Raw genomic sequence first — 72,089 nt, 5'->3', positions numbered from 1 at the left:
ACACACACACACACACACACACACACACGGGGGTGGGGGTGGGGGTGGGGGTGGGGAGACTTGGTGAGTCCCAGACTATTCTGTTTTATTGAACCAGGTAGCCAGCCAGAAAACAAGCCTTGGACATAGAGGAGTGATGGGAACCAACTGTCATCCTGTGGCCCTGCCTCCCTTCACAGCCGGTCTTCCTTGGCACCTTTAGGGATGTTCTGCCCCTCCCTTTCTAAGCACAGCCTCTCAGCAGGAAGGTGGTGAGCTGCCTGGCCAGCATAGGCAGTGTGGGGATGGAGGCTGAGTAAATCCTACCAAAGAGCAAACACAAGGAGGCTGTAGCTCAGGGGCATACCACGTGCCTAGCCTGTGCAGAACCTCAGAGTAGGGGGGTAAGGTCTGGAGGTCTGGGGGTGGGGTAGGGGTGAGGGTTGGGGCTCCTACTCCAAACACCTAACAGTTCGTAAATAAAGTATGTGACTATGTCCCATCCCCCCACCATGTGATTTGCACATGTGGTTGCCTTTATATTTCAATTGTTTTTAAGAAAATCTATATATACTAGGGAATGCAGGCTCCAAAAACTTTAAATTAAAAAAAAGGGGGTGGGGTGGGTGGAGGATGCCAGTGATCAAACCAGTTTGCCTTGATGAGGAGTATCCCAGCTGTGTCGGGCAGGGGGAGCTGCTGTCCTCCCGGCAGAAAGAGATACAGTGTATATAGAGAATTAAAAAACAGCACTAAGTCTAGCTCAAGCGCATTGCCCTTCACCACGTCACAGGTCAACAGCGTAGGCGACAAATGTTTCCCACAGGTGCCCACTGACGCCAGGCTTCTTTGCTAGGAGACCCAAGCCAGGCCTTGTTGTGCCTGGGTGTAGCTCCTGGGACATCCTTCTCTATAGAGGTGGCCCTCTGTGGGTGGGGGTGGGGGGAGCAAGTGGCGGCTGCACCCCTCCTTTTCTGAGTACTCTGTTTCCTTTTGGCAGTTCTTTAATGTGAAGTTTCCCACCTTTGCTTTGAGTCAGCCTGCAAGCCGGCTTGTTGCTCCTGAATCTAAACTCTGCAGACTTGATGTCTGAGTTCAAAGGCTGGAAGATGCTGGAGGCTCAGAAGAGTCAGGGTTCTAGTTCAGATGGAGACTGAAAGCTTCCCCCTGGAAAGCTTTCACATCCTGGGGGTGAAAGCTGCTTCCCACCACCCGGGCTTCCCTCTTTACTCTGGAGACTGACACCCATGACAGAATAGACCTGTTTTACTAGGTCCACTGGTCTATATGTTTGTTTGTTTGTTTTTTAAATTCAAGTGAAAACCTTTTATATTTCCAAAATTTTGTCTGCTTTTTAATTCCAATGCTAAGCTAACTTATTTATTTATTTATTTATTTATTTACATTTCAAATGCCATCCCCTCTCTCCATTTCCCCTCCCTAGGAACCCCCTATCCCATTCCTCCTCCTCTTTTTGCTTTTATACCGTTTGAATTACATGCAAGTATTAAGGTCAGTTTTAGGTTGAGGAACTAGCAATGCAATGGATGCAAATAGTCAAGGAACAGGCAAGACAATAAACACAAATAGAGAACAAGCAAGGCAATAAATAAAATCCTGTGATCACTCCTGTGATCACTGTTTCTAAGGGCTTATCAGGATGATCAAAAAATCTGAGCCAAATTCTCTGTCCTAGCCCAAAGTCATTTTCATGTCCGAAGAGTACTTCCTTGTTCTAGACTAAAATTTAGATTCCTGCCTGAAATTACTTCTTTGTTCTAGCCTAATGTCAGATTCTTGCCAAGAAGCCCATTTCCTTGTCCTTGGCCAATGTCAGATTCTATATGTTAATCTTGTCCCAAAATACCCTCACAGAAACACCCAGACCTGTGAGCAAGCGATTCAAAGTCTCCATCTTTGCTCTTCACAGGCAAGGAAGGAAGCCTTGGGTAAACCTTCCCTAATCACTTTGGCATGCATGCATGTGCGTGTGCGTGTACGTGTGGGTGTATGTGTATGTAGGAGGGTAGGGGGAAGGTCTGATCAACAATAAATGTAGGGCAGGTTTATCCAAGGCTCGGGAAGGAGCTCCTGAGAGAAGCAAGATAGATCGCTGACACCTGGGCAGGCCATTTGTGTTCTCTCTGAGCCTGTACCCACATCTCACATGGGCTCTGTGGACACCCCCCTTCCAGCCAGCAAATGCAAAGCACTGGTTCCCTAACCACCATTATGGCTGGTGTGGGGAGGGGGAGGTGGGGTGCTGGGAGGGTTCTGATCAAGGGAAACAATCTTTTCTTTTTTAAGCTTCAAGACATGGGGCCTCTTAAGGGTAAATTTCTTCAGATCACACATCTTTTACTGAACTAACTAACTTGTGGGCCAGAGTCACAGGAGGCTAAAAATCTTTCCCTACAAGACCCAGCCATCTCCTAACCTATACCTCCTGGGCCCCAGGACTAGCCCAGTCCTGGATTTTCCAACCTTTTACTCTGATGTAGTGTCTGTCTTTGTTATTGAGGTGCATATCCTGAATGCAGCAAAATGCTGGGTCCTGTTTATATATCCAGTCTGTTAGTCTATGACATTTTATTGGGGAATTGAGTCCATTGGCGTTAAGAGATATTAAGGAATAGTGATTGTTACTTCGTGTTATTTTTGTTCTTAGAGGTAGAATTATGTTTGTGTGGCTATCTTCTTTTGGGTTTGTTGAAAGGTTTCTTTCTTGCTTTTTCTAGGATGCAGTTTTCCCCCTTGTGTTGGAGTTTTCCATCTATTATCCTTTGTAGGACTAGATTTGTGGAAAGATATTGTGTAAATTTGGTTTTGTCATGGAATATCTTGGTTTTTCCATCTATGGTAATTGAGAGTTTTGCTGGGTATAGTCTCCTGGTCTGGCATTTGTGTTCTTTTAGGGTCTGTATGACATCTGCCCAAAATCTTCTAGCTTTCATAGTCTCTGGTGAGAAGTCTGGTGTAATTCTGATAGGTCTGCCTTTATATGTTCCTTGACCTTTTTCCCTTACTGCTTTTAATATTCTTTCTTTGTTTTGTGTATTTGGTGTTTTGACTATTATGTGACAGGAGGAATTTCTTTTCTGATCTAATCTATTTGGCATTCTGTAGGCTTCTTGTATGATTATGGGCATCTCCTTCTTTAGGTTAGGGAAGTTTTCTTCTATAATTTTGTTGAAGATATTTACTGGCCCTTTAAGTTGGGAATCTTTTTTCTCTTCTATACCTATTATTCTTAGGTTTGGTCTTCTCATTATGTCCTGTATTTCCTGGATGTTTTGGGTTAGGAGCTTTTTGCATTTTGCTTTTGTTGTTGTTGTGTCAGTGTTTTCTATGGTATCTTCTGCACCTGAGATTCTCTTTTCTATCTCTTTTATTCTGTTGGTGATGCTTGCATCTATGACTCCTGATCTCTTTCCTAGATTTTCTATCTCCAGGGTTGTCTCCTTTTGTGATTTCTTTATTGTTTCTATTTCCATTTTTGTGTCCTGGATGGTTTTGTTCAATTCCTTCACCTGTTTGATTGTGTTTTCCAGTAATTCTCTAAGGGATTCTTGTGTTTCCTCTTTAAAGGCTTCTAGCTGTTTACCTGTGTTCTCCTGTATTTCTTTAAGGGAGTTATTTATGTCCCTCTTAAAGTCCTCTATCATCATCATGAGATGTGATTTTAAATCAGAGTCTTGCTTTCCTGGTGTGTTGGGATATCCAGGGCTCACTGTGATGGGAGAACTGGGTTCTGATGATGCCAAGTAGCCTTGGTTTCTGTTGCTTATGTTCTTACCTTTGGCTCTTGCCAACTGGTTATCTCTGGTGTTAGCTGGTCTTGCTGTCTCTGACTGTGGCTTGTCCCTCCTGTAAGCCTGCATGTCAGCACTCTTGGGAGGCCACCTCTCTCCCAGCGGGATTTGGGGATGGAGAGCTGTGGCACAGGGTCAGCTCCAGGCACAGATGGAAACCGGAAAGATGAGGAGCCATGTTCAGTCCTCAGCACCCATATGGCATCCATAACTCCAGCTCTACGGGATCCATACTGTCTTTAGAGTCTTCAGCCTGTAAGGGCAACTAGGCACATACACATCTAGTGCACAGACATACATGCAGACAAAATACCCACACACATAGAATAAATAAATAGTAATGGTAATAGTAGTAGTAACAACAACCCCTCTCCTTGGGTGGGAGCTGTGTGGTCCCTAGACCAAGTGTCTGTGTAAATGAGCCAGTGATTGCTAGGGAACTGTTGGCACCCATAGATAGGTTACTCTGCCTGCCACCTGTTGGTCGTTGATCTCTGGCCTGAGATGCTCCTGGTTGTTGCTTCCTATGTGTTGGGTTTGTGTGGGGAACCGACAGAAGGCTGCTATCATCCTTTCAGCCATCTTGAACCATATACCCCCGATAAGAGATGTGATTACAATAGCCTACAACAGCTGAGCACACTCTGATAATCTTGTTTTAGATACCTTGGGTGTGTGAGATTAAAGGTGTGTGAGATTAAAGGTGTGTGAGATTAAAGGTGTGACTTAGAGATCAGATTTAGAGACAAGACCTAAGGGCATGACTTAAAGGTGTGACCTAAAGGCACGGCTTAGAAGTGAGACATATAAAAGGCGAGAGGCAGACAAGAGAGTTCAGAACAATTAGGACAGTACAACTGAGAACAATTTGGAGTAACAGAGATTCAGACACTAGGAGTAGGAGTAGACATTAGACACTCGGAAGAGAACAAAAAGGAGTACAACTAGGAACTAGGGACTAGGAACTCAAGACTTAGGATTTGGACTAGGAAGAGAGACTGAAGAATAAACGGGATTGACACACACTCTGTCTGGTCTCCATTCTTTGAGTCCGTCCTCACTCTCTCTCTCTTGCTGAACCCCGACCCGTGGACTGGAGCGGCAGCTTGGGCTGGGATACAGTGGCCGCCAAGCGCGGAGTGGAGAGGGCTGCAACATTTTTGGCCTCCCCAAGTGGGGCAGCTTGGGCCTCAACTTTTTTGGCACCCGAACAGGGACTCCAGCTTAGGCCTCAACAGGGGTAAGATGGCAAAACAGGCAGAGGCTCAGAGGGGTCTGTAAGAGCTCAGGCTTCTGCTCCGGTGGGAGTATGGAGAGCAGAAAGGAAATCAGTGCTGGTTCAGGGCATTGGGTGTACAGCTACCTGTCCACAGAGTTGGATCCCAGAGGCTCAGGAGGCACTGGGTGCCCATCAAGGCTCTGTTATAAATCCTCAGGGAGCACTGTCTGGGTAGAGAGCCCAACCCTAGAAATTAATGGGCTTGGCCTAGTGCCTTGTGGCACATTTCACAGCCACCATCTTATCTAGTGAGGAGGTAGTGAGGGCCACAGGCAGGAATGTGTGCCTGGCCCAGCTCCGTCTGATGATGCTGGGCACAATTTATCTTGCTCCTTACACCGAGCTTCTGTTGGAGGAACACAGGCCGCACAGCCCAGCACAGAGGTTCAGGGCTTTAGTCCTGGTCTTCATCTCAGTCTGCCCTGCTCAGGAGGGTGTGTCCCAGGAGGGTGTGTCCCTGGGGTCTGCTCTCAGTACCTGCTGTGACACCAGGTGTGGGAGCTCTCAGGAAGGGAAGGTAGATGGTGGAGAGGGAGAAAGAACCTCCAGGCCTAGGTGGTAACCACAGTGGTGGTCATATACATCTCAAGTCTCCGAAGGTAGAGAGGCATCATGAGTTAACAACTTTTCTCAGTTCTTGCCTCACTACTGGGAAGTACTTGGGTTATCTCACTGACGGTAAAACAGAAACCTACTGTTGCCATCTGGAGAAGAACAGTATGTTCAAGACCAAAACTGAGTGAGGATTTCCGAAGAAGAAGGAGGAGGAAGAGGAGGAAGAGGAAGAGGAAAAAAAAGGTGGAGGAGGAGGGGGAGGAGGAAGAGGAGAAATGGTTGGCTTAGAAAAGTATGTGTGTGTGCATGGAAGTTAATATATCAGGCAATATATTAATTATATAATACATCATGAATATAATGCATGTTGTGTGTATTTTATATAAGACTTAGTGTACAATATATACTGTGGGCTATATTCCTTCAATGTCATCTTTCTTATGTATTTGTTCTGTGATGATCATCTGCTGATCTAAAATCTCCTGGGAGTACAAGGTCCATCCCCACTTCCTGTACAGCAGTGGTTTTCAACCTTCCACACACTGTGACCCTTTTATGCAGTTCCTTATGCTGTGGTGAACCCCCCCAACCTGAAAAGTATTTTTGTTGCTACTTCATAACTGTAATTTTGCTACTGTTATGAATCGTTGTGTAGTATTTTTGTAGATAGAGGTTGACCAAACAGGTTGCAACCCACAGGTTGAGAACAGATACCGAGCTGTGGTATATCCCGGAAGAAGTGTTTTAGAATGTTCCATTTGTAAATGCTGGCCAACAAGGCTCCACCAAACATGTCTGAGATGGGCACGGGCTTGGTTACCCACCTGTACCTGGGCACCCACAGTTGTGTGGGTATACCTGACTGGACTCCTTCAGTGCAGGGAAGGCTGGACCAAGGTTCCATCTTGTTTCAGAGGCTTCCTCATAAGGTACTGTTGTACCGCAGTTTCCTCAGAATTGAAACATTTCCTTCAGCAGGGAACAGGGAGGCTTCAGATACAAAGGGAAACAGGTCTGAGAAAACAAAACTTGCAAGTCTCAGGAGGCCCCACCTGGGCTGTATAAAAAGACATAAACAACTGGGGGCGAGATTCTGACCATGAGCTGAAGGGCAGAGCGTTTCTCTGACTGTCTGGCTGTCTGAGTGGTGCAGAGCTCCTGGCTTCCAGTTCTCACGAATGGCCACCATGTTGGGGTCATTTCTCCCTGAGGCAGCTGCTTCTCAGTCAGCTCAGCTCCTTGTAGTCACCCCTCCCCCACACTCCTGATAGTGGACCTTGGTAAAAAACCCATTGGTTCACCAAGTTGGACACTGGTGCTATCATTCCTTTGTCTCTTGTGGGTTCCCTTTCTGGGGCAAAGAGATGTGTGTGTGCCCTAGGAAGAGATGGTCAAGCTCCAGGTGTCCAGATGAAATGAAAAAATGACAATGTATCAAAGGCAGAGTGCGGTATAATAGCTAGCACTGTGCTCATCACCACCGAGGATGTGCTGTGAGGAAGAATAAGAAGATTGCCAAGTCCAGAGTGGATGACCTTGAAGGGTCTTGGTTTGCTGTAACAGAGCTGCCAACTCATTAGCCCTGCCTAAGACCAGCTGGGTGTCCCATGCTGTATCATCAAGGGTGGCCATGTATGGAGGTTCCACATCAGAGGCTTGGAACTCAGATCTCAGATATTTGCAAACACCACAAATTCCCACCAATCTTCCTCAGTGAACTGATGGGAAAATTAAATGTCATCCTGGGTGGAAAGTTCCCGGGACAACTGTCCAAGGTCAGAGTCTGCCCTTCCTAGGGCATGTGTACCAGCCAAACTTGCTCTTTCCATCTGAGCCAGCACCACTCCTTTCAATCTGCATCTAGATTCTGCTGCCACAGGCGCCATGGCAGAAGGCTCTGATGGTGGTTGTGGTCTGGCAGAGCCCAGAGGAGGTGGCAGTCAACACCCACAGCCAATCTCCCTAACCTTGGGCAAGTCCAGCTGTGCTGTAGCTAGGGGTTGCTCTCAGAGGTCTGTTCCAAGAAGGCCCAGGACTAGAAATGTCTAGTTTCTCCAGTAAGATAGTCTCAGACCAAGACCTCAAAGTAACAGAGGGCTGGAAGCTGGGGTGGGACGAGGGCTGCCCAACCACAGGCCTCTGGAGTCTAGAGCCTGGTGACAGGCTCCTGCCACAGAAACATAGATGCTGTGGCTTCCTGGACTCAAAGAGGCACCTATATCTCACCCAAATTCACAGCAACCCCCGAAGAAATGGGTCATCTCTTCTCTCAAGTGACAGAGAGGCAAAGAAAACTCCTCAACATGGCTTCCAAGTGCAGCCGCTAAGCCTGGCTTCAAGTCACCTCCAGAGACTGTAAATCTCAGACTTGAGGGAGGGTGCTTGCTCAGTAGACATGAGAATCCAGATATCTTAAGAGGTGTATATCTGCTCAGCCTAAAAGAACTAAAGGACCCCTTTCTTTAGAGCATTGTACTACACTAAGACCTGGGAGCTGGGATGATGTTAACCCGGGGCAAGGTTGCCTGAGGTGGGGTAAAAGGCCAGGCCCCTCTATCCCCAGTGTATGAATGTAGATAAGGCTGCCTAACTCTCCCAGATTCCTTGCTGCTCTTCCTCTGTGAAGTGTAACAATAATTGTGGAAATCCCACAGGCTTCTGAACAGGTCACACATGCCAGCTGCTGTGGCTTGTCCTGGCTGTCACTATTATTATTGCCCCTTTGATAATGGCTTAATCAATGGTGGCCGTGATCATCCGATATCCACTCCCGTCTTCATTATCTGGAGCTGTCTTGGCATCTACATCTGGCCTATGGCACTCATTCTTTTGTTTTTATCAGTTCCTAAGAAAGCCTGCACTTTGAAGGTGGAAGGCAGAGAAGAGTCACATTCATTTCCTGTGGACCAATGGGAATTATGCCTGGGTAACCCATTGCTATCCCATGGCTAGATGCTGGTGGGGAGCAGAGAGGATGGGAGAGGGGGGTGGGCAAGGGAGCATTGGAGATACTAAAGATCAGAGGGCCTCTGTTAGGAGGGTGACCCTGGCAGGACTCTGGTGGCCTCCCTTCCCTTACACCAGTGTGTCTCAGCCTCTCAAACGCATTGTGTTGGCACTAGCTGGCTGGTCTCTATCCCTGACCTTGTGATTAAGTTATGAGAGGGGCCTAGGGTTTGTACAAGTGAATTCCCAGATGATGCCATGCTGCCAGTGTGGGGAACAGGCTTTGAGAGACAATGCTTTAGTGCCAAACCCAATAATTCATCAAACAAAATCACTGGTGGGCAAAAACCAAAGTCAATGACCATGAGAGATGAGGTGGGGGTGGCTCTGCTGGACACCCCCAAGGCACAGTTCCAAAACAAATGGAAATTCTCCTTTGGCTTCAGACCAAGCACCAAAGAACAGACCTCATGGGACTGTGTCCTCAAAGAATAGATTAGAACCATACAGCACTTAAGGCCGTGTTTCAGTGAGCCCTTGGGGACCCCAGATTGTGAAGATGCTGGCCTCTCTGACTCTCACTTGGCTTTAGTTACTCAGAAGCTCCACTCCTGTGCCCACAGCTCACCTAAGTATCATATGCATCAACTCCAAACCAAGGTGTACAATCTCTAATACGTGAATAAGACAAGCAAGGATCTGGGATTCCAGGCAGCTCACCCAAGGTTGCTCAGCTTGAAGGATGGTTCTTTGACACCATCCCCTGCAGATGGAGCCTGAAACTCATTTACCACCCAGGACTCCCTACTCCCTCCTGGCTTTGACCTTGATTTATTGGACAGACATTTCCTTCAAGAGAGAGGCTTTCCAGGAGCTGTGAGCCAATGTGGAAGGTACAGGGATTTTAGTCATTAGAATAGATGACAATACTCAGAGTAACATTTCAGAGGCTGCCTCCTGGTTCAAAGGCTACCATGTTGAGACCCTTCACTTCCAACAGCAGAGATGGACTTGTCCATAGAAGCTCAGCTTTGCAGGAAAGGGAAGGTCTCACCTCTTCTATAGCCAGTTAGTTGGTTCCCAATCTGAACCAGTCCAGACAGGCATCTTAGCTGAACTTCCTTCTTTCCTGAGAGTACAGTGACCCCATGTGGCTATGGCTAGGCACAGCAACTTACAGGGTGTGACAGCTATTTCTTCCCCACCAAGCTGTGTTGAGCCTGTCGTACAGTATCTCCCTGGCATGCAAGTGTGACCCTGCAGTGAGGTCTGAGTGCATTCCTTCAGGCCCCACTGGAGGGGGCATGAACACCATGTTCAGAGTGGCTGACCTTCAAGTCTTTTTCTGTCCTGTAGGCTCTCACCCTTACCTCTTCACACGCCCTCCCTGCATCTTAGAGACAGATGAGATGGAGGGAACTGTCCTGTGACCCGTAGATTCAGGAAGTGGAGATGGAGGACCTTTATACAGAATTGGAGGGTCTACATGGATTGTTTAAAGCTATAACCCCCCACCATTTATACATACAAGTGGGCTGGAAGCACTAAGGAAGCCTCTCCCATCGCCACCTTTGTGCATGGTAACAGGGAGGAATTGCATGTCCTGTGGACACTGCTGTGCTTGGTGCAGCTTTTTTCTTCCCCCACGTAATATTAAGTCCCCTGAACATAGGTAGGTGGTTCAGTGGGATCCGTTCACACCTTCTGTTTTCTGTCCCTCACTCCCCTTTCTCTGGCTATAAATAAAACCTGCCCGAGACAAGGGGTGGTGAACTCTGAACCACTTCTCCTCGTGTCTGTTGGACTCAGTTCTGAAATTGCAAACACAGTCAGCCAAGTTCCCGCCAGACTAGACTGCTGTGATGTGTCCTGTAAGAGTCATACGTGTGGGTTCTTAACGGTGCGTGAAGACTGGCCTCTAACGTTTCTGAAACATTCCTTTGGAAGAGCATGGTGCAGCCACTGCCTTACATGAGAATGGCAGGGCATTAAAGAACAAGGGCCATTTTCCCACCTAAACCGTTATTTTCTTTGCTCAACTGCTGCTCTTCTCATCTCAAGGGGAGGCTCTCCTGTGGCAGATTTGTGACTATGAATGTAGACAGTGGTGATTAATAATGAATTATAATTATATATATATGAATTGATAGAAGATATGATTTGGTATTGGCTTCCAAAAAGGACTCACCCAAGAGCTCTTAAAACTTGAGCTCTCTTCTATCCCCAGTGTTAACTGACAGATTATAGGACAGAGAATTCACAGCTAGACTATGACATACCATTAATTGAAAACTAACCAGAGATTATGGCGTGTCTCAATGTAGTCCACTGGGAAAATAGATGTCTTTATGACCAGATCTTTCAACTGACCTCTTCCATCAGAAGGGTGATTCTGCCCAGGTCTTCCAAGGAAGAGAAGTGTCTTGGGAAGGTCTAGGAGAGCACCGAAGCCTTTTGTTGTGGAATCTTAGCTCAAACTTGTCATCTATGTTGATGAATCCAAATCTTGCCTGCAGCTAGTACCCTGGTTTCTGTCCTTGCAGTACCTCAGAATTTCCAGTAGATGGCACAAGCCACACCCCTCTACTCACCTCCAGCTCGCCACCAGAACTTAATTGAAAAGATGCTCACTTCCTCCTTTCCATCTCCCTTCTCCTCACCTGTCTCCCATCTTTCTCTTTGACCAAAAAGAGAAAGACAAACAAACAAACATGAAAAACAAACACTCAGATTTTCTGTTGGCCTCGCTGTGAGGATGAACTCAAAGGAAGCCACTTGCAAAGTGAAGAGGGATGCTACCTTTAAGGATCATAGGACAGGTGAGAAATGGCACCGTGAGCCCTCTGGGTGGCCACTGGCTCTTGTCAGCCACAATGCAGCTGCCTTCACTTTTCAAAATTCATCTTGTACCAAGGACACCTAGATGCTGAGTCTCCTTTGTGACTACAGCAGACGACCTCCCATCCCTAATCCCACTTGGCAAACAGCAGTCTAAACCCACCGGACTGTTTCCCTTAGACACCCCTCAGACAGCCTAGAAAAGAAGCTGTTTGGCCTTTTTCTCCTCGACGTTCCTGTATCAATCTCCAGCAGAGGTGTGTATGTAAAGAATGGGAAACCATGTGGACTCCAGACTTTGACAAACAGTAGGGGAGGATATATTGGTTTGCTTTTCTGTTGCTGTATTTAAATACTGACCAAAACTCACTTGGGGAGGAAAGGGCTTATTTTAGCTTACAAGTTCGTCCTCAAGGAAACCTTAGGCAGGAGTCCAAAGGCAGGAATCTGGAGACAGGAACTGCAGAGACAATCCAGGAACACTGTTCACTGGCTTGCTTCCCCAGACTTGCTCAATTACCTTTCTTATACACCCCAGACCCACCTGCCTAGAGGTTGCATTGCCCACAGTGGGTGGGGTTCTCTTCCACCAATTAGCAATTAAGAGCATGTCCCACAGACATGTCCACAAGCAAATCTGATTGAGGTAATTCCTTGATTGAGATTCCTTCTTCCCAGGAGTGTTGAGTTGACATCTAAAGCTAATGGCAGCTAGCCGTTAAGGTTTAGGGTTAAGGTTAAGGTTCTCAGGGATATCCTTGGCTACACAGGTCAGTGCCTCTCAAAGTTCCCTTATGGTATTGGCTGGCTAGACCTTGGGCGACACTGGGCGTGTACAAGTGCTGTAATGCTGTGGAGCATAGTTATCAAGTCAGAGAAGAGCTCCTGAGGTTTGGACATGGTTTGAGGACACCCTCCTGCCCCAGGGTCAATGCTCTGGAAGCTTGGTCCCTATTACGCCGATATGAGAGAGAATGAGATTTTTTGGAGGTGTGATTAGATTCCTGGGCACAGAATGGATTAATGCTGGCCTTGTAGAGTTGGTTGTCAAGAGTGTGTTGTTACGAGAGAGTAAGACTGGCCTTTCCTTGGTCTCTAGCGTCTCTTCTTGCTGTATAGCCTGTTCTACCCACATGTAAGTGATTCCCTTTCCGTTTCTCTGCCACGATGTCACTCAACCAAGGGCGCTCTCGCCAAAGGCTGAGCCGATGAAACTGTACACCTTGGCCTTGCAGCTTCCAAATCTGAGAAGTGAATAAACTTTTTTTCTTCGTAAGAAGAGATTTGAGTATTTTTGTTATGCCAATAGCAAATACACTAAGGTTATTTCTAGAACTCAACCCTTCCATTCTTCTTCCTTCCTTACTCTCTCCTTCATTCCTGTGTCTTGTTCCATCCAGTTCTGGAGACACAAATGCCTCGGGCCAGTCCCTATACTGACTGTATCCTAGATTGGTGAGAACTGCTTCATGATGACCTGTCCTACAGGGCCATCAACACCCGTGCAATTTGAACATGGGTTTGATGGTACTCCTGTGTCTGGGCAAGGACTTGTGCCACAAAAGAAGAACTGAGCTTTGACGTCTAAGATGCTGGGTGTGGCTAGGAACACACCATGGTTATTTACTGTGTCTCAGGATCTCTTGAATTACCACATCTTTCTCTCTCCCTGGGGATGAAACGGTGTGAGACATTGCACCTGTTCTTTCCTGACTGAACTGTGATACTCCCCAACTCCTCTCCCCCAAATGGAGCAATAGTATACATGGTGCTAGGCAGGCAGAGCCCTACCTCTGGTCCTGATGGCAGGAAGGAGCTCTATGGCACAGATTAAAGTAGGCCCCATCTCCCAAAGTTTCTACAACCTCCTCAAACCCTGCCATGATCTGGACACCAGGCATTCAGAACAGGTGCCCACGGAGACAGTTCATATTCAAACCATGAATGAGGGAGGGTGTGGTCAGTGGTCCTGGAAGCTTCTGGAGAAACAGCTTTCCATTTCCCCCATCATCGCTGTAACAAATAAGCATCAGCAGTGAGCCTGGGAAGAACACATGTAAGGTCAGAAGGCGAATAGGGATCTAACTGGGCTAAAGCCAAGGTGTCATCCTGGCTGAGTTTCTTCTGAAGGGCATGAATCCATTTTCTTACCATTCCATCTCCAGGGAGCATATACCTCCACGTGCATAGTCCCTTCCTCCATCTCTGAAGCCAGCAACCACATCACACAGGCCATTTCTGCCCTCTCATTTCTCCTGTACTAGCCTCTGACACTTACGTAATGTACCCAGGATCATCCCACCACCGGGATCCTTAAAGACTAGTCTCTTTCATAAGGCGTAGAAGACTGCTTAGGGTTCTGTAGGAAAATACCATAAACTGGGTGCCTTAAACAAGCGATGCTCCTTTTTAACAGTTCTGGAACAAGCTGGAAGTGCACGGCCATGGTGGCTGCTCCTGAGGTACCTCCTTGGCTGGCAGATGGCTGCTCACATGGCCTTCCCTCTGATTGTGTATCCCTGGTGGCTCTCTTCTTGTAAGGACCCAAGTGGTTGGGGATTAGAGCCTTAACCCCACTTAACCTCAGTTATCTCAAGCACTTTAAAGTCCCATCTCTCTACAGTTATACTCTAAGTCACTAGGAGGTAGGCTGTCGACATGTCGATTTGGGGGAACATATTCAGTCATAAGAGATTCATGCACATAGATCCTAGGACCTGGGCAGTTTGTGAGACAGCATGACTTCACCTACTTGTTCAATAGGCTCATCTAAATGATAACCAAGCACAGATCTCTTTATCTCAAGCCACGAGAAAGACAAAAGCAAGGGAAGGCTTCCCTGTTTGTCTCAGCCTGTCAGTCTCCTGGGTGCAGAGGCTATAAAGTTGCCTAAGGGAAGTCCACACAGCATTTGGTTGTGCCCCCGGTTGGTCTTTAGTTGCCAATACTCCTCTATTTCTGATGCTGCCAGTAGACATTCCTTCAATGATACTAGCTTTTGTTCTCTCTGCAGGCTGCAGCCTGCACATTCCACAGCTGGGAAAGATGTTGCAGCTGGAACGCACCAGATGGACTCTGGTGCACAGAATGGTTATTAAAGCAAGCCCCTGGAACCGACATTGATGGAAGGGAAAGAGAGGCAGTGTGAGTCAAGAGAGCAGTCAAGTCACAATGCCAGACCATCAATAAGCTCAATGGCCAGAATGATCCCTCCGTGATGGCCCATGTCAGGCAGAGCCCAGGCTTTATAGACTCATATTGATTAGGCATAGATTTGAGCTGTTCAGAAAGCGCAAGGCAGCCTGTGCTCAGCCAGCTCTAGAAGGAGCAGAGAGCGGGCAGCACAGAGCCAGGAAGGTGTGTCTGTGTGTTAGCTACAATCCACCCTAAGGCCCCCTGGTTTGCTTTCAAGGGTGAATTCTGGAAGCATCTCTTGCAAGATCCCTGTTGACTTATCTTCTCAGGGAAAACTTGAGGAGGATGGGGAGGGGGTCCATGGCTCAGCGGCATAATAATCGCCCAGTCATGCAGGAATTTCTGTATCTGATTTCTGGGATCGTAGAAAAAGAAAATGGTAGAAAGGAAATTGTATGCCAACATCTTTGGCTGTGTTGCTGTATAGACCCAGGGCTATCATTTGTGTCTCACAGTTTGCATCTATATTGTCTGGTTTGCCCATCCTCACCTATGCCTCAGATATTCCCAATGGCTTTACTGGGAGGTGTGATCTCCTCATCCTCCAACTAGGGTAGCTACTCTTAGCCATGACCATCCACACCAAACAAGAGATATCTCAGGGGTCACTTCTGTTCCATACCTCTTCTCTTCCCCATTGTGTTGTGTGAAGGCAGCTGGCACCCCTTTCTCTTACTAGCTAGATACTACCTCTCCCATCAGGAAGACAACTGTTTCTGGTCATTCTTAAGTGCCCATATTGAAATGGCAATGTGTGATTCAACTAGTTTCTTGTCATGCTTCCAGACAGAAGTCTCCCTTTAGAACCAAGTGTTTTGATCTTGAAAGCAGGCACTGAGGGTGATGGGAAGCATAAATGTTCCAAGAGGTTCCTGGGAGTTTGAGGTACCACTCCTTGGTTTTCCTGTATGGGGACAGAGTACTGTGTAAAGCTGACTGACTCTAAGTGCCTCCTGATTGGAGAGTGGCATTCTGTCTTTGCATCTCTGAGTTGGCCCTGTGCCCTTAACAGGCCACATTGACTGTGAGCCAGGATGGTTCATGAGATGTTGTCCTCTGGTTACAGACAGTTCTCATACCTTTATTCTGTAATAAAGATCTCCAGGTCTTTGACAATGACCCAGATACCCAACATTAAATATACACTAACACACTGGGAGCATCCTAGTGGCATTTCTGAAGAGCTCTGTGGTCAGAACAGCCAAAGGTATCTACTCCTATTAGAATGAGTTATTGATCTTTTTAGGGTGAAAGGGATCCAGTGCAGTCAGTTTGTTCTAAGCTCAGACTTGTCTCTGTTATGGCAGACTGGAGATTTGTAGAGCAGTACATGTCAACTTTGGCAAATGAATGTATCATCAGACTCATTCACAGCCTCCACCTCTCCCACTATTGGGCTGGCACTGGGGCAATGACATAGGCTGGCTGAGTCATCCTGTCTATTAGGTCATGAGGCACATCTTCTATGGCAGATGGCCTCTAGGGAACCTAACATGAAATATGACAGCCATTATTCTCTGTCTATTGCCTTCATATATCATGACATGCCTTTGCATCAGCTCAAACCTTTGAAGCCTTGTTCTTCCAAGCTCCTAACACCAGACAAACTGTTTGGTGTTGTCTGTGGATCCATCTGCATCTGATTTGGCTTGCTTTCCTTCCTCTACAAAGTGGACAAGCAGGTACACTGCTTTCAAGTCTGCCCGCTATGATGCTTGCCCTGCACAATTCTTTTAAGATGCTCCTTAATCAAGGCTGTATGGTGCTGCCATCATTTAGACCACATACCCACACCAAAACCTACTGAATAAGAACTAAGCTTGGCCATTTTTCCTCTTGTTGTCTGGCCTTATGCAATCCCTAGTATAGCATGGGTGTGAAGTGGTACTGGCCCAAGAAGGCCCACATCACCTGTTCCTATGGTGGCTAGGCCAGCTGGTCCTGCCCGTGTACAACTGTGGATGTTCCTCCTTCGTCCTCAGATGGACTCTTGCTATTCCTGCTATTATGACTTGGTGGGTCTGTCAGGACCTGGCTCATCCTGAAAGGCTGTGGCTTCATGGATACTTCATGCAGTGATTCTGAGGTATTTGGTGTGAATTCCATCCAGCATCTTAGCCAGTGTTATCACCTTTCTAGGTACCAGCTTTGCCTTAAGAAGGCATGTGTGATGGAGGGTCCAGACCACCTCAGATGGTAAAGTATTTGTCCTGGCTACTGGGAGTTCTTGTTTGCAAATGGCTTTAGCTGTCATGGACCCTTTATAGGGCTACCTCACCTAAGCTACTGCATTTCTTAGAAAGCTCGAATTTGGTGATTGATCTCAGTGACAGCATAGAGATCTAACCACCTCAGATGCATATAGGATGCTGTGGAAGGCCCAGTTAGTGCCAAGCCATGTGAGCTCAGCTAAAGCTGTAGCTGCATCTGACAGAAACTGGACTCCCACCTTGCCTAATTCCCTGATGCAAGCAGAATCATCAATTTGATTACTCAAAGGGCATTCTGATGTAAGCATTTTCGTAAATGAGGGTCCATCTTCTCAGATGACTCTACCTTGTGTCAAGTTTACAACACACACACACACACACACACACACACACACACACACACACACACACACACACACACACACCACAGTGGCCTTATGTGAAAATACTGTTTTTAGGTGTAATCAAGTAAATGATGTCTTCAAAGAAGTCCATTGAGAACACACACAGACAGCAGAAGGCTGTATGCTAATGAACAGATTTGAGACCTTCACCTAAGAGCCAACAATCATGAAGGGCAGCTAGAAGATGCAAGAGAAAGTCTTCCTGAGGTTCACAGGAAGCCTGGCTGTGCCATTCCCTGGACCTTCAACTTCCAACTTCTAGGATTGTGGAGTTAGATTGTTTTAGCATTTTCAGCCAAAATCTGTGGCAATTCATTAGACCCCCCCCCCCCACACACAGCTAATTTAACATCTTACACGTTGACTTGACCACATAACTAGTCATTTACCTTGTTATCTGGGAGCGATTATTTATTTGAAAACATTTACAACACTGTACGTTTTATCTAGTCCAAATATCACATATTAGATACACAAGTTCAATGAGCAGAAATGGACAGGGAAAGAATACAATGAAGTAAACATTTGCAACACTTAAAAACCAGTCTTGTAAGAAACAACAATGCCAAATGTTGCTACTTGCATCTTTGCAGACATCTTAAGTAGGAAAGGAAAGCGAAGCTGGGTGAATATTCCATACCACTACTGACCTCTAAAGAGGCAAGAAACATAATCTTAATTGATAGAGACTTAACTTGTTCAAACCTGCTCTAAATAAAGAAAAATATTCACAACTTGTAACAATATGCTCAACTGGTAACAATCATTTCACAGGTACTAAATCAGTTGCTAACATCAGGTAGTAAGTATCCTAAGTGAATGAGGCAGGAATATGCAGCTTTGCAACCTACCTATTAGCCACTTTTCCCAAAGCTCAGTGGACACTAGTGTGTCCTGGTATAAGCCGTATAGAAGGAGAGCTGGTCCAGGAAAAAGCTTTACAGGGTGGAAGCTCTATTGCTAAAACAGTGTTGTCCACAATGGAGACCCCAGCAGAAGCAGACAAAAGCAAAGACTCAAGATACCAAGCTGTAAGCTTCACATTCTGACACTCTGTAACCTGACCACACCTGAGTGTGGATGACAGAAACGAAAAAGATTCCAAGATTATCATTTCATCAAAACCTCTACAAGGGGAGGTCTACAAGGACTGGAGAAATCACCAAATGCCCTTTAAACTTGTCCCCTGAACTGGCTAATCCATTACACAGCTTGTAGACAAAGAAGGACCACAGACTCACGCAAGCACAGGTGAAGCATTCTGAAGTAGAAATGAATCAAGGCTATTTCTTGCAGAGACTGAAAGGGTATCTATCGAGTGCTTTACTTGTAAATGGCCTTGGTCCTGAATCAGTAGCCAAGTTAGAAACAGAAGGCTGAGCTTGGCAGTAGTTCCTTCAGAGGACTCAAGCCTACATTTTCTCAGCTACAATGGCAGCATCAGTCACAAGCCAGACTGACTTTTCTGGTTTTTGTTGATGTTTGTTTTGTTTTGTTTTTGAGACAGGCTCTCTCTGTGTAACAGCCCTGGCTGTCCCAGTACTCACTCTGTAGACTATACTGACCTCAAACTCATGGTGACCTGACTGCCTCTGCCTCTCAAGTGCTGGGATTAAAGATGAGTGCCACTGCCCAGCTTTCCTGTTCTTATTTAAACCAAAGGTGATAAGTAAGCCACAGGTGAAAGTGCACAGACTGAGGGAGTCTCTGCCTCTGCATGGGTGTCTGCCTTTGTTGCAGGCGCACGCAGACACCTTCCCCCTTTATGCCAACTGGCCATCATCCTCTTTTCTTTGCACCAGAATGTTTTCTCCCTACATGCAGCCCACATGAAAAAATGATCAACATTAATGGGGCTCTATGAGATTTTCAAGCACAAGTTTTAGTTCTTGAGTAAACAGGAGGAAAATATACGAGGCTGAGTCTCAGTTTCATACTGCCTTGATCAAACACCACGACCAAAAGCGAGGTGGGGAGGAAAGGGTTATTTGGCTTACACTGTTTATCATCAAAGGAACTCAAGCAGAGTCGGAAGCTGAAAGCAGGAGCTGTTATACATGCTAGGGAAGGGTGCTGCTAACTGGCTGCTTTCTTATAGAACGAAGGACCATCAGCCCAGGAAGGGCCCCACCACAATGGGCTGGGACTCCCACATCAATCACTAGTTAAGGCTGCACCTCCTAAAGGCTCTGTAATATCAGTCAAATACTGGCACAAAGTGCAGGTCAAGTGTTCAAATACTAGAATCTGGAGTGGGGGATGCATTTCTCATTTAAGCATCCACACAGAGAGAAAATCATCACCCTTTGCCGGTACTTGGAAAAGCCACCAGCAGACCTGGACCAAGGCACAGGTCTACTCCAGCTGTGTCTTGTTTTCTCAGGCTCTGCAATGGGGCCTGGCTGCTCTGTGACTCCAGTGTGCAGCTGCTCTGTTGCTATGCTCTGCCCCTGAAGAGGGGGTCTGAGAATGACTCAGTTTACCACTGAGTGATTTACAGAACGCCAATAAGTTCTGATGGAAAAAAAAAAAAAAGAAACAAAACAACCCCCAATGAGGGGCAGTGTGATGGCTGAAGGAATTACTGTCTCACCCGAGAGAATGAAAAACTATTCGAGTTTTCTCTGGCCTATAAAAGATAAGCATCCTTTTGGATTTCATGGGATATGGCAGGTTCAAGTCCTTTAACATCCTGCTCTTGTAGGAACTCACTGTGAACCTTGGCCTTGACAGCAGGGTTGAGCAGCTTTGGGCCAGATGAAGCTGACCTGGTAATCACCCCCAACTATTCTATTTCCAAATCACACTGGGCATAACCATCAGGAAACAGAAGATTTTAGGCAGTGAGTAGAGAGCAGAGGACCACTGTGCACTGTGCACTTGGCCTTGATAGGTAGTTAAGGGATGTCCTCATTAGAAGCAGGAGCAGCCACAGAGGTTACTATCAAACTGGTACAGGCCTCTTCTGCATCAGGTTTAGGGAATGGGCTTTCCTCGTATGCTCTACAGTCTGTGGAAACCCTGTCTACTGCATTTCAGTCAAACACAGCATCTTTGGAAATTCTTTGTCTCCTTTTAATCTCTGTACAAACTACCAAAATGTTCTAAATCTTGTTACTCATAATCACTGTTGGGAAGGGTGGAGATGTTACCACTTAAGCCCAGCAGGGGTCTGCTAACCTGGTCTGCTGACTTAAGAGTTTCTTTCTTCCTGGAGTGCATACCTCTTGTTCAGAAGGAGTTGCTACAACCCATTGGGAGGCATGGAGAGAGGAACTCTAAATTCTTAGTTGGCTCAGGCCAAAGAGCTTGCTCCAGTTTGTTATAGGGATGACAATGAATTGGGAGGCTCTTTACACAGCCACTCAGCTAGCACAAGGGCTTTGGAATTGTCTGTAATTCTGGAAACAGGGTTTCACACATCTAGTATGATCCCCATCAAGAAAAGGGCTTGGTGGGTAGTGCAGGTCTCTGCTGCTGCCTGATGCTATTACAATCCGTCACTGTTAAGACTGAAGCCCGTACAACAGAACTTGAGAATCTCCTCCACACCCAGCCTGACTTGACTGCCTCTGACAAACCCTAAGCAATGAGCCTCTTGTTTGTCTGGAACAGTAATCTCTCTCAAAGGCATTTGTTGTTCACTGTCCTTTATAAATCCGACACCCAGGTACAGTTCAGAGAGAATGACCCCACCTTGGTTGGGGGCAATGGTGGCACTTTAACTTTTGTGCTACTGAAATCGTCCAATAACCAGACTCCACTAAAAGCACCCAGTGAGTACTGGTCTGCTATTGTACAGTGCAATGTGTAACAGAGCATGTGACAATCATGCCACACTCTCTTTGGCACTGAATCCCCAAAACTTCTGTTGTTCCCTTTTGCATTATTGTCGTGGGGGCTTTCACATAAGAACATTGAGGATGAGAGGAATAAAGAGGTGGCCAGAACCAGGAAGACCAGCATAATAGTTCTGAACTCAGTAAGTTATAAGAGCTAACACAACAGCAGGGAGAAACAAAACCTTCCCAACACTAACTCAGCACAGACACTGAACTCCCAGAAGAGTCCTGGAGAAACTATGGTCACATTGGATAGACACTTTCAAACAGAAACTGTAACAATACCAATTCCTACCTTTTTTTCCACGAAAAAGAAAGAATAAATCAAAACTCGTTTGTCATGCGCAGATCCTAGTAAAGGATTTCTGCCCCAAGAGTCATAGTTTTAAGTGGTCAGACAATGTCATAAATGCCAAGTAGAGTTGAACTCTTAACGTGTGGAATGGCCTGCTCGAAAGGGCTTTTAGCCCCTTTTAAGGGTGACATCAAAGATTCATGGTAAATGAGATGGGTGTTCTAAGTCCCATGGCGAAGCTGAGTTTCAGTTACTGAAAAGAGCAATAAAATCAACATCACTGTTATCATACGGCTTTCTCATAAAATGCCTGATGGGTGGATAAGCCATCACCATTTTGTATCATACAATATACATTTAAATTAAACCCACACACCTTGAATGGAGAAAGCAGAATGTACCGCTGAGATTTGCTCAGCAGGGTCTTGTCAGTCTGGATGCTCATCTTACAGACTAAGCAGCAGGCTGTCTGCACCAGCTGCTCAGGTGGCAGGAATGTCTGGGTTATTCCCGGTGATATATATTCCCAACATGCACTGGAGGTCGGGAGTTACACCTATCATTATCTGATAGTAAATTCCCAGTTGAATGAAGATAGAGCTTTGTTTAGAATGCGTCTGGCTGTGTTTGACATCCCAATGGACACGCAGCTCTAACTCATTTCTGACTACCCTTCTGGAGTGTTTGTGAATATACACTTTCAAAATACTGACAATCCTCAGACTTTTCTATATGTAAGATACATCTTCTTGTAGTTTTACATTCATTTAGTTACAACATGCAATTTACAACACCCAGGGTTACAGCAGGACACAAACACAAACACGGCTCTGCCCGGTAATTACTATTTTTCCGGTAAGGACTGGATAGCGATTCAGTTCATTAATTTTGCAAACAAGTTCACAATGACACACAGAACCCAAGTCAAGTTTTGGCTTGCTTATATCCTAATAGGTCTGTTCCCACTCACTAGCCACTGGCACGCACATTTTCCACCTATCATGTCAAGACATTGGCTAAGAAGGTAACCACCTTTGACACTGGAGTCACATGTCAACCATGTGAGTGTCCCATGCTGTTAGTGAGCCATAGTCTTGAAGCATCTGCTTTGAAGAGATTTTCAAGGACTTCTCACCTGTACCTTCCACTTGATCTTCAGGCGAATCTTGCACAGTGTCCAAGTCCAGCAGGTAGAGTTCTTATGTGTGAGAAAATCAGTATTTGGCAAATGTCCCACTTACCACCACATTGACAAGGTTTTACAAAGTACGCCAAAGAGGATGAGTATTTGTCAGTATCTGGAACTCAAAAACACAGGGGCTTCTGGCAACCTTAACCTAGAGGAAAATCAATTATCTCTCTGTGTGTTGTTAGCCATCTCTTGGCGACTATTCAGCTTACGTGTAATGATGACTAATATTCGTCGAATGGCAAGAAGACGCTCTTTCAAAGAGGCCATGCCCAGAATGGCCAGCTGAGCTTTTCGTTCCAAGGGCAACACAGCCAGAATCCACCAGGACCAGGCAGGGCCACTAGAATTGCTCTGTGAAAGACACAAGGGGAGAAATAAATTAATGTCTACAACACAGGCCATTCTCTAATTCAGGCTTTTGCTTAACCAACAAATATGGGCAAGAATCCCACCTTCTGTTGTAGGGCTAGGTCACAATTCATTATGCCCTCAAAATGCAGAGTTCCTGTTGAATATGAGTCACACATTTTAATGTACAAGGCAAGGACACAAAGTAAGAACTTGTCAAGAGAATCTCTTTCCTCAGGGGAGCTCTATGAATTAGCTGCTTCTGCTCTCCCAAGTCTCCAGGTAACCATGTATATATCCACCAGAAAGAAAGATGATACATTTTCCTGACAGGTAACAATGTATGCTATTGTGTTTTAAGTTCTAAGTGAGTTAGCTAAAGTGTAATGTTATCACGGTCAAAAATACCTGAATGAGTTTGAATGCCACAAGGAAGTCGATCCTACAGCCAATGTGGCAAAGTATGTATAGCACACATATGCACACAATACAGTATATGATAACTATTGTGAATTCATACATGTACAGATAATGTATGTGAGTGTAGTTTGGGTGCGATGTGGATACATGTTTGCCTTTATTTCACATAATCAAACAAGCATTCTGGATCGAGCTGTAAGCAAACAGCGATTCTCAACCTGTTTCTGTTCTTCCTCGTTCTGGAATGAAGGTAACCAAGCCTGCTTGCTTACAAGGTTTGGATTCTCCTCTAGTCCTTTTAAAGAGGTGCCAACCAGGAGCTAGGAAGAATGGATTCTGTGGCTTTAACAAGTTAGGTAATTTCACTGGAGGTCAGAAACAACTCATTAGCCAAAGCTCAAAGGGGCATCTCAAGTCATTGCCAAAATGATCCTGGGCTGCCCTTCAGAGGTTACCTGTAACCCAGCTACTGAAGAAATATGACAGAACTCAAACTCTCCTCTTCCCTTATCCCACAGGATAAGGAAAATAGCATGCTTAGTTCTACCTCACTAATTAAAATCCTTCTAATTGGCAGAATAATGGTATCCAAGGATCTCAGGGTCTAATTCCTTAGTCTTGTGACTATGCTGCTATATGTAGTAATTGGGGACTCTGAAGATGTGAACATGTTATTACAACATGGATGTTATCCTAGTGGACCAATGTAGCCACATGGTCCTGGGGCTGTGGCCAGTGGAAGATGTGACATAGAAGAAAGGCTAGAACTGGAACACTGTGGGATAAACAATGCCAAGGAAGGCCAGCATCCTCAGAGGTGGACAATCCAGGAGCTGAGTCTCTCCTATAACCAGCAGAGGGCGATGGTCATTGCTATGTCACATGAGACACCTGCCTGCTGAGCTTCTAACAGTACCACTGTAAGATAATATACCAGTATTGCCAAAGCCATCGTGTTAGTGGCAATGTGTTGCAGCAGTGACAGGAAGCAGTCCACCCACCAATTAGAGATTAATTTAGTTGATTGGTCTTATCATCCTTTTGAATCTGAGGTACAGCACAGTGGCAAAAGAGAGTGGTAAAGAGGGAGAGGATTTGGATGTGATTTTCAAGTCTAAAGCAGGGCTCCTAAACATCTTACATTCGTGACTTTTTAAACTAAGAATTTTTTTTTTTTTTTTTTTTTTTTTTTTTTGGTTTTTCGAGACAGGGTTTCTCTGTGTAGCCCTGGCTGTCCTGGAACTCACTCTGTAGACCAGGCTGGCCTCGAACTCAGAAATCCGCCTGCCTCTGCCTCCCAAGTGCTGGGATTAAAGGCATGCGCCACCACCGCCCAGCGAATACATGGATTCTTAAACAAGTGTTTTATATACGTATAATTGTATCATTTACTAAAGATTAAAGTAAATACAACACTAGATAGATGTGATGCTTTATTTTTTTACATAAGAGAATAAATCTTGAGTATGGGATACTGCAGGACACACAACATCTTCAATGTTTTTCAGAACCAAATGATATTCTGAATTTATATAACTATCAATGTTGAGAATGCCACTTTCATATAAATATAGGGTGTTTAGGGCCATTTCAGAAAATGCTGGAAATCCTGTCCTGATCCAAAGCTAACATTTATTTACTGATTGTTTTTCAAGTGAAATGCAAAGTAGCAACTGTCCTGGTTAGCTCTACTTGTCACAATGACAGGACCTACTCTCATCTGTAGGAGTCTTAGTTGAGGGATTGCCTAATTCAGATTGGTCATGTCTACAAATGAGTGCCTTGATTGTTCACTGATGCAGTTGGCCCCAGCCCACTGCAGGTAGCACCATCCCTGTTCTGATGTGTTCTGAGTTATGTTCTGATCTTTATACATGGCTAGAAAACACCTATTTATTGTGCTGCACAAGACACAGGCTGCCGTACGAGGTCTCCTTTGGGCAGGGATTACATGCGTTAGCTCATCCTCATGATGGAGTACAGCACTGTGGAATTCTCTGTCACATGACTGCGGGAAGTAGCCACATCATGGGAGAAGGAAGGAAAGCCTACCTGTGGCTCTGGTTCCCTTTCTGGCATTGACCCAAAATGGCTTAGAATTTGTTTCTTCATGTGATCCTGGAGCGAGGCAAACCAGGAAACAGACTGCTGGTAAACAGACTCGTGGAGGGCGGTAAGTTCTTCAAACTCTGCACCTTCCACCTGGCCAGAGAAAAGAGACGGGCATTTTAATAAATCATCCAGACACGGTCTCCACATGTTGGTGACCTCTAACAGCTAAGTGGACTTGTGACATTTATTCCTTCACTAATCTACCACTGTTGCACAAAACGACACGATTCATATAGAAACTTGGTGTTTTTTTTTTTTAAATATACCTGAGATCTACAGATAGCATCCTGATTTTTCTCTTAAGACTAACACAAGCACATGTCCAATGTTATAATTTTCAATGGGTGAAAAATGTGTATTTGATAGATCATAAATGATTTAGTCATATACATAAGATATATTTTAATATCCTAACATTTTATTTTTAAAATGTCAGTAATATAAATATGTATGCAAAGGAACCAGCAAGATGGCTCAGTAAAAATGTGAAACAGTAAGACTGATGACCTCAGAACCCACGTGGTGAAAGGAAAGCCCAGACTCTTGCAAGCTGTGCTTTGACCTCCACATGCATACTGTGGTGTGTGGTATGTGTGTGCACATCCACACATGAAATAACAAATAAATATAGACAAGAGAGTATTTTGTCAGGTATCGTTTTCTCTGGATAGTTTCCCAGGAGCAGAACAAGAAGCTAGACTCTGGCATTTTACAAACTGTTTTCCTATCACCATATCACACTCCAGAAGATGTGCTAGAGCAAAACTGCAGCCCCCACATCAGCTACCACCCTGCCATGCTACTATGTGCACGCCTGGTGTCTGGTTCTCCTCACTGTCCACCTAATCATTTAACTCTCCCTGGGTTCTGCTGAGGACAGCCTGGCAGAGCAGGAGGAACTTGGGACTGGAGGTTGGTCCTGTCTTGGCTTCTTCATTGCTGGCTCTCATGTGTGTATGTCAGCCAGGATCACAGTCTTGTAAAGGGGAATAAACCATCCGGGTCTTTTCTGGATAGAACATTCTAGCAGCTACAAACGCCACAGGAATTGTAACAAACTGAAAGAACTGTCATTGGTGTGCCTTATGCAGAGCAACATTCATATGCAACAGGGATTTCCTTTAAAAATCACTTCACGGGCAGCTTTTAAAGCCTGTTTTAAAGTAAATCCATACAACACTAAAAATAAGGGGTCGTCCATAACAATATGAATAACGTTTCATTGGATCTGTCTGTAGAATGAGTACAAAAACTTCCACATCTTCGCAGTCAGCCCCATGGTCCAGAAGCCCTTGAGTTAGGCTCCCTGAGGTCCCCTTGATATTTAAGGCTCTCAGGGCCACAGGCACCAGAAGTACTAGCTGTAGTGCCAGAGCCTGCACTCTGGGTATGATTCCACTTAAATGCACACATGTCCATGTCTCCAGTGTGGCTTCTAGTGTGATGTGAGAAGGTACATACTTTTACATCTATATTTCAGATTTCCATCAAAAATTTAAAAGAGGGATACAATAATTCAATGTATTTCCTCCTACTAATTATTTTTAACTACATAAGTTATATACAAAAAGTCCCCCACACAGATCTTGTCAGACTCAAGGAATTTTGTCCACTGTATAAGGCAGAGTAACCATTATGCCATCACATTAAACCAGATAGAGAAGACTCCCTCAACACTGTCTGTAGTGTTCTGAAAAACGCTTATCCCAGGGAGTGGCACTGTTAGGAGGTATGGCCTTGTTGGAAGAAGTATGTCATTGTGGGCATGGGCCTTCCTTAAGACCCTTCTCCTAGCTGCCTGGAAGCCAGTCTTCTCCTGTCTGCCTTAGGATGAAGATGTAGAACTCTCAGCTCCTCCTGCACCATGCCTGCCTGGATGCTGCCATGCTCCCACCTCTATGATAATGGATTGAACCTCTGAACCTATTAGCCAGCCCCAATTAAATGCTGTCCTTATAAGAGATGCCTTGGTCATGGTGTCTGTTCATAGCAGTAAAACCCTCACTAAGACACTGTCCCAGTCAGATACAAAGCCCACGATATATATTCTGTCACCATGCTTTTTCCTGTTCCTGGAAGTGTAGAAGAGATGACACTTGGCCTGCTATCTGTGTACAGTAAACATTCAATCTGCTTGCTCATGTTCCTGGCTCTCTCTCTGCATATCTGTGAGATTCATGATGTTAAAACACCAGTTTGTTAATGTTTTGTTGTCCACTGTATGAGGAACTGGACTAGCTTATCCATCTGCCCGAGGGATGTCTAGACCATTTCCGCTTTCGGAAATGCTGAGACAGTGTGCACACCTCTGCACATCTTTATGAAGATCTGTTCAAAATACCTTGCTTATTTGTCAAAAGATGTGTGAAGATGATTCTATTTTATAAAAATAATTCTCAAAAGGTGGGAGGTTTGGAGGTTTTTATACTAGCTTTGGAAGGCACTCTTAAGCACAACTATTTTATGATATGCCTCATTCTGAGCCACACAGAGACTCACTGCTTGGGACTCAAATGCTGGCCATGTTTTAAAGTATTTTTTCCTAATTCTTCATTTTATGTGTATGGGTGTTTTGTCTACATGCATGTGTGTCCACCACATGTATGTAGTGCATTTCTGGGGAGTCCAGAAGTGGTATCTGATTTCTCAGGACCTGATACAGGAAATTATGAACAACCATGTGGAAGAGAAACCAGTGCTCTTAACCACAGAACCATCTGTCTAGCAACTCCCGCCACATTTTTATAAATAACTTTGTATTGAAAACCAGTTTTAGCAAACCCATTTCTGTATGGTCTTCTGCTGCCCTTTAATCTTAAGAACAGAGACAAGTAGTTGTAGGAGAAATCACGTGACTTTCAGGGTCTAAAGCACCATCATTCCTTAGTATCTATGGGAGCTGATCCAGGGTATCTCCCACAGATAGCCAACTCCATACAAAACGATTTACTATTTGCATTTAGTGAACACACTTCTGTACCTCTTATATCTTGAATCATCTGTAGATTACTTGACCTAACAGAAAGTTGCTACGATCTACTGTTTTGCTTTTGAGATAGTATCAAGATAAGTTGCCAAAGCTGACCTCAAACGTGGGCTCGATCATCCCTTCCTCTGCAATCTAGAGAATCCAGGGCTTCAGATGTATGCTACTCACAGGTAAGCCATGTTGCTTAGGGAATAGTGCAAAGGCAAACATGCCTACATATTTTCTCTAGAGGCATAATTTATTCTGCAATGCTTTCAGTGCACCATCAATTGACTCTATGGATGAAGAAACCAGAGACAGAATGCCAGCTGGGAAGTATCTGGCCTTTATAGATCAGTTCCCAGGCCAGAGAACAAGCCTATGTTCCCTAAACTCTAACTCAGGTAAGCATGCACACAGAGTAACAGGTCAAGTGCTGGGTAAGGAGGATAGAACCCTGTAAGCAGAAACCCAGTGCTGGTTTCCACAAAGGAGAGGAACACTGGATGAGAGACGCTGACGATCCTCACCTTCTCATCCTCCAGGTACTCAATATCCGCTGTGTTGTAACCGTCTCGGTGGCGGTGGCTTAGGACTCTGAAGCGGCTAATCCCAACTGCATCCACGACAGAACTTCCGTCAGGGAAAGTCCTGACGTCCTTTATCTCCAACATGCAGCCATACTCTGAAATCCTGAAAGAAAGTTTGGGAAGAGACAATGGTTTTTAAAATTCAGATGCCTCAGTTTTCCCCTAAAGTCTGGATTTTAAGAGGAGTGTAAAGTCGGTGTAAACAAACGGGGTTCTCTGTACCAGACCAGCAAGATTATTTTTCCAAGAGATAACATGTCCTTCTGTTGAGTATACTGAAGATGGTGGCTTGGTGGGCTAGAATTTCAGGTGAACCTGAGAAATGAGCTGAGACCTAGTCTTAAATGTGGTACTTCACCAGCTTGGCCAGGCCCTGATAGCAGAGAGTATCTGAGTGGCACCAGTAAGCACAGGACTGTTTCCTGCCTCCAGAGGATCCCCCACATTCACTTGCATTGTCTCATGCCAAGTCCTGGGGCGGGAAGTCTATAGTGACTGCCTGGGTCTCTCTGCCTCCCCTTTCTACTCCACCATCCCACATATGATCCCACCAGAGGCCACAGATAGGTTCTAGGTTGCCATACTCAGTGAGCACACCCTGCCACTGAACTAACATCTTCTGCTCTTCCGTGCTTTCTGACCTCTCTGGTCCTCCACACTGTTCTTCTGCCTGCTTCTCATATGCTGGGCTAGGCAGGATGACATCCTTAACTGCACCTACTCTCACTTCTCTGGAGCGCTTACCCATGCTGGTTACTGAAACGCCTATCAGTGTTTCAGTGATACCATTCTGATGTACGTTGCATGTTATGGTGGTCCACACAGCAGTATATTCTCTGAACTTGTTCAAGCTCACAGAACATGGAGGCTTATTAAGATTACAGTAAGATTTAAACTCAAGATTTAGACCCTAAGATGCCTGCTTCCTACATTCTTACCATGAGCAACTGCACTATATATCTCCAAACTAAAGATTAATCTGGATTCTCAAGTCACAAACCAATTTTAAATCAAACAAAACTGTTCTCTTTCTGGTTACTACCTCACTCCTGCCTGCAGTGGACTTGGAGGCACCCTGAAGAGGTCTTGTGTTTTCCTAGCTATCTACAAACAACCTCCGAATGTCAGCTCTCCCATGTCTGCCTCAGCTGCAGAGCCCGTCCCATCCAGGAACATCCTATCCTGTCTGCTGACAAGAACCCATGAGTGGCACAAACTCTTGCCTGCAGCTCCTAGCATATGCAGTTTCATGCTGACCCACAAAGGGCCATCACTGTGCCTTTAAAAACTAGCAGAATTCAAACACCCTGACTTCCTTCTCACCCTTTCCTAGAGGGGCCTGAGTGCCCTCTGCTCTCTGTGTTTGTTTTAGGACCAGAGCTCATCATATATCCGGGGGTTTATTCTTGCTCCCCAGTGTTCACTCTCTCAGTGTATCTGATAGAGCTTTTGTCACCCTGCTTTTACTGCCTTCTGATGAGACAAACGGTAACATCTGCTGATTTACTAATCCCTTGCATGCTACTGTGCACACTCAGGATCTTATATAAACAAAATCTTTGCCTGCTCCCAATTCTGAAAAAAAAAAATCTCTTACACTTTCTCTTAATTTTTAAAAAACATTTTCTGATGTTTTTGATTTCATAGCAATAATCTATTTAAAACATACATACTAAAAGGTAGGAAAGAGACATTTGTTGTCCTATGTAGACTGCTCCTTACTCCTTAATAAGCACCGTTACAGGTAGTCTCTCTCTTCCACGCAATTATACATACATTTTGGAGTGCATATTTGAGCAGATAAATTCTGACCTCCATGTTCTTTCATAGGTCTGTTGACTATTGCTTATGATTCTGATATTATAGGAGGGTCCTTCCTTTTGGTCATTTGATTTATTCAAAACTGTCTGGCCCTTTTCCCTGTCACATTGATCATGAAATGGGCAAACAAAATCCTCTTGGGATGTCAACACAATGAATTAGCTGGATAGAAACAACCTTTCTGTGGGACCACGTCTTAGTCTCCATTAACACGGCGTTTCTCTTACAGCTTCATGGATGCCAATCAGTAGTTTTAGGATTTTCTTCATATATGTATATTCTCTTAAAAATTATTTGTCCCTGGGTATTCATAGTAGAAATTATTGACTTTATAATATATTCTCCTCCTCTTCCTGGGCACATGAACAGGCTACACTTCCCAGCTTCTCTTGCAGCAGGTGTCAACATAAAGGAGGTGGCTTTTTGCCCCTCCAGAGTCCTCTAGAAGTACATGTACTGCCAACTGGCACTTGGATGTGTAACCCCATCATGGCCTTGCCTATGTAGCATTGATAAGGCCTCTTTTAGGACAGGAAGGGACTCAAGTCTCCAAGGCAGGCCCCAGCTGCCTGCTGCCTCAAAGTATCCTCTCCAGGCAACTGAAGTGGAGCAACAAGGGATGACATCAGGTGGCACAGTTTGCATAAGATTGATAATGTTAACACTGTGGAGATTGAGCAAAGCTTCACTGATGATGTCAGCAGTTTTTCTTCTAGACCAGAGCTCTGTGCATAGATGGGCATGGAGAGAACTGCAAGCAGAGGGTGTTGCGGGTAGTGACACAGAGGTGTACTCGTGAATGTGATAAAGGGGTGAACAGAAAGGCAGAGATAACACTAAAAAAGATGGGGTGGCATTTTGGCTAGACTTAAGCTTATACTTTGTGGAAGTAATTGGTGGAAAAAAGGGGGGGTGGTGGTGGTTTCCAAGCATAATTGTTCTTCAAGAAAAAGAGGAAGTAAGAACTTCATTAGGACCCTTGAGAAGCTGTTCCTTACCCTGCATTCTCCGCAGATAAACACATGCCAAATCGCTTGGTGCCAGTTTCCATGCATCTCCTTATCATGAGGCGGTAGCGGGGCTCGAACACATGGAGAGGGCAGGGAACCGTAGGGAAGGCCATAGCACACACGAAGATGGGCACGTCTCTGGTCAGACTGCAGAGTGAGAGGAAATGTTGACTTAGAAGTATAAGCTGTTCAGAACAGAAGTGAGAAGTTGCTACAACACCCAAAGCTGCCAACCAAACAAAATCTGAGCCTGACTCAGGGCTGAGCAAGCAAGGACCGCCAAGGAGCCTGGCATGAGCAAGGTCTCCACTCAGCCAGTTTTTAGCCAAGTCTGCCATATTTAATTTGATGAGAGATAGCATCCTGAGTTATGTTACTGTACTTGTAAAGGTTGTAGCTGAATCACTTTTAAAAATACTTCACAAAGCAAAAACCACATGGTAGAGAAAGGCAAGAATGAAGATGGGCCAGGTCTGTACGCAAACACCAAACTTTAACTGGCTGGAGAGAGGAAATCATGAGTCACAATCCTGCTTGCTATCCAGACTTTTATCTTTCCATTCAGCAAGTTATTTAGATACAGAAAACAGATTTATAACTTTCCAAAAATATATTTTGAAATATTTCTTAAAATTACTTATAATTAATTTTCCAAAGATATTTTGCAACTAAATTTTTTTCCATTCAAAGACCAAAAGAATCTGTTATGGAAAAAAACCCAAAATCTAAGGTTTGGCTCATATCAACAAAGATTTTCTTTAATATTCTGCACCAAGGACCAAGTTCACATGATGTAGCACTTACTTGGACAGTTCTGACATCTCTTCATCATAGACCCTCTTTCTGTCAGATAACTCATCAGATAAGTATCGGAATATCAGTTCTTCAGTCAGAACAGTTACATTAAAATTTCTGGTTGCCAACAACTATAACAGAAAAGATATGTTAAATAATGGTAAATGTTAGTTCTTCCTGAAGGACAAAGCTTAGCCCTATGTGTGGCCTGCAGGATTTATGCTGTACATGAGAGAAAGGGTTGTCTGGCATTTTCTGTTTGGGTCACTAGGGCTCTTGGCAATCCAATAAAAACAGGAGTCTGGACGTCTTTGTCCTTAAGGGGCTTATAGTTAACAAACCTCCAGGATGTTTCTTTTTTTTCTCTTTGAAAAACTTTACTGTACCTAGGAGTAATGGTGCATGCCTTTAATCCCAGAACCTGGGAGGCAGAGGAAGGTGGATTTCTGAGTGTGAGGTCAGCCTGGTCTGCAGAGTGAGTCCTAGGACAGTCAAGGCTACACAGAGAAACCTGTTTCAACAACAACAATGACAACGACAACAACAATAAAAAAACAACCAACAAGAAAAGAAGAGAAGAGAAGAGAAGAGAAGAGAAGAGAAGAGAAGAGAAGAGAAGAGAAGAGTCGAGTCGAGTCGAGTCGAGTCGAGTCGAGTCTTGGTAGATATTTTGGTTAGCACACAGAGCCATGGGTATTATTGTGATATTTTCATCCACATTCACCATGTATGTGCCAGGCTTTCTTCTTTGCAAATACCCCATAAGATAGCAGGAAAAGTAGTAAAATGCCTGTGTTATGAATAGTCTTGGGGCGGGCCTTTTGTTTCATAGGCAGGCATAAGGGAGCCAGCTCTAGGCCCCTGGACCCTGGGAACAGGAATGTATAAGGGAGCAGGGCAGATGTGCCTCTCAGCAAGGGATGATAATAGCTTGCTGAGACACTTAGAGACACTTCCTAATGAACCACTGCACATGCTCAGAACTTATCTAAGGTCATCACACATGTGCATAGCACAACACTGATAACCATCTTGTGACCTCTGAAAAGTTCAGAAAGGGGCAATGTGTATGTGATTTAATAATGTATCATGCAACTTAGGAACACAAGCATGTACACTGCAACTTAGGAACACAAGCATGTATGCTACAACTTAGTAACACAAGATGTACTCATTTTAGACAGGTCTCCATGGGGATGACTTATTTGAACCTGTTTTAGCAATGAATTAAAAGGTTACAATTACTTTAAGCTTTCCCTCATTTTAACATCTCTCTTGCCATGGCAGATTGTTTTTAAAAGTTAATGTAGGCTTAGGAGTATCTCAGTGTGTGTGTTTAGTGTGTGCAAGAGGGAGAGAAAGAGAAGGAGGAAAACACATTATTCCAGTGATTGCAGGTTGCATATTTCTGGTATATAATTAAAACAAAGATTGCCAGTCTCAACTGAAGGATATGAGGGAAGTCCTTACCCCTCCAAGAGGCTAAAGAATTTGTCTCATGGAAAGTGAATGAGAAAAACAGAGCCAGGATACAGCACACAGCACACAGCTCTGCAATGCTATCCATTATCCCTTTCCTCTATCTTATCTGCATAATCAATACAAATGTTTACATTTGAGATAAAGAGCAATGAATAGCTTCCCTATATACCCTACATTTTACTGGATTTGGTTTCAGACCAAACTAACTGGAAAGGGCATGAAAGAGACTTGGCAGTAGTAAGGAACAACCCAGACATACACTAAATGTACTGTAATGTAGCAAACTGTTTGGAGTGAATGTAGACTTCACATATATATTCTTTTAGCTGTTTGAATCTAACTCAATAATTTATACCCAGAAATTGCTACTTCTGCATCTAATGCTTCTTCATGTGTTTTGGTTCATGAAAGAAGTGGGAAATGGCTCATCTTTGATCAAATAAATCTGATTTTAATAGTAGGTGGTGGAAGGAAAGCATGACGTGCCTGCCAAAGCACAAGAAGAGGCTTCATCTTGTGAACCACTCACCTCTGAAAGCTTGTCTTTGCACAGTGGACAGTGAGGGGCATGGTCCAGGCAGCGCTCAAGGCATTTGAGACAAAATGTATGTCCACAGGGTGTAGTGACAGGTTCAAAGAGCAGCCTGGAGAGAAGATCATGAGTTTTCAGAAAGATATGTCCAGAACAGACTTTCAAGTAAGCTACCTGTTTTAAAGGAATGCCTTACGTAGTTTCCATACAAGCCCAGGAGTCATTCATATCCACTTTTCCTTAACATCTTCATTGGATTTTTAGAAAATAAATCAATAATTGCTGACACATACTGTGCTAATTTTATGTTAAATTTGACACAACTAGAGTCATTTGAGAGAAGGAAACACCAAATGGAAGATGCCTCTATTAAGACTGTAGGCAAGGCTGGAGAACATTTTCTTAATTAGTGATTGATGTGGTAGGGGCCATCCCATTGTGGGTGGTACCATCCTTAGATGCTATATAAAGCAATCTGAGCAAGCCATGGAAAGCAAGCTAGTAAGCAGCACCTCTCCATGGCCTCTGCATCAGCTCCTACCTCCAGGTTCCTGCCCTTTGTGAGTTCCTGATGCACCTTTCTCCAGTGACAGACTACGCCAAATAAACCCTTTCTTCCCCAATGTGATTTTTTGTTATCATGTTTTATCACAGCATAGTAACTCATATTAAGAAACACACACACACACACACACACACACACACACACGTTGGGAGCCGACCTTTAGCAGAAAGCGGCTAGAAAGCAGCTATCCACATGCTAGCCACGCCTCCAAGGCTTACGTCATATCCATGCGCCTACAAGGGGCGTGGCAAAAGTGTATAAATACCCTAGATTTCCCTTCAAATAAAGGAGACTTGATCAGAACCTCTGTCTAGTCTCCATTCCTTGTGTCTTTTCTCCTTATCCTTACCCTCTCTCTCTCTAGACCCTGACCCGGAGTGACAGTCTGAAGCCAGGCAGAGCAGAGCAGGCTACAACATAGTAACTATTGAGGCTTGTTAAGTCTTTTGTCTCCAGCTAGGTAGATCAGAGCCAGTTGCAACACACACACACACACACACACACACACACACACACACACACCTTAGGGGATTTGTGTGTGTGTGTTCACTAGTGGTACCTTGCACATAGTCATAGAATTCAGAAAGCCTTACTATTTTTAAAGAGCTGCATGCATTCTGTACCATCCTACCTCATGCACAGTGCACACTCAAAGTCAGTCGCATCAATTGTGAACTCTGGCTCTTCTTCTAGAGAGTTTGCATTCTTCTGAGGTGAGGAATCTGCATCTGAAAACGTTCCAAATGTTATAACTTACATCTGAACTTCTGAGAGACACCATAAAATGAATTTATTTTTTCAGGATAAATTATGTCAACAACAGTGTTAGCATATATATATATATATATATATATATATATATATGTATGCATATGTATGTATGTATGTACATGTATATTGTGCAACAAATATAAAAAAAGAACTGATCAAGCTGGCATACATTCAGGACAATTGAATTTTTTTTTTGTTTTTTGTTTTTTCGAGACAGAGAACTATGTAGTCCTGGCTGTCCTGGAACTCACTTTGTAGACCAGGCTGGCCTCGAACTCAGAAATCCGCCTGCCTCTGCCTCCCAAGTGCTGGGATTAAAGGCGTGTGCCACCACCGCCTGGCGACAATTGAAATTTCATCTAAGTGTTCTTCAATATAAAGTCCCTGCACAATGAGCTCTAGAAAATAAGCTGGTATACTCATTTTCTTATAAATTTTACTTGCGGGAAGATGCTTTTAAAATCTAATACTCTACCCCTTTGTTTTCAGAACACAATGGCAAGAAGTAGCTTGCTGACCTTTCTTGGGAATCTTCTCAGGGGTATTCACATCAAGCTCGTCATCTTCTGCATCACTGGGAAGCTGCCTCTTCAAGGTGCTGCTCGGTGCCACTGGGATGATGCCTTCCAGTGCCTTTTTATCCTCTTCACAGTGGAGGCCCAGAATAAAATATAAAACCGAAGAATTGGTATCTGCAGGTATATCCAACTTCTCAGATGGTGTCTGTTTAAGTAGAAAAAGAGAGTCCTGAATATTCAAGAACCACGAGACACAAGAAAACCAAACCAAACCAAACCAAAACAAACTAAACCAAAACAAACAAAACAAAACCACACATTTGCCTTCTTAGAAATCTTTGGAAAGATACTGTAGAGATGGCTCAGCAGCGGGTAAAGTGCTTACTGGGCACCCAGTGCTTACCCCTAGTTTCTACAACGCACAAAATAGATCTCTGAGGAAGAAAAGAAGGCCTGTGCTCTTTACATGATTGGCTTTTTTTATTGGCTAATCAGAAATGTTTTACATTTTTCCATGGTAAAACACAGCATAACTTCTTTCTGAGAAGAGCAATCTTCACACCCGTAGCATATGCATCAATGTATAAATTATATATCATACATTCAGACCAATCTCCTTTCTTTTCTCTGAGATGAAATAGTATCAGGTCTCCTTATGTTCTAGAGATGTTTCAAAATATGTGGAGACATTTGGAGGGGCTTCAGAATTTCCATCACTGTCCCATTAGTCCCAATGACTTCACTTAAAAGTTTTAACTAGTCATATCTAGCCTATGAGATGTCATGATGCGCAAGGAACTGCCAACAAAGTAGGCACCCCAGTAGCAGATACACACACTCCACACCTTAGGACTTTCTGCATTAGCTTGACCGCCTGCTTCTTCCACAGGATACTGGGGACTCATCTGGCCATCACAAAGGGCCTTTGGTCCAGTTTCAGTGGAAGATGTTGAGGTTTGATCCTCATTTTCTGAAGCTGAAAAGAACACCTCGCATATTACCTATAAAAATTTCAAAAATAGAAAATACGTGGTCAAATACCCTGGAGGAAAAAGTGTCTAACACATTTTAATGGTTCAGAGTCAACAGAAGCCAAACAGACATGGCCCTTCCCACAAATTGAAAAAGAATAATTGCCATGTTCAATCTGCCAATCTTTTAAAATGTAAACATTTCGAAACCATAGATAGTGTATTACTATGAATTCCAATCCCTTTCCATCTGTCCTATCAATGATAAAGTATGAGCATCACATCTGTCTTCTATCTGGTTCCTATGAGCTGCATCAAACCCTAAAGTGTCACAGTTGAAGGCTACAGAGTCTGCAGGGATCTCCGATTAAATCCAAGATGCCCTTGCCAGAAGACTGAGAATTTTCTAGAGAGCTTCTCTGTTTATGGGCCCGGGAGATCTAGTAACAGGCCAGAATTCTGGCTCAAAATTTACACACCATAACTGGGGAAGTGATGCCAGTTAGGCATTCTGGCTGGCAAGCCTTGTAGACTCAGCGGAACCCAAGGGATTAATGCAAATGAAGAGAAGTGCATGACACGGTGATTGGGGGGGGGGGGGAGTGGATGGATGTAGACAAGCTTTGTTTCTAAAACCTTTCTCTCTCTGTTCTTTGTGAGCATGGTGGTAAATAGCCTTTGTAATTGCAAGAAATGCAGCCCCAGCCAGGATGTCAGAGTCACCAAGTGGCTCTGCTACAGCTTCAGCAGAGCTGTGGGGGCAGGACTACATTTCAGGCATATCAGTGGACTAATGTTAATTCTGTGATAACACATGTCCATCAGCCAGAGGATGCTGGAGGGGAGAAACATCATATCTTTTTTTTGGGGGGGGGAATCAATGTAAACATTTATTTATTTATTTAGGATTATACATTCTTTTTTTTTTCCCAATCTGCTTTTATACCATTTTAATTACATGCAAGTATTAAGGTCAGTTCTAGGTTGAGGAACTAACAATACAATAGATGCAAATAGTCAAGGAACAAGCAAGACAATAAACACAAAGTCAGAGAACAAGCAAAGCATTAAACAAAAATTCTGTGAACACTCCTGTAATCACTGTTTCTAAGGGCTTATCAGGATAACCAAAAAAAATCTAAGCCTTCCCTGTCCTAGCCCAAAGTCATTTTCATGTCTGAAGCCTACTTCTTTGTTCTAGCCTAAAATGTAGAATCCTGTCTGAAATTACTTCTTTGTTCTAGCCTAATATTTAGATTCCTGCCCAAAATTACTTCTTTGTTCTAGCTTACTGTCAGATTCCTGCCAAAAAGCCCCTAAACTCTCCACATCTCCACCCTTTTTATTTCTTAAACAAGACTGAGCATGTCTTAGGTTATTCTGATAAGAGTGCCTTCCTTACCCATCATGGAATATGCATTATCAAGAGCAATGTTCTTCTGTCTTAGGTTGGTAAGGCTCTGTGCAAAATCTTACCTGTCCTTGACTTGCCAGCTTGTTAAATTAATAACTCTCTGGGGGGGGGGGGTCCATTTTCAGTTTCAAGTCATATACTTTGGCTGCCAACATGTTGATGCTGTTAAAGACAAGCTTTAACACGATGGGCAGGAATAAAAGTATTCCCACAACAAAAAGGGCTAACATGATCAAGCTATATATGATATTCTTGAAGCTTGACCAAAATGGAAATACTGACCTCAGGCCATGGATAATTGTATTGACATTATCTGCAGCATCAAAGCTCAGCAGAGCAGTATTCTTTAAATTCATAATCTCACTATGCAAAGTTAAAACAACCAGAGAGGTGTTAGAATTATGCCAAATACCCTGCAAATTTTAAACTTTTTCCTAACTATAATGAATATCATTGTAAATTTTAGAAGTAACACAACTCCATTGGTATTTGGCATGACATTCAAGATAGCTCCTTACTCTTAAACTCTGAACCTCCTTCCAATAATCTGAATAGAATAAAGAACATCAATCTGTTGTTCCAAACACCTATCTAAATCCTCTTGTATACTCAACACATTAGTAACATTTTTATGCTAAATGATTAACAAAAATAGCTGTCTTTATCTTCTTGTGTCAAAGCAATTGCAGAAGCAGTGGTGCTAGCAATTAATGTAATTAAAGCTGTTATACCAGCAATAATCAAGGACACTACCCCCTAGCTTCTGCTTAAAGCCTGACTCAATTCTTTCAGTACTGGCAAGCTTTTTTTCAGAATACCAAGGTCCTGTAATACTCAGGACAATAAAACAAAAGCTGGTTGATAGACCCCCATAACATACATGCCAGGTTTCAACACACTAATAGAATTAGAAAGTGTATAATCAATATACCAGGCAGGCAAGAATCTACAAAATTCTGGGACCTGAGCACTCAGGTTTCATTTGAGCTTGTTCTGACTCTCACAACAGTGGGGTGAAGATCAGCTGAGAGGAGACACACTTTCAGAGGAGGAGCTCTGTGGGTATGGCCAGTATGATGGAGGAACTCAGCCGTGACTCGATATTACTAACAGAAACCTGACTGAAATGCCAACCAACAGCACAAGAAGGAAAGGCATCTTCCCAGGAAGTTCTGCTTTAGACAAATCACGCCTATTTATTTTAGCTAACTACATTTGTAACAGGATCATATGGTGGGGTCTTATGGGTAAGACGCAAGCAAATTTCCCGATGTGAACACAGGATGGAAAACTTCAACGTGTGTAGATGATGAAGCTGGAGGGTAAACAAGAAAGCTCACAGGGAGGAGACCACAGAAACCCTCTTCTGCAAGAAAACATTCCAAAGAAAGAAAGCTGTTCTTAAGAATCTAAAGCGGCTTCTCACAAGTGTAGAGGGGAAAACGGACTTGTGTTCTAAAGCGCCACAAAATAAAATGTACTAGTCAGCAGAAATTATAATGTAGATGCATTGGTAGCTGCTTAAGTAAAACTATGTTAACACAGGAAACACTGAGAAAGGTAAACAAAAGCCCCCAATCACCGGAAAGTCTATGTAAAGGCCATGAGTACTGTCTAGGCATTTGGAAAAGGGTGGAGTCCTACACTAAGCATGATGCAATGGTATATGTGTGCACCACGATGATAAAGCTTTGCTGCACGTCACAGGTGAGTCTGTGGAGTGGACTGTACATGTGTCACAGTGCCTCTTACCGGGTCCTTCACAATTCCTAGCTCTGTCTCCACAGCCTTGTGTTACAAGGTGGTCTCACACCCCAGTCAATCTCTTATCACAACTGGGGTGTGTGTGCACTGTCTCATCAGACACTCTGCTGCACACTCAATTAGAAATTGTCAAACGTATGGTGTTTATTACACCATCATGGGCATTTGAAATCACATTTGCTGCTCTTATGGGGAAGGGCTCCCAGCATGACACAAAGTCACATGTCACATGTATTACCCAAATGAGGAAGTCGCTTATGAGAATGCATACCTTCTGTGTTTCTTTCCTCGCCGAGTTGCACTCAGGATTTAAAGCAAGGCAGTAAATAAATTCCTTTAACACTTCTTTACTTCTTCCCAATCCAGAAAGAATCTGGGCTTTGATATGGTGCCCCTGGATTTACCCAAAGACAAAGGATATATTTTAAAACACAGCAAGGTCATATACATCTGGTTACAGCCCTGAGAAATGTGTTACAGCAATTTGATTAGGTAGATGTGTGTATCCTGTATCTTCCCGTCTTGATAACTGGCAAGCTTCACTATTTAATAAATACATCTGCAACCAGAATGCAGGGATGCCTGTAACTGATATTTGTGCTCAAAGAAGTTCTAAAGGATATGCTAAGAAAGAAAAAAGGAATCTGTCAACTTAATTTTATTGTTTATGATATTATGGAATTCATATAATTTATAAACACTCTTGAATAGCTAAAGTAATCTTGAATAAAATATCAGTTTATATTTATGTCAAATATAAACTATAATAAGTAAAACAGTTATATATCCTAACATTTACCAATTTTTAGATGTGTACATGTGTGTATGCTACAAAGGTAGGTGCCCAGAGGCCAGAAGGTGGTAGGCCTAAGAGTGGTACATCTTTTTTGGCATTTATTTGATATTCTCGTATCTTTTTCAGTAAAATACCTGCTCAAATTTCTTAACCATTTAAACGGTTGTGTGAATTATTACTGAATTGGTAGGATCACTTCATATAAGCTGAGCAGAATTCCTCTTTATCCTCCAGTCTTATATGTCCCCAATGCTTGTTTACCTTTTCTTCGATACACCAATATCTTTTGAAGATAAGGGGTTTCAAAAGTTTGACAAATACCAACTCACCAAATTCTTGTTTTTATAGCGTGTTTTCTGGTTCTAGTTGTTGACTGTCAATCTTGCATTTATTTCCTTTCTTTTGTTCATCTTGGTTTAATAAGATTTATTTCTATTTATGTGTCTGCATGTGACTATGCTTATATGCCTTATGTGTGCAGGTTTCTGAAGAAACTGGAGAGGGATGCTGGATGCCCTGGAGCTAGAATTGAAAGCAGTTGTGAACCATCCATTGTGGCCAAATTCAAGACTCCTGGAAGAGCAGCAGGCATTCTTACCCACCAAGACATCTCCAGCTTCATACCTTTGTTTTAATTTGCTCTTTCTGATATAGTTTCATAAGTTAAAGACTAGATTTGTGACCTTGCTCCTTCAACAGAAGATGATAATAACATAAATTTCCCTCTAAGATGGCTTTAATTACATCTAAAAAGCTAAGTGTATAATGTATTTTGTCATTAATTTAAATGTTGGATAGTTCCCTTTTGATTTCTTCTCTGTCCAAAGGATTGTTTAAGAAACAAGTTGCAGACACACAAAGATTTTCTAGCTTTTTGTTGTTCCTGTTAACTTCTAATCTTAGTTGTTTTGAGAGAACCATCACTGAAGAGTTCAATATTTTGAATCTTGATATGTTCTGTGCACACTAGATCCAACAGGCATTAAAGGATATGTATGCTATATAGTTAAATGCATTGTTCTACAAGTGCTAATTAGGTTGAGATGAAGTTTCCCAGTGGTCTCAAATATTCATTTAGTGTCTTCTGATATGCTTTGAGATCATATGGCCATTTAATTTTTGCATACTTTGTGTTTTTAAACTACATTTATACAGCCATTTAAATCTTCCCATGCCTTCACATTTAGTTTGAGTTTCTAGTAGGTTCCATTTCATTGGTGCTGCTTTGCAGGCACACTGATGTATTCCCTTCCCACTCTGAATATGCTATTCCCATGTTGATCGGCTTCCATGATTCCTCATGAGATGTCAACCATCTGTCTTGCTGTTTCCCCATAGGCCATGCTTCTTGCTACATTCAAGACACTTAACAATTCTGGCTTAAACAGCAGACTAACTATGATTTAAATTTATTTTGAGTGGTTTCTTGTTCATCTCATGAAACTGAAATGGATGTTTCTCACTAAATTTGAAAGCCAATATATTTCCAAGTTTCCCTTTCTCTATTTCTCTCTTCTCCTGCCAGGGTTCCAACTGAACATTCATTACACCACTTTATAATCCCACAGAACTGATTCATTTTTCTTTCTGTTCTGTTACACAGATTGAGTTTTCACTTTCTCTGTAACTATCCTGTATTTCACCTTCTGTGGACAATGCGCTATTTACTTCTTCGCCAACTCGTAACTTTCAACTCTCATTTTGAGGTCAGTTTCCCTGTTGGGTTTGCTGTTATTCAAAAGTTATCATATTTTTCTTCAGTCCTTTGGATTTAATTTCATGTAACTTTTGAACTTATTTATACAGAACAGACATTTCTAACCCCAAACTGTGAAACTGAAAATGTCCCAAAATGCAAAGCATCTTCAGCACTGGCTTGATGTTACCAGCAGAAAGTCCCAAGACATAAAGCTTTGTTTCATGCACAAAATTTTAAAAATACTTTATGAAGCTGTATAAAAGTTTTAATTACTTTTGCAAGCTGTATATAAAGCATAAAGTACATGCTTATAATTGTCTTCTCCTTGAGTTATATCATTATATATGAAACTATCCTCAAAATATGAAAGCATTCAAAATTCCCAAATTTATCTGCTCTCGGGCATTTGGAACAAAGATCTTGAGACTGTGCTGACTGCATACTAAGCAGTTGAGCTAAATAGTATATAGAGTAAAGCACATTACCAAATAAATAACAAGAGTAAAGTACATTGCTATTTAAGCATTATCTGAATCCAGGAATAAACTTGGTCTGGTAAACTAGACTTAGTATGAAATAATTGCTAAATTCAGACTACTATAAAATAGAGAAGATATGCACTATATTCAGGTGCCTCATCACATAATCATGATAACTTATAAATAAAAATACCACAATCTAGAGCTTGAGTTCTGATCCTACTATCCATGTAAAAAAAAGCTGGGAGGGTGGTATCTTGGTATGGGGGAAAAGGAGGACCCCAGGGGATTGCTGACCAGCCAGTCTATCTAATGAGTGAGCTCAAGGCTCAGTGAGAGACCCTGAATCAAAATACAAGATGGAGAAGCAATGAAGCAGACATTCCAATATCTCTGGCCTCTATCTGTACTTACACAGGTGTACATACATATACTATGTACACACACACACACACGCATTCTCACACATGCACACAGTACACACACACACATGCATACTCACACATGCACACACATACTCACATTCAAACTTACTTATTCAAACACACACACATGCACTCACATGCATGCATAGCCACACACATACATATACATAAATACATACATACTCACACATGCACACACAGTGCACACACACTCACACATGCACAATCCCACATGTACACACATACTCACACAGTCATTCACACACACATGCACTCACAAACATGCACAAACACACACACACACACACACACACACACACACACACACACACCCCACAACCTTAATCAGCAAATCATTACCAAAGCCAATTGACAGGCATCAATCACCTTGGTCAGGAGAGGTTCCCTCTGACAAACTGTATCAGCATCCTGCAGGGCTTGCTCATAGTTCTTCATGGTTAAATATAACTCAGCTCGCAGCAGCAATAATGAGTTGTCATCTGGGGCTGGCAGACAGGAGAAATACAAAGGACTACATTTTAAAATACATTGTTTCCAGCGGTTAAAAACATGAAGTTAGAAAATGAGCACACAGACAAATCTGAAGCAATTCTTCCAGTGTTCATATGTACAGTTCACTGTTAAATGGGTATAAGTTACAGAGTTTCTTTCAGGGAAACAGAAACAAATTTAATTCGACCTCAGAATGCATCAAGAAAAACAAGCTAACACAGACTGTTCCTTTAAGCACATTAGCGCAATGTCCAATAATGAATCAAGTACTTACCCCTATAATCCAAATCTAAAATGCTTTCGAAACTGAGCTTCAGGTTGGAGGGTGTTTCAGACTTTGGATTTTTAAATTAGAGGTGGAAGATACTCAACTTAAAAAGAGAAAGAGAGCCTTTAAAACGGAAACCACTTCTAGACTCAATTATTTTGTACCAGAGAAAGCCATGCTGCATAATTAGGTATTTTTTTAAAGGGACTCCTTAAATACATTTCATGGGAAGCACACTAAGAAATCCACACTTTAAAAATGAATAAAGGGGGGCTGTGAGATGGCTCTGTCAGTGAGGTGGTTGCCATACAAGCATAAAGACCTCAGCTTAGACCCCAGCACTGAAGTAAAAAAGAACGCCAGGTGCACTGGAACATGCCTGCAGTCACAGCACTGCGGAGGTAAAGCAGAGCTTGCTGGTCCTCAGTCACGGACACCTGGACTTAGGAAGATATTTCATCACAAAATAAAGTAGCCAGTATGTGAGAAAAACAGCCGACACCAAGGTTTGGCCTCTACGTTCACATCACACACTGCACACACACATGAACATATACCTAAGAAAGGGCTCCACCACACCCAAGCATGGTGAGCATGGCTCTTCCCCCAGTCCCTCTGCCTTGCTAAAATCTGTTAGATTACATTCTTAAAGCTACCCCCAAGATCCCTTGCCTTATTTGGCCACTTCCTCCTTCTGAGACTGACTACCAAGGTCCAGCTATCAAAGTATTGAAGGCCAGCAATCAGAAGCCCCCTTTGGCTCGACTAATTAACATACCCAATTAAAATTAAATACATGGGGTTTCCCTTTGTACGTTCATGAACTGCCATTTGCCTATGGGCCATGTCTGTCTGTCTCCTCTCTATCCAGAGGGGGCCCTCTGTCCCTATATAAAGCCTACCTCTGCTCAGTTGCCTGCTGCTTCTCAGAGGCAGCCACCCTATGTGCTCTCCCAATAAATCTCTTGTGTGAGGTTTGTTGTGTGTGTAGTTTGACTGTGTAGTATCCCTTGGCTCTGACTGCCAGGATGCCTTTCCTCTTAGAGCTGTAACAGTTACAAAGTCTTCCATGTACATATGAGCAGCGTCAATTGAACTTAGAGGGTTATCAAAAAAAGAAAGAAAGAAAGAAAGAAAGAAAGAAAGAAAGAAAGAAAGAAAGAAAGAAAGAGAGAAAGAGAAAAATGGAAGAAAGGAGAAAGAAAGAAAATATTTTTAAATTGGGAATTTTCACTACTTGTAAGGCATACAATTATTAATTCTTCTCATAGTAGCTGCCTTTTTAAAAAGCATGTTGTTACACTGTAAATATAACTGTAGACGAATAATTTCTCACTGAAAAATTAGGTAAAAGTTCCTTAACTATACAATTACATGCATTTTGATACCTCTCCTTTGGGGATTTTTAGAAATCTAAACAAAAGATGCTACTGGAAGTAGAAGCCGAGCTTCGGAAACAAATCCACGGGCCCCACACCCTGTGCCCACTACATTCGTTTCTCTCAGATCCTGACAGGTCTGCCAGCTGGTTCTCTTGAGTTTTTCACAGTCATATTATGTGCAGACAATTTACCTTTTTTTACTGTAATGTTTCCCACCAGTTTCATGTTGTAAAGTATTGAGAGTTGACCCTCACTCCTCCCTTGGCAGGGATTTAATCCAGAGCCTCACCAACAACCCATTCTCAAATTTAAAAGACTATGTATGTCTAGGGCTGGGGAGATGGCTCAGTAGTTAAGAACATTGGACACTCTTCTAGATCTAGGTTCAATTCCCGGCACCCACATGGTGGTTCATAACCATCTGTAATTTCAGTTCCTGAAGAGGCCACACCCTCTTCTGGCACCTGATGGCACAGCATGCACATATGTGTGAAACAGCTAAGGTGATGCCATTTTTTCCTGACTTTATTTTCTTGGCCTTAGATCCCAGTAGCCACAGCCACCATGGCAGTGCTTTTGGTGGGACTGTCCATGCCCTGACCATGTCCAGACATATTAACCAGAACAGCTGATGTCTATGTTGGCTAAAACATAAACTGAAATAAGTAAATGTAAGTGTAAATCAGAGATAATTTTCAGGTAGTGCCTGAGAAATACCATTAAGCTCTGTAAAAATACAGATGTTGTTCTGACTCTTAAAAAAAAAAAAACTGATGTAATTGTGGGTTTTGTCTCGAAAAACGCTGTACCCTTGAGCTTCTGCACCAAGAGACTCTGAGAAATGAGCTGACTCTTGGCCACTGCTTAGAAAAAAAAAAAAAGGATTCATATGCTTCTAGTTGATTTAATTAGTGTGTCCTTCAGTAACTCCCTCACATGGATCATTCCACATTCATGTAAAACATCCATACATATTAAAAATATAAAATTAAAGATTACATCTAATCACTGATAAAATTAGCCAGGCTACCTTCAATCCTAGCTTCCTAGCAGGGGGTGCCATGTTCCAGGAGGTTGTTGCAGGATCTGAGAGATGAAGTACTGTGTCTTCCTCAACCAGCTTCAGTGAATTATGCTCAGTGACTTGTCTGATGCCCAGTTGTCCCCATATTTTTAAAGCAGGCTGCTAGACTTCGATACAACGGCATTCACTCAGGGTTTCTCATTTATGACCATGTATAAGATTGGTTTGCACAGCTTATCTCATAAAAGGAGATGTAAATATTCCTGTGGATTTTCTATGGTGTGGGATATAAAGGAATTAAGCTCTGAACGTCTTTGTGCCTTGCTAGAAACAACAATTCCTCAGCAACATTACAGCTTCTTTCAGATTAGTCACTCATGCCACCCTTGTACTTCTTCCTGGGCTAGTTAGTGACAAATTATACAGCCCTCAGATGCAAGACCTGGGTTTGAAATCCACCATCCCTCTGCTTACACTAGCTATATGCTAGCTTAGTCCTGAAGTTGACTGGGTTAAGGATACCTTTCCGTTCTTTCAGGCCATTCTTTCCTAACAAAGCACTGAGATTTACTCTTCACATTCCAAAGGCTGCTTTGCCTGGAGTCCAAAATTAAAGAGATTCACTTCTCACATAGACATCAAATGAATTAAACCATTTTCTAATCAGGGAGACTTAAACTGATGAAACCAAGGGAAACTGTCCATAAATCACTCAAAAATCAAAGGAAGAGGAAAAGCAACATTTAATTGTTTTGTGTAGAGGGAACATATGTCAGAAATCTTACATGCACACCTGACACCTGACCCACATTTCAGAAGGGTCATCAGTTAACTCCATTGTAAGAAGGTGTCAGGAGGCCTCCTGAGACACTGCCTGTGAGACAAGAAGAAGAATGTGTACTCCATATTTCGAGTTTATTGATGACTATCCTCCAACTGCTCAGAATGAGCCTGCACAGTGACACACACAAGCAGAATGGAGTCACTGTTCTGATGTAAAGGCTGTTGAATGTGTGAGATAGGTGGAGTTAAGAACCACAGTATTTAAAAGAAGTTCAATTAACCAACATCTAAAGCCATAGAACTTGTGCTGAGTCCCTGCGAACAGCAATGGTAAGCAGCACACTCTCAGGAACTCCGTTCTCAGGGTGATGTAGGACTGAGTCCATATCTTAAGATTTATTTATGTATATGAGTACACTATTGCTATCTTCAGACACACCAGAAGAGGGCATCAGATCCCATTACAGAGGTTGTGAGCCACCATGTGGTTGCTGGGAATTGAACTCAGGACGTCTGGAAGAGCAGTCAGTGCTCTTAACTACTGAACCATTTCTCTAGCCCCCGAGTCCACATCTTAAATGTGTATTTTGAAGTTTGACTCAAGGAACCCTGAGATCACCACCCAGGTTATTCTCAGGACAAGCACCTCATGAGTGCTCTCACTTGGCAGATCCCTAGTAAGAGTGACCACCATTTTGACTCTGTCACTAGCAAATGATATGAACACCTTTCAGTCATTTTGGATTTCTGAGGAATTTGCTGCTTACAGTTAATTTTTGTTTCCTATTTGTTCTTCGTTACAGACACAATCATCATTGATCTTCCTATACTGATTTTTAAAATTCACCAATCTTGATAATTCTCTTGGAATTTCTGGTAGTTCCACTGCTGCATGCTAAGGCACCTGCAGGTAAGAGTTTTAGCTTTTACAATCCTAACATCTTTTTATTTTCCCCTCACGGCATTGGCTAGCACCTTAGTTCTAATGCTAGGTAGCAGACATGACAGTGAGCACCTCTGTCCTTTCTTTAGGAAGATTGTTTTTCATCATTAGGGAGACAGTTTTTACATCAAGTCTGTCATGGCTCCACAGACTTTGTGGGTATTTCTAAACAAATATTTTTTCTTTTTATTTTTCATTTTCTGTGATTTTTTTTAAGGTGCACCACAATATTTCTCTCCTTTTTTTTTTTCTGTGTGTATGTGTGTTGGTCTACAAAACTTAACCTCTATGTGAGATGTGTTGACCTCCAGAGTTACCATTCAGTTCAGTGTGGGGATATTCTGTTTTGTTTTTAGCAGCTTTGGTTGATTAGAAGCACTGGACAATGTGGGATTTTTTTGTTCATTTGTTTTGGTCTTGCCATTAAGTTCTGCCGTTAGCTTTTTCCCCCTTCTTCCCACATTCTTTGAATTCAATTCACTTTTCATTTTCTAGCATCAGAATAGGATCCAGGAGTTCACAGACTTTTGGCTGACCTTGGTATAACAGTGGTGTCCAGTTTTCGATGTTTATGTTTTTCTAACTAATGAATCAGTGAATGCAGATATGCACATGTCACGGTGCACATGTGGATGTCGGGAAAACAACTCTTGAGAACTCGTTCTCTCCTGAAGCCCAGTGAGAACTGAGGGTCCACATAAGATTGGAGATCTCTGCACACATGATTGATTGATCCACTGACTCATCTCACCAGCCCAGTAAAATGCCTTCATCACCATTCGGGTCAAAGGTTTCCTTGTTTTAATTGTGATTTCTTATCTGACCCACTGTAACGGTGTGGTTGGAAGTTCCCATGTTTACGTTGATATTCTGCAGTATTGTTAAGGAGTGTTAAAAGCTGGGGTCCAGTGAAGAGATCAGGCCAAGAGGCTTTGCTCTGATAAACAGGCTAATGAGGTCATCACAGAGCAGGTTAGTCACTATCATCTAAGCAAGCTCCGTGTTCCCCGCTGCATCGCCCCATGCAATAGCCTCTGCTACAGAGCAAGTGCCTCTGCAGATGCTACTGTGGATTTCTTAGCCTTCACAACGATGTGAAATCAATGCCTTTCTTTTATAAATTGGCCAGTGTATGGTATTCTGTCATGGCATTGAGAACAAGAGTAAGAGAAGTGATGTTAAAAACACATGGCCTCCTTTCCAAATGTTTGAAGATAGTGTGCTCATCCGTCACTTACTTTTCCTTTACGTTTACTTACTGTTCAGATAATTCAACCTGTTTGATTTCAATGTATAATATCTGTTGCAGGTACTCTATGTAAAAACACCTATGAAAGAGAAACACCAAGGTGTCTTATTCCAACATACACTCTTACCTTCTTTCCTTTCTCTGTCTCACCAATTATCTCCCTTTACTTCTGTTGCCTGGTGTGTGTGTGTCAGGTGCACACTCAGAACACTGCTTTTTCCCGTTGAACCAGATCGCAGATCCTAAACACCTCCAGCCCCCTTAATACACTTTGCTTTAATTTACCTGATGCTGACTTTGTCACATCGAAGCTCTTTCTAATTATTATTATAATGATAATGCATTCATTATCAGTCTGAACATTCTTGTCCTATAGCAAAAGTTTTCTGGTAAATGAGCACTATATGGCCATGTTGAGGACCACACTGCCCCATGCTTTGAGGCCACTATGTTGCTGTCCACACTGCCCCACACTTTGGGGCTAAGTGCTCTAGTCCGAGGGAGAGTGGGGGAAGAGGGGGAAGAATGAAGACAAGACAGGGTGTGTGACCAAGTCTCGTTTCTTGTTTATTGTCTCTCTCTTATTGTCTCTCTCTCTCTCTCTCTCTCTCTCTCTCTCTCTCTTGTGTCTCTCCTTGATTGTCTCTCTTATTGTCTCCCCTTATTGCAAGAAAATCCTGGGTATTTATAAGCATTAGCAGGGGAACACAGCTGAAGACACTTTACCACGTGCACCATGCAGCTGGGGTCACTAAACAGCAAAACAAGATATGTGGGATAAACAAGATGTTTATCAGAGTGTGCTGTAGCTGTTGTAGGCTGCTGAAAAACAAGTCTCTTGTCAGGTTATATGGCTCGAGATGGCTGCAAAGTTAATAGCTGCTTTCTGCTGAAAGTCAGCTCCCAGCACAGCCAGGCTTCATCTGGTCTAGTCCAACAACGTTTTAATGAAATATTCAGATCACTTACCGAGTAAAAGAAACCCTCACTTTTCCAGGGGTCGCATTCACTCCTGACTACTGTGTCCTTTAAAAAAAATTACCGTGTATGTATGACTGGGGAGGAGGTTGTCTTGCTGTTCAGCTCACCAACTATCTGCACCCCATTCCCTTTATAAGCATGTGGCTTATAAAGAACTCAGATTCCCCAGGCTGGTGTCTTTACCCGTTGAGCCATCTCAGTGGCCTCTTGATTTCCCTACCTTTTGGATGGATCAGATATTTGTTGTTTCAACTAAGTCTTTTAAGTTTCAACATTTTATCCTTTTGCCAGTTGCTCAATTGAATACAATATACAAAGTGACCAGCAGACGGCTAGCATTGTTACCACACGGAGGCAGCACATTTACCACACAGTATGTATTGCTCATCCTGGCTCTGCACTCCCTCCATGTTTTGCCTTGATGGGGGTTATATATGCCACAAAAATATCATTTTTTTTTTCATTCATAAGGTTACATTTCTCATCTTCATCCTGTCCTTAGTCCTTTTGCTTGGGTCACTTTTCTTCGGTGAAGCCTTTTTCTCAGTATCCTCCGGAGCACAATTCTGACACTGATCACGTCCTTCAGCGTTGCTTGTAGCTTTGGCCTACAGCATCCTTTCTTCCTTTCCAGTTGGGAAGGGCATTTATGGTTGGAAGATGACTTCCAGATAGGCTTTTTAATTTTTTTTATTTGCTTATTCTTTCAGTAATCTAAAGATGTCATCCCACTGTCTCCCAGCTCTATTAGCTCGATGTGGAAGTCAGCTGCCGATCTTCTCTAACTGCTTTCAAACTTTTCCTTATGTTGGCTCAGTGAGTCAGTTTTTATCAACTAAAAGAAAAATCTAGGCTTTTCTTTTTCCTTAAGTATTCTCTCTTCACTCTTCATCAAGGGTTCCAGCTTTATAGACCTTGGAACCTTTGTCTGTGTCCAGCACACTTTTGCTCTATTGGATCTTGGTTTCACTGTGATCTAGTATGGACACATTCAGTTATTTTGTGTCTTGGTTTCCTTTCTGTTGCTATGATAAAGACCATGACCGAAAGCAACTTGAAGAAGAAAGGGTTTATTTGGCTTATATGTCCCAGGTCACAGTCTACTGATGGAAGTCTAGGTAGGAACTCAGGGTAGAGCTGAGTCATGGAGGGATATTGGTTACTGGCTTGCTCCTCTCTGGCTCACACACATTCCTAGGGCTAGCACTGCCCACAGCGAGCTTGTCCCTTCCACAACAATCATCCATTAAGAATATGTTCCACAGGCTTGTCCACAATATTGGTCCACAGACCAATTAGGGTCATTTTCTTAAATGATATCCCCTCTTCTAGGACAACTCTAGTCTCCATTAAGTAGACAAAAACCCTAACCAACACAAGCTGTTTCTGGGATTTTTCATCCACACTTTTGATGTGTGCAGTCTGGCTTGTTTGGTTTTTAACACATCTAATTAACTTCTAATGTCAGACACAATCCTAGATTATCCAGTCTTTGTGTGTGTGTGTATGTATGTATGTGTGTATATATGTATATGTGTATGAGTGTGTATGTATGTGTGTATATATGCATGCATGTATGTGTGAATGTGTATGTATGTGTGTATGTCTGTGTATGTATGTATATATGTATATGAGTGTTTATGTATAAGTATGTGTGTATATATGCATGCATATATGTGTGAGTGTGTATGTATGTGTGTATATGTTTGTATGTGTGTGTGTATGTATGCATGTATGTATACGTGTGTGCATGTATAAGTGTGTATGTGTGTATATGTATGTATATGCATGAGCATGTGTAAGTGTGTATGTATGTGTGTGTGTACGTATGTATATATAGGTGTGTATGTCTGTGTATGTGTGTGTGGGTGTAGCCAATATCTGCTGAACTCACTATCTTTTCATCTGTCCTCTTTAACATATGTATATGTGAATTACATTCACAACTTTTTGGTAAAGATTACTCAAAAAGCCTCTATGTAACTTGGGTGAGTCTTACCTTGTCTGTGGAAAGAATCAAGAAAGAAGTATTTGGGACAAGTGATAATGTTTGCTACAAACACAAACTCTCTACCTCCAAACATTTGTGGTCTTTCTCATTATACCTAAATTTCTAATTTAAGCTAAAACATCATAAAATTTAATTGTGTGTGTGTGTGTGTGTTTCTTTGTGTAGTGCTGGGAAACTGAACTCATGGCCTCATAAATAATAAGGATTCACAATACCATTGAGCTACATCCTCAGTCTCCTTTTTCATTTATATACATTGAAACCAGGAGACCTGATTTTTTTCTACTCTTTGAATAAAATATTAAAAAAGGATATATTCAATATCAAGTTGTCATATGAATGGACTGAAATTGTCAAGGTTCTAACCTTGTAAACTGAGTTCTAATGTACACACACATACATACATGCATACATACATAAAAAGCTTAAAACATAATATAGTCTATGAAACTATCAGAAAGTTAACACACATGTAATCTCCATGACTAACTGCATCACTGCCCACAGACCGCCCCCCCATGCTTCCTCATATTCAATAGTTTCCTTACCCAAAATAACCACCACTCTTGCCTCTTACACCCTGTAGTGACTGCCTGCTCACCCTTAAAGAACTGGAATCACAGTAAAAATGCTTTTGTATCTGGTGGTTGTTTCTTCTTTTCTTTTTCAGATTTTTTTTTGGAGGGGGGAGTATGGTACAGAATATTGAATCTGACATACGATAAGCAGCCATCCTAGCTACTGAGTTATAGCCCCTATTATGGTTTGTATATGTTTGGCCCAGGGAGTGGCACTATTAGAAGGTATGTCACTATTAGAAGGTATGGCACTGTTGGAGTGGGTGTGGCCTTATTGGAGTAGGTGTATCACTGTGTGTGGGGGTTTTAAGACCCTCATCCTAGCTGCCTGGAATCCACTACCAGACTTCAAATGAATATGTAGAACTCTCAGCTCCCTGCATCATGCCTGCATGGATGCTGCCACATTCCCACCTTGATGATAATGGACTGAACCTCTGTAAATTAAATGTTGTCCTTTTAAGAGTTGCCCTGGTCATGGTACCTACTTACAGCAGTAAAACCCTAACTAAGAAGTTGGTGCCAGGGACTGGGGTATTGCTGTGATAGGCCTGACCATGTTTTTGTTTGGAAGAATGTGGATTTTGGGACTTTGGATTTGGAAAGCAGTGGACTGCTTTAAATGGGGCTTAATGGGCCATCCTAGTAGAAATACAGGACTTTGTTACTGAGAGTGATTTGAATTGTGCAGACCTATTCCAAGAGGTTTCAGTAGAGAATTTCAATATGTGACCTACAGACTGTTTTTGTAGTATTTTGGTGAAGAACATGGTGGCTTTTTGCCTTTGATTGAAGAGTCTGCCTGAGGCTAAGATGAAGAGGCTCAGATTAATTGCATTGACAAAGGAAGTCTTAGAAACACCCAGCAGAGACTTTGTTCGATGGTTAAGTCTCATATGAAGAGTGCCTTGAACAAACAGCAAATTTAGGAAGGAAAAATATATAGTTCAAGTATTAAAGGGGCACCAGGAAGTGAAATGGAGCTGAATCCTGTGTTCTAGGAGACAGCAGATTAAGGGAGTGGCACTTTGGGGCAAGATCCTACCCAGCTAAATTTAGATCCAGGCATGGAGGTACACACTTTTAATCCCAGGAGATAAAGCCAATCGGATCTCTGAGTTCAAGGCCAGCCTGGCACAGAGCAGGCTCTAAGTGAAGAAGAATTTAAATCTAGGCTTGGTGGACTACACCTTTAATCCAGTGTTTAGGAGACAGGCCTACAGGTATCTGAGTTCAAGGTCAATCTACAGAGCAAGTTCCAGGACAGCCAAGCTTAGGTAGAACAGGAGTCTGAAAACAGAAAGTTGCAGTAGAATGGGGGGGGGGGGGACAGGAGCCATGTTCCAGCCCCAGAAAACAGCAGAACATGGCAGCTTCAGCCATTTGGCTCTGGTTTTAGAGTGAAAAATAGAAGGGACTACTGGGACAACTGATGCTGGTTAGCTGGAGCTAAGAAATTATCAGTGATTAAGAAGAGACCAGAATCACTGAGATATCTCCTGGGAATTGTTTTTCTGAGAGCACACAGAAGCTGTGTTCCAGAGATAGCCAAGGTTGTACCTCGTGCTGCAGCTGTACTTAGTAATGCTTGGTAAGAGTCACCCAGGTGGTACTGGTTTTAAAGACATGAAGGGATCATGAAGAACAGCTGAGGCTTGGCATTGTGAGATGCCAGGGAAGGTCATTGGTGAAGGTGCAGCCTCAGTTGCAGTTGACCACTCAGGACTGAAGGGGTCATGCAAAGGAGTTGAGGCTTGGCACCATGAAGAGAGCCTATGAGGGGCTATTTGTGAAACCTAGTTGCAGCAGAAGACTCCAGCGAACTGGAGATGCCAGTACCGTGGACTGATCATCAAGAACAGCAGCAGCACTGGAGTGCATCCACCTGAGCTTAGAGTCCTTCAGAGAACAGAGCTGGAGAAGTGACAACAGCCCTTGGAGGAGCCCAGAAGATCATGTGTGGATCCCAGACATTGAAACAAGAAGCTGTAACATTGAAGTTGCCTCGGAGACCCCAAGATATTCAAGATGCCAGAGCTGTGGGCTATCTACTGAGGAAAGTTGTTAACAGGGATTGGAACCACAGCAGCCAACAGTTTGTTGCAGTCAACAAAGATAAAAAAAGAAGTTGTAGAACTGAAGACCACTTTGACATCAGACATGGACACATCGGATTTGGACTTTGTCCAGCTGGTTTCCTGTTTTGCTTTGGGGATTACAGTTAAGGGATTAGATGAATCTCAGAAGAGAGACCTTGAAGTTTCAATTTTTAATATTGTTGAGACTCCCATATGGGGGCTTTGGAAGTTGAACTAAATGTATTTTTTATTATGCTATGTTTAGATGTGGCCCCCATAGACTCATATTTTTGAACAAGCCTATAGGGGCCACCAGGAAATGGAATGTTATTGTTTATATATGCTTAGCCCAAGGAGTGGCACTATTAGAAGGTGTGGCCCTATTGGAGTAGGTGTGGCCTTGTTGGAGTAGGTGTGTCACTGTGGATGTGGGCTTCAAGACCCTTATCCTAGCTACCTGGAAGTGAGTCTTCCATTAGCTGCCTTCAGATGACGATGTAGAACTCTCAGCTCCTCCTGCACCATGCCTGCCTGGATGCTGCCATGTTCCCACCTTGATGATAATGAACTGAACCGCTGAACCTGTAAGCCAGCCCCAATTAAATGCTGTTTTTATAAGAACTGCCTTGGTCATGGTGTCTGTTCACAGCAGTAAAATCCTAAGACAGTCCCCACCCATTTTTTTTTTCATTGTTAAGACAGGGCTTTGAACCACACTATAGCCCAGGCTGGTAAACTTGCCATTCTCCTACCTCAAGTTCCAAGTAGCTGGGATTGCAGAGAGACCTGTTCTCACATGCCTGGCAGCCTAGATGCTCTCTCCCTGCAATGTGTTTGTGGGGTTCAAGTAATGGTGTGTACTGCAGCTGCTCTGTTTCCTTTCTCCTCACGAAGGCTATACTCACCCATTCTGCTCTTACTGGATACTTGTTTTCCACTTTAGTTTTTAATTTATGTGTGTGAATACTTTGCCTACAGGTAACCTGGCTAGTTTCCAAGGCGGTCAGAAGAGGGCGACAGATCCCCTGGAATTTTGCGATTTCCTCACATGAACGCTGAGAACCAACCCGGGAGGGGCCAAGAGCAAAAAGTGGTCCTAACCATTGAGCCATCTCTCCAGCCCTGGAAGTAACTTTAGTGATGGTACATACACACTCTGTACAATCGTTTGGTGCAGAGGTATATGTACCTCTTTGAACTGTTAGAAACCAGTCATTTACTACATGGACACTACCAGACAATTTTCCAGGAAGGTACTTTGCATGTGACTGCTCTCATCTTCTCCAACATCTAAACACAGGTGAAGGTCTTCAAATGAAAAAGTCCTGTCTGACCTAGGGAGTGCAGTAAATGCAAAAAAACACAATGGACCAAAATAAATAAATAAACAAACAAACAAACAGACTGATCTTTTAAATACCGAAGACACATAAATAATATTCCGGATACAGAGTGGAAACCACTGTTAAAATATCACTTGCTTCTGGTCACCCTACTTAACATATCTACCAGAAGATTTATTACACTCCGCGGCTTACACTACGGCTCTTCGGCTAACACTGCTTTACAGCACGCACTGCAGCCTTGGGAGAGCCACAGCGCGATGCACCTGGGGCATGACACTGGCCACCCTGCAGGGTGAGGCTGTGCACCTTACTACCGCTGAAATGAAAATGCCACCGGCCACCGCCCAGCCCCGTGGTCACCCTCGAGGCTGACTCACCCATGTCCAGGGCCTGCTGGCACCTGAGCAGCGCGGCCTCGGGCTGCTGCTGGCGCTGCAGCCCCCGCGCCTGGCAAGCCAGCCTGCGCAGGCGACACTCGGCGGGGAAGCACCTCTCCAGCAGCCCGCTCAGCACCACGTTCACGCGCCGGGCCTGCGCCCGCGCCGGCACCTGCTCCACGCAACGCTTGCACACTGTGAGCCCGCTGGACAGCGTCACCGGCTTGTAGAGCAGCCGCCCGCAGCGGGGACAGCCCAGCAGGTCGCGCGGCGCCACGGGCCCCGGGGCCCCGGACGCGCAGCCGCCGGGCCTCACCAGCACAGGCGGCCTTTTTTCGCGCAGGCCCAAGGCGCGCGCCAGGCCGCTCGCCAGCTCCGATAGCTCCCCGGGCTGCAGCGGGCCGAGCAGCGCGGCGCCACGGAACGCGCCGATGGCCTCGGGCAGGCGGCCTGCGCGGGCCAGAGCTTCTCCCAGCTGCAAGCATAGGCCGCGCTCCGGCTGGGCCAGGCCGGCCAGCAGCGAGCGGAAGAGCTCGGCCGCCACCTCATAGTCGCCCGCGAGGAAGGCCGCGGAGCCCTGTCCCTGGGGCTCCTCCGAGGGCTCCTCGAGGCTGCGGCGCACGCCCTGCGGCTCCGGAGGCGCCGGCTCGGGGCTCATCGCGCGGAGACCGGGGTGCTCGGCAGCCGGAGCGCAGCCTCTGCCCTCTTCGCCGTCAGTCACGCGCGTCAGCGGACCGGGTGCTGCGAGCCACGGGGGACCACGCACGACGGGCCCGGAGGAAGCGCAGCGCAGCGCACGCGGCCCAGCCCCGGCTCAAGCGAGACGCCGTGCGCGTCCCAGTGCGCGCCCCAGTGGCTCACGTCAGCCAAGTGGCCGTGGGAGCGTGGCGACCCCCCTCACGGCGCTGGCGTCCTGACTGAACCTTTTTTTTTTCTCTGCTCCCCGCAGGCGGCCCCGCGCGTGTGCGTGTGCGTGTGCGTGCGCATGCTCTTCCCGCCGCTGCGGAGTCGTTGCGCAGGCTGGAGCTGAGCATCCCAATGTCCTCGTGATCCTCCACCCAGCTCGCCTGCATCTTCGTACCTGCGGCTTCCGCAACGCCATGCTGCACAGAAAACCCTGGGCTTCTAGAAGGCAAAGAAGGGAAAGTTCCCAAGCCCTTCGGTAATCCTTAAGAGAATAAGATCCTGTGCATGAGACCCAACGCTCTCCAGAAACACAAGAGTCCAGACAATTAAGATTATTTACATATGTACATATAAACTATCCAGTTTACATGAAACGTTTTGAAACACAAATAAAACTACAGTAATAAGCAGATTGGAGGAGAAAGGATATGCATACAATGTTACATAAGGGAGTTGTTAGGGGTGCTATGTCTTCATTGTGGTGATGGTCATAATACCAGTCAGGTGAGCAATCAGAGGTAACCAAGGAAACTGCAGCCATGGCTCCTGATGGTCGGGAAGCCCCTTTGTAGTTAAATACTCTCGAAGCTGCAAATAGTTCATCTCCACTTAACAAAGACCAAAGCACGGGGGACATTTCCCATGCACACAAGTGAGTGCACAAACGGGTAAGAAAGCGTTTAAGTTAAAACTTGGAAAAATGAAAGCGATGTTGTCGTGATGAGGTCCACTAGCAAGAGCTGATTCATTGTCTCTGTGGATTTAGAAAAACCAAAAGGCAGGGAAAGCGAGAGATCTCAGGCCCAGCTAGGTTCACTTGGAAGCAAAAACAGGTGCATACCTCAAAGCCCAGAAAGAAACAGACTCCGAGTGGGTGGGATCCGAACTCTAGAATCTAAGTTTGTCTGGCAAAGTCAAAAAACATTCATGTCTGTGGGTAGGACTGGGTCTTGGTGATTCAATAATCCCGACAAAGAAAGGAAAGTGGGTACCAAAAAAAAAAAAAAAAAAAAAAAAATGGCGCTGAGCCGAGTTTCATTCTTCCCTCACCCCATCATCTTCCTTGCCTGCTGTAAAGCCTGAAGGGACCCTACCACAATGCTAGAGCAGAGAGGACGGACGTGGATAATGAAGTCTCATTGGTCCACCTGCAGCTTCAGCAACTCGTGGCTCCTCCTACTTCTCTGCCTCCCTGAACTTTTCAACAGGTAGACTGTGTATTATTCATCTGGTAATGACTTGGGGTGTGTCTCCCAAAGAGTGAGGAATTCCTTTTAAAAACTGCCATGCTTCCATTAATAAACCAGAGTCGCTTGATATCATCGAGTACCTAGTTAGTTCATAAGTCTATAATTGTCATTTCACTAAGAACAAACATGAAATCTGCCACTCAAGTACAGCCTATAAAGTAACACTTGGAAAAATGTTATATATACAAACACATAGACATAAAGACACACACACACATAGACACACATACACACAGACACACACATGCACACTCACACAGACACACACAGACACACACAGACACACAAACATACAGAGACACAGAGACACACACTCATGGACACACACATAGAAACATACAGACACATACACATAGACACACACAGACACACACAGATACACACACATAGACACAGAGAGATACACACACATACACACAGACAGACCACAGATTCATGCACACAGACACACACTCATATACTCTCACACAAACACAGATACACAGACATAGAAACACACATACATATATAGACACACACATGCACACACATATACATAGACGCTCAAGAGATACACACACATACACTGTAGTTAGTGGAAGAAAACAATATCTAAGATGTTTATTGGATAAGATGAGTGAATCTAGACAAGAAAAGTTACCTTCTCCTTCAGGTGCTTCCAGAGACAGAGAGCTCAAAGTATCAGGATCTGGCCAGTACTGTGTTGTCTTAGTTACTTTTTCCTCTTGCTGTGATAAAATATCCCAACAGAAGTCATAGAAGAAAGGTTTCCTCTGGCTCACAGGTCCAGGGATCACAGTGTGACCTGGTCCAGCTGGTCGTTCTTCACTGACAGGTTCCTGAGAGAGAGTGGACCAGGAGGTGAGAGGGATAGAAAAGATAAAGGCTGGGATTGGGAGGTCTTGCACAAACTTTGTTCTATGCCAAGTACACTTAAGAAGTACAGCACATTACATACTATTTCCAGGGAAGAAATGGGACAGAGCTAGCAGAAGCTATCCTGCAATGGGACAAAGTCAGCAGGAGGGTAATCAAGTACTGTTATGCAAAGGAAACACAGGGTATCTCCAGAGCATTACAGACATAGCACATGGTGGCCCTGGGACTGATAGCCATAGCCCTGTACAGTAGCAAGAGTTAGGTAATTAGAATACAAGGCCACAGCTCCTTCCAGGCCCTGCCCCCAGGCCATTACGGGCTCTGCCAAGCATATTCCTAGTTTTGTAAAGGAGCTTATGTTTTTCCTTCATATGTCAGGGACTAAGGAAAACCAAGAGCCAAGCCATCCCTCAAAAACACTTCATCATATTGAGGAACCATGGCACCAGAAGCAGAGAGTGATGGACACCAGTGCTCAGCTCACCCACTCTTTCTAGTCAGTCCAGAATCCCAGCTCCCAGAATAGAGCAGCCCATAATTACAATTCTTACCTCAGTGAACTTAATCTCAATAATTCCTTACAGAAATGCCCAGGCTTTTCTCCTAATGATATTAGATCCTGTTAGTATTAGGCATCAAAGAGGAAGTAATGTCAGCAGAGCCTAGTATATTGCAACCTGACAAACTTTCAGATGGTGTTAGCGTGGCGGATCTCAGTATAATGCGAACATGAAGGCGATTTGAGAACATCTTACAACGCACATGTTCTGAAAGTCAACTGCAATTATTTAAGGACAGTCTTGATTTCAAACACTTATAAAAGGTCATCATCATGGTGTGTGCATATGTGTGTGCATGTGTGAATGTGTGTGTACATGTTTGTGTGTACACACGCGTGTATATGTATGTGTACATGTGTGTGCTTGTGTGAGTGCCTGTTTATGTGTGTATGCATATGTGCATGTGTAAATGTGTGTGTACATGTTTGTATGTACACATGTGTGTATATGTATGTATACATGTGTGTGCTTGTGTGAGTGCATGTTCATGTGTGTATGCATATGTACATATATGTGCATATGTGTTTGTGTACATGTGTGTGTTTCCATGAATGTTTGTGTGTATGTACATGTATGTATATGCATGTATGTATGCATGTGTGTGTGCCTGTGGGGGATGCATAGCCATGAGTATATGGGTAATCATGTCAGTGTGTACCACATGGAGATCAGAGCAGAATGTCAGATGTCTTCATCTATTGCTCTCTACCTTGTTGTCTTGAGACAGGGCCTCTTGCTGGACTGAAAATTCACCACTTCTCAGCCAGCAAGCTCTCAGGACCCAACTATCTCTGCCTCCCATGTCTGGGCTTACAGTCACACCAGCCTCACCAGGTCCTTATATGAGTGCTGGGAATTGGAGATTACAGAACGAGTGCTCTTACACGTGAGCCATCTTTGCAGGCCTTTTGTTTTCTTTTGTAGGCCTGGGGATGGAACCCGGAACTTTGCACATTCTAGGCAAGTGTTTCACACTCTTGGCCCCAAATTTAAATTCTTAGTAGAAGAATTTCTCACTAGAAATTCACAGATAAAAAGAAATGTTTTCTTTCATGAAAAGGTAATTTAATGTAATTATAATTTTGCAGAACAAATGATTAAAACTGGCTGTAGATATAGACCAACGTCTTGGTCTGCTTTCTAACGCTGTGTTAGACATCATGGCTGAAAGAGACTTGTGGAGGAAAAGGTTTATTTCAACTTACAGCTTACAGTCCATTGTCATTAAGGGAAGTCAGGGCAGGAACCAAGACAGGAGGTGATACACAGGCCATAGAGGGTTGCTGCTTACTGGCTTGTTCTCCATGCTCTCAGTTTGCTTTCTTATAGCACGCAGAACCATCAGCCCAGGATTGGCACTGCATCATCATTAATCAGGATAATGTCTCCATGGACTCACACAAAGCCAATCTGATGGAGACATTTTCTGAACTGAGGTCTCCTCACCCCAAATGACCCCAGCTTGTCTTGAGAGACAAAAAAATCCAACCAGGCAGCTGAAGATTGATTTTGAAAGTGCAACACACTAAGTACTGCTTGCTTTATTTAAGAAAACAGTTTCAAATCAATGACCCCAAACTCGCTGAAACCCTTTTGAAATTTCCTTCTAGACTCTAATGAACTGTGCTCAGGTGTTTCTAGAATGAGTCTGTTCTTGGTCCTCAAGCCTCTGTTTGGTCTATTTTTAAATTCTTCCGTTATCAGAACTAAGAACCTCAAGAGTAAAGCCCGATTTCCTGAGTATCGTGGTGGCTCAGTTGGGACTCCTGGAGATTTCCAATAACACTTCTTTCCTGTCTCTTCTTTAATTGCCATTAAAAAAAAAAAAATCAAACCTGTTTTCCTGCAGCGTTAGACAGCAGCAGAAGCATTTGCCCAGTCTTGGTTGTGCCTGTCACTGGGTGAGTAGAGACACTGATGGAAGAGCAATAGCAATACTCCATCCGATCTCCAGGATCAAAAGAAACAGGAAAGTACAAGATGTTCTCTAAAGTATTCAAGGGCGAGATGAAGGGGCATCATTCTTAGGGTAGCCAAGATGATACCATGTTTGGGTATCATCAGACTGGGAGTGGAGGGTAGGCAGCATGCCAGATTGTACCTCATGAACATGGCAGGGACCACCAGAGTGGCAGCTCCATGAGGGTAGAGATGTAGGGGGCGGTGCTGATAGTAAAGTCTGGCTCTTTAATTGGTTCTTGATTTTTGTCAATAAAGAAGGCAGGAGCCAATTGTTGGGCAAAGGGTAAAGGTGGGACTTCCAGGTCCCAGGTGGAAAAAGAATCGAGAAAAGAGAAGGGCCTTTTTTAGCAAGGCTATGCAACAAGAAGAAAGCAGCAGTCATGTAAGGTTTGGGGGTAGCTACAGTGGGTGGGCTTGGCCACTAGAAGATTCTGCACCCAGCAATTGTGCTATCTGGAAAGTTCTAAAATAATAAAGCTGTCTAAATGTTTTTCATTCTCAGAACAAAGATGGGGAGAGAAAGAAAGAGAGAGAGAGAAAGAGAGAGAGAGAGAGAGAGAGAGAGAGAGAGAGAGAGAGAGAGAGAGAAGAGAGAAGAGAGAAGAGAGAAGAGAGAAGAGAGAAGAGAGAAGAGAGAAGAGAGAAGAGAGAAGAAGAGAGGAGAAGAGAAGCCAAGCCAGGGTGGTAACTGACAGCTTAGTGAAGCTAGCCAGGAGAAACAAGAGGAAGCTGGGCCAGAGTACAGGCAGCAGCTCCAGAGTCATGGCTACCAGACAAGTCAGGAGTGGGGCCAGCAGCAGGCAGCAGATCTCAGAGCTAAGCCAGGAGCAAGAACTAAGGTCCTGGGCAAAGGAGGTAGCATGTTTTTAAATCTACACACAACAGGGTAGAGTTGTAGGTCAGCATCTGGAAGCGAGTTTGCAGGAGCCCTCATCTTGTCACGATGAGACCCCCTAAAGCCACTTCAATATATTCTACTGTCACCCCTGGGCCATGTTGAAGGTCATATGTGGTGGGTTAATGACTTCGATTGTCCACAGAACTGGGACTCAGGGCCAGCTCCAGCCTCTCCTGAAGCAGCCTAGGCTGGCCTGATTTCAGATCCTCCCTTTTGTCTTCCCCTCTTTGCTGTTTGAGAAGACTCACTCATTGACTGCCCACTCAGGCAGCTGGCTTTCTTTTCCTGTATCTTGGCATGTAGGAATCCATTATAATTCTGCCTAATTATCAACCCAATTAGGAACTTCTTTCCAGGCTCCTTTTGTACCTGTCATGGTTAATTTATGTCTTAGTTCATTTTCTACTGCTATAATTAAATGCCTAAAAGTGGGTAATTTATAAAAAAGAAAACAAAAAGAAAACAGAGGTTTATTTCACTTACAGTTCTGGAGGCTGAGGAGTCCAGGAGCACATCTGGGGCAGAAGGACAAGCCTGCATTTGTGTGACAGAGAGCAAAGGAAGAAACGACATTCACCTTCATGATATGGATCTTGATCTGTCCCTGAGAGTGAAGCCCTAATATCCTGGTTTCCTTTAAAGGCCCCAGTTTTTAATACTGTTACAACAATATTAAATGAAGCACCAGCATAAGTTCAGAAGGGAACATCCCAGACTGGGGCATTAGAACTGTGGTTTTAGTTTAGTTTTCTGTTTGTGTTTGGTTGTTATTGTTTTTAGGATTTTATTTTAGTGACATGTATATATGTGTGTATGTATATATGTGTGTATGTATATATGTGTGTATGTATATATGTGTGTATGTATATATGTGTGTATGTATATATGTGTGTATGTATATATGTGTGTATGTATATATGTGTGTATGTATATATGTGTGTATGTATATATGTGTGTATGTACCCTCAGAGCCCTTATGTTGGATCCCCTAGAACTGGAGCCAGAGTGGGTACTGGAATCTAAACTCAGGTCAAAAAAAAAAAAAAAAAGAATACAGTCTCCACTGAGCCATCTCTCTAGCCCAGACTGTGTTCTTGTCTTCATCATTATTGGTTCTTTAAGGCAGCTCCTTCTTGGTCACTTGGGTTCATCCAGCAGAGTCTGTGGTATAGGGTACAGTAGGTACAGAAAGGACAATGCCTTATATTTCCATGCTCAAAGGGGATCTATCAACGAGCAGCACAGGTGTTTGCTAGTGCTGCTTAGAGAAGCATTATCTCGTGTCTCAGGTCCTGTTTTTTAACTAATGAATGGGAATATGCATTTGAACCTGAGCCACAGGCAGCCTGCATTTTCATGAGGTGCTACTCCGTTTCCACAGCCCACTGAGCCTTATTAGTGAACACTAAGGATATACTCAGTGGCATAATTTCTGTGTTCTGGATAATTATAATTACAAATAACAACATTCGTCTAAACATACTGAAGCCAGGCCAAAGTGGACAAATAAGAAGGAACCCTAAGGATTTATATCAAAACCCAAAGTGAGAAACAAAGCTGACATACACTCTAGGGTTGAAGCAAGTTAAAGAAAACGGTGCTTATGCACTTCATGGTAAAGAGTTTGCAAGACTGAAGAAGATAGACAAGACCAGAAGATGTGGTCCAGAGAGAGGCAGAGATAAAGAATTAGAAGTTCCAAGTTTGAATCCTGGTTCTACCTTAACACATGACAATTTCAAAGCTTTAAACTTGGTACAATCTTTGACAAAACAAAGCTCATAAAATGTATCACAAGGGAGCCTTCTGAGAATTAGCCAGGATGCCTGAATAGCCTCCTTCTTGGCTGATCTCTGAGTCAGAGCATGGAGTCCTAATCACTTCATTTCTTAACCCAAGGTGAGATACAGACTCTGGCAGGGTGTAGCTTTAGCCACTTGGCCACACATGGGGATGAAGGATGCATAAGCTCCTGGGAAAGAGAAAGCTAGAGGACAAAACTGCCCCTCTATTGCAATACAACGTCCTCTTCCAGACAGAAGTCCTTATGGGGCCTTTGAGTAGTACCCTGATGCATGGGTCCAAGGCTGAGAACCCATCTCAACTCTTGTATTGGCTAAAAATATGTATGGTAAAAGTGAAAATCACCTTATTATCAGTTTTGAAAGGCATGGGACTGCCCAAAATCTCTCCATTGTGTTTATATGCTTCGTGCACATTTGTTCGATCTATAGACCCTTCTTCATTTAACCCAGCTAAGTAAGCCTAGATACCTCCCTTACAGTTTATATTAGAGTGGATCTGCCTATTTAAAAGTATGGGGGATGGGGCTGTGGTTCAGCAAGAGCGCCTGCCTAGCATGTGCAAAGTCCTGGGTTCAACCTTTACCACTGTGTACACACAGAGAAGTCAGGGTATCCTGATACCCCAGTGCACACAGCACATGGCAGGTTGTATCAGAAACATGAAGAAGAAAAGAAAATAGCATCAGTCATATGAAATGGGCAATTTCTAATTCCAGTGTGAGGATCAAATTGGCAGGGAGGAAGGAAGAGAAAAATTGAGAACAATTTGTATTGAAGAAAAAATAAAAGTCTTTCAGGTATCAGATTTTATACACCTACTGGTGGAGCCAAATGGCTATTCAGCCCAGCAGCACAGAACCTAGCAGTGTGAGCGAGGAAGAAACAGGACTTGTGTGGATGAGGCCATGAAAAACAAGAAGACCTTCTCATGCTAGATTGTGATACGTATTGGACAATGAAAATCTGCAAAGAGCCAGTGGCTAAGCAAGGGGGTAGAAAAAAACCATCCAAGCCATCTAGCCACATGCAAGACTAAGAAAAGGTTTCAGAACAAGCCTTGGACACAAGTATGCTTATCTATGTACACAGGTTGGCTGGCATGTTTGTTCTCCTTTGTAATGTTATTTTTAACTATTTTAAAAATACCTGTACTTATTTATATTTGTGCATATGTGTGTATGTATCTACCTGTATATGCCATGGGTAAATGACTGCCTGCAGAAGCCAGAAGAGGGTATCAGGTACCCTGGAACTGGAGTTACAGGTGGTGCTGTCTGCTCTAGGTGCTGAGAACTGAACTCAGGTCCTCTGGAAGCAACACAGCAACTGCTCTTAACCACGGAGTCATCTCTTCAACTACATTTTAAAATTAGTTTTCTCTTCTAAACTCATCACTTCAGAAAATGGCAAGGGAGATGTTTTCAGGAGAACAAAGAAACAAGCATTGAGAAGTCAAGTAAAGGATTGCTCATGGAGAAAGGAAGGGGAGGGGGAGGACAGAAAGGGGAAAAGGAAGAGGAGGGGGAGGCAGAGGAGGGGGAAGACAGAAAGGGGAAAAGGAAGAGGAGGGGGAGGCAGAGGAGGGGGAGGACAGAAAGGGGAAAAGGAAGAGGAGGGGGAGGCAGAGGAGGGGGAGGACAGAAAGGGGAAAAGGAAGAGGAGGGGGAGGCAGAGGAGGGGAGGACAGAAAGGGGAAAAGGAAGAGGGGGGAGGCAGAGGAGGGGGAGGACAGAAAGGAGAAAAGGAAGAGGAGGGGAGCCAGAGGAGGGGAGGACAGAAAGGGGAAAAGGAAGAGGAGGGGGAGGCAGAGGAGGGGGAGGCGGGGGAAGAGAATGGAGTCTGAAACAGAAGTGCAGTATTTTTTTCGGTTTCAGATAAAAGGAAAGGTAATCACTGTCATCAGGAACCAGAGTCACGATAAGAAGCAGCATTGCGATGTGTTTTATTTATTGCTATGTGAGCTATTTATTGCCATGGCTAATAGCAGGAATAGATTGTGTTTTAGGAAGAGTACAAGCTCAGAGTCTATAGACGCTTCTAGAAGCTACTGCTATGTCCCTTGTGCTCATGGGAGTCTGACGGGCTCAGTGGGAAATGATGCAGAGAGGCCACTGCGGTATCTCAGCTCGCCCATGAGTTACGTCATGTCTCGCTGCTGTAAAATGGTGCCGAGAAGCAATTGGGGTATCTCAGCTCAATGTGAGCTAAGTCACTGCGCTGTGAAATGTTCGTTCTTCCTCTGGTTTCTTTGAAAACAACATTTTCCAAATATAAGATAGACAATGAGGACTGAAGGCTGAGTCCTCTTTCAAGGGGACAGGTTGCCATGGTAACCCCTGCGTTCCAGGGCAAGGAGTGCTCACAGAATGAGGAACAGCTAAACCTCTCTTTTCCAAAACAATCGCATTTAGGAACCAGGGAAGTCAACTCAAATAGAAAAAGCACTTACAAAGACAGGAATGAGGACTAGAGAACATATGTATGTATATATGCATACATATATTACACACATAGATGCATATAATGTACGTATACATACACATACAATATACATATAAATATATAATATTTAATATCTTGTTCATTAATATGTAATATTTATACATATATATATCCTGATCATTCATATATGTATGCCCTGTTCATTCATATACATGTATATATATGCATACACACATGTTTATCTCCTACTCACTTATATTTACTATATGTACATCCTACATACACACACACATGTATATATACCTGATGGGAAGATATATACATATCTTCCATACATATCTTGGATATATATATTCCAAAGGCTTCTGGAAAGACTGATGTCATGGGCAACAAAGTAAAATTGAAGCTGATGATGCAAGTTTTGGCCAAAGGTGTCTGGGAGAGGCAGACACGTTTACTGCATATTCAGGTCAGCTATGGATCAGATCTTTTCACAGAGGCACATAACAGAATGAGACAGAACTAATTTAAAAAACTAGTTTGAGAGAAAATTAGGCTGAAAGAAATGTGTTTCCAAAGGATCCTAAAATTGATTAGAATGGTCCATGAAGCAATCTATGTGCTAGGCATTGATAAATCCAATAGAGAAACCAACTGACAATCAGTGAATTGTAACAGCTGGATGCAGTAAAGAAAAGGAAAAGGGCTCTGCCCAAAGTCACATTATCCTGCAACGACCATGAACAAGCCAAGCCTGGCCTCTGTAGAATAGACCTCACAAAAGTAATTCAGCCAGTCACTAAATAAATAACAATTAAAAAAGAACCTCATAGAGAGGGGAGGGATAGCAGCAGTAACTATAGCATGAAATGAGCAATTTCTAACACACACACACACATGCACACACACACAGAAAACAACCGAGAACAAATTCAAGGAAATTGGAACATAGACAGAAAAATTGGTTGTGATTGTGATTTTACATCGGATTTTCCAAGAAACAATTTCCAAATAGTCATTTTAAAATGTGTTCAAATCCTAATGAGAGCTGCGGCTACAGATCTGAAAGAAGACACAATGACAATGTTCCACTACAAGGTCTCTGGGTTTTGAGAGGGACACTAAGGCAAGTCTTTTGGTGGGGATTTGTTAGGAAAGTTAATGCCATGGAAGGACAGCCTGGCAGGGGCTCCTAGGAGAGTTCAGGCCTCTGGGTCTAAGCAGGGGTTCCCTACTATGGCCTTCAGAGAGAAGGGCTGGCCCCATGCCCTGTAGTTGCTGAGTATCCCATGCTGCTCTCTCTGTGTCCATTGTCATGGGTGTCCATGATACAGATTGCCCCCTGTAGGCATAGTGCTCTCTCTGTGTAATTGTCATGAGTGTCTGTGATACAGATGTGCCCCCTGTAGGCACTGAGAGCTTAAAGTGCTTGGCAAACATTTATCCTGGGTACTTTTTTTTTTTGTTGCTGTGATAAAATACCAGGACAAAAAAATACCTTAAAGGAGGAAAGGTTTATTCTGGACTATAATTCCAAAGGGAGACAGTCCAGTGTAGCAGAGAAGGCATGGTGATAGGAACGTGAGGCTGGCCAGTCACATTGCACTAGAAGCAGAGAGAGGACAGGGAATGGTGTCAAGCTATAAACCCTCGAGGCCCACACCCAGTGACATTTCCCCAATCCAGTCTCAATTTCATAACAGTTCTGTAACATCCCCAAATAGTGTCACCTGCTGGGGACTAACACAGGAGTCTGTGGGGGAAGCTCTTGAATTTTCACTGTGAGAACTTCCTTTGAAGAGGTGAGAATTACAGAGTCTCAGACAACCGAGGTAGAGGGCTCTCACTGTTTCTTTTACAACAGCTATAAGAGGAGAGAGTGGCTTCTATAGGTGAGTTGCCAGCCCATACTCAACATATATAAAATATAGAGTTCAATAAGAAGACCACACACATACACACACACACAGTGGAAAGCAGAACAAAGGAAACCCCCTGCACAGAGTCTCAATGGTAGATTTGAATTGATGGAAAAGAGAATTTGAAGAATGGAGGAAAAGCCAATGAAGAAAAGGAAAGAAACCTCAGAACATAGGCCTCCATGGATCGTCCTAATGGACACGCATCAGAGAAGCAGAAGGGCAGAGAATAGACAGAGCATCATGTGAATAGAAAGAGAGAGAACGAGACCTGTCCACACTGATGAAAATCTTCAGTGTAGGGATCCAGGCTGCTCATGGCTGTAGGTGGGCTCTGCACATAGTGACACCTACAAGTACACACATCAGAGTCAACCTGCTGGAAGGCCAGGCAGGAAGAAGATCCTGAAGGCAGCCAGACAGAAAGGACTCATTTCTCACGGGGAAGTCACAGCAAAACTGACAACTGGCGTCTCAGTAAATGACAGAAGCCAAAGAAGATAAGATGATGTACTTAAAGGGCTCAAAGGAAAACAAGAGTTGCCAACCCCAAATCCTATATCCAACAAAGCTATTGTTCAAAACCGCAGGGGAGGCAAGGACTTTTTTTAGATGAACAATGCCCAAGAGTATTTACTGTGGTCAGAATGCCTTTACCAAAAACTGCAAAGAAGTTCTACAGACTGAAACAGGTGGTCTCAGACAAGATGAAGCAGGGACTGACCATCGGGAAAAGTAATCATGCTGATATAAACTGCTGTATAAATTCATGACTCTCCTCCTATACTCTCTTAGCTATTTAACAAATAGCTGTAGAAGTCACTGAATGTGGGATGTTTTGTTGAGTCCTCTGCAGCATGTAGGAATATTCATAAATAACACAAGGTCACTGAGCTAATTACAAGCAAACAGTAATAAGGTTGCAGTTGGGAGCCTATGGCTAACAGAGTCACTGCTCCACAAATCACACACTAAATGACATAAGTCAGAACTCTCCCTATTCTGGGAGCCTGGGTCTGAAAGCCAGGAAGGCTGTCTCAGAAGGACAGAGTGCTCCATGCTTCTCTCTTAGCTTTTAGGACTTTACGACCACTGACATGATTTTTGATTACAAATTAATTTCAATTATTTGCATTTGAAAACTTAGATAATTATAGGATTATAAAACTATCCCCAAATTGTTTTAAAGTGATGTAGAAAACATGTACAGGCTGATAACCACGGGAAAAGTAAAGAAGCGTCCCAAAAGCTTAGTTTTTGCCAACGTTTTCAGGCCATTTTGATAGTTATAGGTTTTGTTTACCAAAGTCTCTGGAGATCAAATAACTCTATGAACAGGAAAGAAGAGAAGCCATGATGGTGGAGCTAGTCAACTCCCCATGAGCCCATGTAACCTATTCAGAGATGAGGACAGCGCAACCTGTAGCCTTTCTCATGCTCACCTGCCGCTTAAGCACACTGTTAGGATACAGCACAGGCTTGGTATTTTGTTTGTTCTACCTAAGTTCCCCATGTTGTCGAGCATGGTATGTCCATCTAATTGTGCTTTTGCCTCAGTGCCTGATGCTTCTAGATCCTGTGCAGATTCATCAGTATTAGGGAGTCCCTCTTGTGGCTTAGCTATCGTTCCCCTCTGTGGCCTCCTTTCCTCTATGATGGGAGGGAAAGAAGGACTTCCTCCCAAGTCAGTGGTGAAGTGGCTCATCTCCATGGACTGATGCTCCTTGTTCCTGCTCAGGGTCACTGTGACATCTGTTGACCATGGGCACCCCAGGTATCATTCCTAACTGAGAGCAAAGTTATTTGCTTTGTCTGCTTGGCAAGAGCTGGGCAAAGGGCCAACTGGACAGGACAGGGTACTCTGTAGTTTTCCTGATGTATTGCCCACATTCCGTCACTCCTTCTGTC

The 72,089-nt window shown here is 43.6% G+C and overlaps 1 protein-coding gene across 1 annotated transcript; it reads right to left on the bottom strand.

The window, feature by feature from the left end:
• Positions 1 to 17,602: 17,602 nt before the first annotated feature.
• Lonrf2 (LON peptidase N-terminal domain and ring finger 2) lies at positions 17,603 to 58,370 on the bottom strand. Its single transcript, XM_034521468.2, has 12 exons — positions 57,561 to 58,370; positions 44,415 to 44,533; positions 40,900 to 41,022; positions 37,325 to 37,480; positions 36,480 to 36,684; positions 35,822 to 35,918; positions 34,623 to 34,737; positions 32,621 to 32,742; positions 31,805 to 31,963; positions 28,926 to 29,088; positions 25,368 to 25,517; positions 17,603 to 22,898 (listed from the first exon to the last, which is right to left on the bottom strand). The coding sequence occupies exons 1-12, from the start codon at positions 58,216 to 58,218 to the stop codon at positions 22,704 to 22,706; spliced, it is 2,262 nt and encodes a 753-aa protein (XP_034377359.1). The 5' UTR covers positions 58,219 to 58,370; the 3' UTR covers positions 17,603 to 22,703.
• Positions 58,371 to 72,089: the final 13,719 nt, after the last annotated feature.

Source organism: Arvicanthis niloticus, chromosome 17 (genome assembly GCF_011762505.2).
Source record: "Arvicanthis niloticus isolate mArvNil1 chromosome 17, mArvNil1.pat.X, whole genome shotgun sequence".
NCBI lineage: Eukaryota > Metazoa > Chordata > Mammalia > Rodentia > Muridae > Arvicanthis > Arvicanthis niloticus.
This window is presented reverse-complemented; position numbering and strand designations above follow the sequence as displayed.

Excerpts from the sequence above, each read along its gene's own strand:
- Lonrf2 (XM_034521468.2), bottom strand. The coding sequence starts at position 58,218 with ATGAGCCCCGAGCCGGCGCCTCCGGAGCCGCAGGGCGTGCGCCGCAGC. Across the intron at positions 31,964-32,620 it reads GAGATGTCAGAACTGTCCAA|TCTGACCAGAGACGTGCCCA; the intron begins GTAAGTGCTACA and ends CTCACTCTGCAG. Across the intron at positions 22,899-25,367 it reads AAAGGGAACCAGAGCCACAG|AGCAATTCTAGTGGCCCTGC; the intron begins GTAGGCTTTCCT and ends TGTCTTTCACAG.